The sequence below is a fragment of the Mesocricetus auratus genome, unplaced genomic scaffold (genome assembly GCF_017639785.1).
Source record: "Mesocricetus auratus isolate SY011 unplaced genomic scaffold, BCM_Maur_2.0 Super-Scaffold_4256, whole genome shotgun sequence".
NCBI lineage: Eukaryota > Metazoa > Chordata > Mammalia > Rodentia > Cricetidae > Mesocricetus > Mesocricetus auratus.
In genome coordinates this window covers 39,047,502-39,106,904 of record NW_024429182.1, presented here as the reverse complement: position 1 = coordinate 39,106,904, position 59,403 = coordinate 39,047,502, and the positions used below count along the sequence as shown (strand labels likewise).

General features: G+C 40.9%; 2 long non-coding RNA genes across 4 annotated transcripts; one reads left to right on the top strand and one right to left on the bottom strand.

Annotated features, from left to right (window-relative positions):
• Positions 1-15,786: 15,786 nt before the first annotated feature.
• Positions 15,787-42,727, bottom strand: LOC106021060. 3 transcript variants are annotated; one of them, XR_005871394.1, is made up of 5 exons: positions 42,439-42,727; positions 31,269-31,438; positions 25,352-25,541; positions 19,526-19,636; positions 15,787-16,117 (listed from the first exon to the last, which is right to left on the bottom strand). It is a non-coding gene; the product is annotated as an uncharacterized LOC106021060 (long non-coding RNA). The 3 variants fall into 3 exon arrangements; XR_005871395.1 differs by lacking the exon at positions 42,439-42,727 and adding an exon at positions 35,331-35,687; XR_005871399.1 differs by lacking the exons at positions 15,787-16,117; positions 19,526-19,636 and having other exon boundaries at positions 25,294-25,541.
• A 99-nt stretch (positions 42,728-42,826) lies between these two features.
• On the top strand, positions 42,827-47,697 carry LOC121134315. Its single transcript, XR_005871391.1, has 3 exons — positions 42,827-43,026; positions 47,078-47,178; positions 47,584-47,697. It is a non-coding gene; the product is annotated as an uncharacterized LOC121134315 (long non-coding RNA).
• The last annotated feature ends 11,706 nt before the right edge of the window (positions 47,698-59,403 follow it).

The following is a 59,403-nucleotide window of genomic DNA, read 5'->3' as shown; positions in this document are numbered from 1 at the left end:
TGACCAAGTTCACATCAACAGGGATGACATGGTCAGAACAGATAGCATAAATGAGAGTGGGGCAGGGTCTCTAGTGGCCCTCCTCCCAGAAACCCAGTGACATTCTAGTCATGAGAAAAAACACCAGACACATCCCCGTTGAGGGATAATCTAAAGAGTACCTCTCTGGCACTATATAAGTCCATCAAGGTCACCCAAACAAACGGAGTCTGAAAAGTCATCACAGCAAAAGGAGCTAGGCCAATAAATGTAGTATGGTATTCTGGAAAAGTGATATTGGGTTAAACTAGGGAAATTTGAAAAAAAATGTGGAGCTTGGGGTTCTTAAGTCATCTAGGAGAAACTGAGTGCACTCACATTGGGCAACCCACAACTTCACATCTCCAGCTAGCTCCAGGAGCATTAGATACCTCCGGCTTTTGTTGGCACCCGCACACCTTAAAATGGGAGGAAAATCAAGGCAATTGCAAACTCTAGGAAAAACAAAACTCCAAACAAGAAAGCCATAAACTACTTATAAAATAGCCAAAAATAATAATGAGGTAGCCACAGCAAGAAATAATACTGTCTTAAGGTTGGTTGCTGTAAAGAAACAGCATGCAACTCTTATAAAGTAAAGTATTTAATTGGTGTTGGCCTACAGTTTATAAGTTCAGTCCATTGTCATCATGACAGGAAGCATGGTGGAGCACAGAAGGAACTGAGAGTTCTACATCTGGATCAGCAGGCAGCAGGAAGAGAAACACACTGGATCTGGCTTGAGTATCTGAAACCTCAAAGCCATCTCCACTGACACAGTTCCTCCAACAGAGCCATCTGTACTCCAGCAAGGCCTCACTCCCTATGAGCCTATAGGGTCATTTTCATTCAAACCACCACCAATATTTACTGTTTTGAATCTAGTTATCACAAAAATGCACAAAGTTCAATTGGAGCTATAAAAGAGAGCCACTTTACCTACCTCAAGCACAAGTAAACTGACAGAAGTTAGAAAAGAAAAGGGATGGGGAAAGCTGAGGGAAAAAATGGTCTGACAATGTCGTGACTTTTAAGTTAAGGACTCAAGTGCTGCATACAACACTAAAGCTAACTAACATTTTGTTATTTGAAATTATTAAGTTGACAAATTGAGGTGTTAACGAGAAACAATTACTTGGGAAGCAGAGGTAGTAAGATGGTTTTATTAGGATAAATTATTTTTGGCCTAAGTGAGAACACAAACTTTAATTAATTAACAAATGAATGTATAAAAACCTTTTAGACAAACTGATATGATATGAAGATATTTAAAATTCAAAACTGGGAGTAACTAAATGTGATTTTCTCTAGAAATTGGGACGAAGGTGGCAACAAAGATGTACATATTATCATATATAATTTGAAAATTATTAATAAGAAAGTGTATTTTTTTTTCAAAAAAGTTACTTTTCAATGGCTAAGGTGCTGTTTTTACCCTGGGGAATCTGACGCTCTAGTATTTTAAAACACTATAAGAATGTAAGAGAAGGAGAAATGAAAAAAACATGGGATATAAAAATTTCTTATTTATTATCCACTTTGTGCTGCTTGTTTTTTTGTTTGTTTGTTTGGTTGGTTGGTTGGTTGGTTGGTTGGTTGGGGTTTTTTTTAGGTGATTTATAGATATATTCCTTGTGGATTCCTCCATGGTTCCCAGTGATTTTCTTGCTTTCAATACCAGAGGACTGAAAAGCTCAGTGACTGAATCAAGATAGCAAAACTACCACATGTGTAAGTAAGGAATCATACCCCGATCTATGAAAGTCTAAACCCAAGCCATATGCAGTGACTCAGGCCTATAGTCCCAGCTACTCAGAAGCTGAGGCAGGAGAATCACAAGTTCAAGGGCTGCCTAGGCTACAGAGTGGACACAAGGCTAGCCTGGGCAACTTAGAGGGGCCCATTCAAAAACAAAAATAAAGCTAGACTAGGGGGACAGCTATGTGATACAGTCCTTGAACGGCATGAATAATGCCCTAGGGTCACCTCAAATTCATATACTTTCTTTTACAGGGAGCAACCATTTAATTGTTAAACATATTTGGATATCTCAGAAATTGTCTTACTGCTAAAAGAAGTCATAGTGAAGGGCGGAGTTACCTAAGACCTAGAAAAATGAGCCTGACTCCAGCTCTTGGGAAAACCTTCTCCAGAGTTGTAGCAGCTGATACCTGTGTCCTGTCTAACAAGCTCAAAGATTTCAAGATGTAGAGACAGATGGGTGATTCATTCCCACCAGCCCAGGAGTCCCGAGCTCTTCCTGCATTGTAGCAGGGCAGACATTTAACCTGAGAGACAGAGGGAGGGAGGGAGCGAGGGAGCGAGACAGAGACTTTCACAAATCTTCAAAGCTGGCTATCATCTCTCTGGCCCCTTAGGTTACTTCTCTGTCACTCACCCATGAGATTTGGCACTTTAGTCATGCATTCTTATCTGGACCCTACCCAGAGGGACATTGTTGCTCATCGGCTCACCCACCTCCAGGGAGTAATTCACAATGTTCCCTGGGATTTTCAAGTTTTCTTTCTTTCCTCCTCTCCTGCTTCCTTCTTAGTCGTCTTCCCCATTTCTCCTCTTTTCTCTCCTCCCCCCCATCCCCTTTCAGCAGATGACAGTCCCTACAATGTCTCCAGAAAAGAAATGGACATTTTAATAACTTAAAATGCAAAACGTGCTTCCCTTGCTTTCCTTTGGTGACAGGAGAGAGGCTGTTATTTGCAAAACTAGCTCTCCTACCTGCGGGCTTTAATCCTATGCACTCCCTCTCCTCCAATGTCATCTCTTATTGCCCTGCTCTGTGTCTGGCTCTTTTGAAGGCACCACCTCTCCCTTGTCTAAATGCATAGCCCAGCGCTGACACGGGCAAAGTCCTCTTTGTTCTCAGTTCTATACTTCCCCCGCTGAGGTTTGTGGTGCACTTATTGTGAGCATGTCCTCTGTGACCAGTTTGGAAAATAAAACAGGCATGATTCCTGTCCCTGCAGAACCTTAAAGCCTAGTGAGGGAGCAAGTAGGCAAATTCATAAAAACAAATTTACAAATGTCCACGAAGAGGACACAGCAACAGAGAAAAAAAGGTGTGAGTGTTTTCAGCGCAGGGGTTGATCCACTAATTATGATACCAAGCAGAAGACTAAATGTCTGGTCTCTTCCATGACTGGAGTGCAGGTTTTCACCTGCCTTAGTTGAATTCTCTGCTTACAAAATGTCTGCTTGGGTACTACTTCTTATGTTTTTTTTTTTTTTTTTTTTACTGCAGTTCAGTGTCTAAACCGGATAAAATGGCGCCAGTTCCCCAGTTGACCTTCAGTGGCTTCTCAATACTTAGGTACTTGAGTCCAGCATTTTAAAACACTCTGTATTTAGTCATGTGTGGCAGCCTGGAACTGTAATGCTGGCACTAGGGAGTCTGAGAAAGGAGGCCAGGCCAGTCTGGGAAGAAAAAAAACAAGATCTCATCTTAAAAGAACAGAAGGCTAGAGATTATAACTCAGTGGTAGAGCACTTTCTCAGCATTCACTGACACTGGGTTTGAGTGCTAGCACAACACCCCTAAGATTTAAAGGACCGTGGGGTGACTGTATAAACAGATACCCGCACTGTAAGGAGTTTGTTTCCAGAATTCCTTGGACTTGTTATTTTTGCTAGCCTTGTTATTGTTTGCTTCATAAGGTTAACCTGTTAGGGCAAAGAGTACCCAGTGGCAGAGCTAGAGCCAAGGCACAGTCTCCTATGTGTCTCCAACGAACATATGGCATGCCTAAGAGATGGGGCAGACTGTTGAACCCGTAAAGTGGAGAAGGGCATAGGGAGGTGCTGGGAAAGAAAGGGCCACAGGGAGCAGATAAAGTAACTCAACTGATGTGTCGTAGGAAGGGCATAGCAACATGAGCACCTACACAGGAACCGAGTTCAACCAACCACAAACTTCATATTCTCCAAATGTTATTAAAATAACAAAACCTAATCTGTTAAAATGGAGGAAGTAAATTTGGTTAATTTTTTTTTTCATCTGAAAGCAAGTGTCTGTTAACTGACCATTGAGTGAACTTGCTTCAGGAGTTTAGGGGATTTTGATAGGCTGCCTTATTGGAAGGACGACCCCAGGGGGAAAGTAAGTAATGTGGGTCAAAGTTACTGCTGCAGGCAGAGAAGCTTCTGCCCCATTTCTTCAGTGCCTTGTTACTGGTTGCCTCTGCATCACCTTGTGTACAGCAGAGGGTAGACCTAAATTTATCTTTCAATCTGAAAAGGAATGTGGAATTTAGTTGAGGGTGTGTGACAGACCGCAGCTGTCTCGAAAAGGTAGCCTAGGTACAGTCAGTGGTAGCCAGAGTTCAGAAAGCTGTGGAATGTGGGTGTTACTCTATAGTAAAATACATGAAAGTGTGCACAAGGCCTTAAGTGCAATTGTCAGCACAAGAAGAAGATGAGGCAGGAAGGGAGGAGGAGAAAGAAGGAAAGAAAGAGACTGAAGTGGAGAAGGAGGAAGGAAGAGAGGAGGGAGGGGTGAAGGAGATGGAGAAAGAAAAACTAAGATTATTCAAACTAGTTAAACAGTAATTATTCAAGTTAAACTTAACTCAAAATTAAATTTTACTAAAATAAAGTTAAGAAATACTAAAAATTATCACTATGTAGCTATGGTACCACATTTCTCTATTGTGTGTTATTATGGGGTTACATTCATCATACCCATAACGTGTAGCTCTTTCCATCTTTAGGTGTCTGATCATATCACATGAGTAGACTGAAATGCCAAGCAAGGATGCTTACACTGTAAAGTCTGCAGACACGCAAATGAAAGACATGGTACCCAGTGCCATGTACTGCCCATTGTGCTGCATGTAGACTGTCATAAGAGGATCCATAAAACCACAGAATACCTCTGTACTACTGACATGGTACAGCATGTCAGGAAGAACATAAGACACACCAAAGGCAGAGTTCAGAGTGTGTTAAGACTGGAGCACTCCAGAATGGAACCAGTGACCCTTAGTGGTTACAGTTGAGGGAATCACCCATGTCAGCCATAACACAGCAAAACCCAGCAGAGTGTATGTGACTCTGTGCTAGTTAACCGTCAGTCATGTACACTGAGTTAAGGGATGCCTAGTGCCCAGGGAAAGCAGACTTCTGGGTGTGTCTCAAGATATTTACAGATAGAGTTGATACATAGATTAGCAAATTGAGAGGGAAGACCCACCCTGGATGTAGAATATCTCATTTTCAGGGAGTCAGATAAAAGAGAGTGGTTGAGGAGGTGAGACTCTTGCAAGCTGTTGTCTACACTGCCACCCACCCCCATACTATCTGCCGTGATGGTTATCTGTGGGTTGCACTCCAAAATTTTCAGTCTTTCAACTCTGGGAGTTACCTTAATATCTTTCTGGGGCTCTCAGGGTTCTAACAAGTTCATTGAAAATGTCTGGATGTCCTGGTTTGTTTGTTTGTTTGTTTTTGTCAACTTGACACCAGCTAGAGTCATTTGGAAAGGTCGTTCTCAATTCTCTTGACTGAGAATATACCCCCAACCAGATTGGCCTGTAAGCTTGCCTGTAGGAGCAAGCTGGTAAACAGCATTCCTCAGTGACCTGTGTTTCAGCTCCTGCCTCCGGGTTCCTAAAGCAGCAGCAATGTCTGATGACACAGTTTATAGGCAGCCATCACAGAGCTTTTCAGCATGGTGACCACATAAGGCAACCTAATAAATCCTCTTCTATTCCATCCTATCCTATCCTATCCATATTCTATGTTATTTCAATCTCTTCTATTCTATTCTAATTTATTCTATTCTTTTATTTACTTCCCCTAAAGACTCTTGACTAATACAGACACCAGGGAGGGGAAGCAAGTCTCTGTCCACCACACTATGATGATTTGAACCATCCATTCAGATGCCATCTTGGGGAGAAACATGGGAAGGAGCAGAAACCTGGAAAACAGCACTTTATTGAAACGGATTATAATTTGCCTAAATAAATAGTTTTCTTTTTAGAAAGCTCTTCTTGGTACTGGCTCTGCCTACCCTGGGCAGGATAGCTGAGCCGAGAAGATCTTTGGTGAATGCAAACCATCTGCAGAGGAAAGGCATGATGCCATGCTGCAGGTTTTTAACCTAATGACACATACCTGTAACCCCAGTGTCTTAGTTAGGTTTCTATTGTGTGATTAAATACATCGATCAAAAGCTGCTTGGGGAAGAAAGGGACTATGTCACTCATACTTCCACAACACAAACCATCATCTAAGGAAGTCAGGGCAGAAACTCAAGGCAGGAACCTGGAGCCAGGAACTGAAACACAGGCCACAGAGGAATGCTGCCTGCTGGTTCGCTCCTTGTGGCTTGCTCCACCAGCTTTCTTATAAAACTCAGGACTAACTATCCAGGGATGGCATTGTCCACTGTGTACTAGGCCTGCACACATCATTAATCAAGAAAATGCCCCAACAGGCATGCTCACAGGCCAGTCTGGTGGGGAGTGGGAGCATGTTCTCAATCAAGGGAACCTTCCCAAATGACTCTACCATGTATTAAGTTGACAATAAATGAATAGCCAGGACACCCAGCACTTGGGAGAGGGAAGCCAGGAAGACTAGGAATTCAAGATCATCCTTGGCTATATAGCAAGTTCAGTACCAGTCTGAGCTGTATAAAACCTTGTCTCAAAAGAAAAAAAAAAAAGAAAGAACTTTATGTAAATGGGTAACCCTGGCTAAATGGTGATGCTAAGCTTTTATTGAATAGTAAACATTATCAGATTTTTTTCCCATGTACATGAAGAAATAAAAGCATAGAAAGTATGTGCGATTTATTCAAGGTCACACTTCTAGGAAGGAGATAAGACTTGCTGTGATGGCAAGGTCAGGGTCCATGTGTTGGCTGCTTGTAATTAACTCTATTCCATATTTCCATGGCCCCTTCTGGCTGTATAAGGACAAACCTTAGAAACATCAGGGAAAAGCCTAGGAACATAAACCCTGGGACCCACGTCAAGTCAGGAAGGCTTAGAAGTTGGCTAAGTTCACAGACTATGTTCACAGACTATGAAGTGGATGGCAAGGTGGACAGTTAACACAGCTGGGAGACAACAGGATCGACTGAGCAGAGACTGGACCCCAAGGATCTTAAAGCAGGAATCCTTAGTGAGCTTCCTCTCCCTTGCCCAGCTCATGCTTTCAGAGCTTCAGAGCCAGTGAAGACCTGAACGCAGCCTTTCTTCAAAGTGCAACTACTACACACTCACTCCTCCCACTGCTCTGCCTGCCAGCTGGTGGTTGTATTTTATTATGTTATCAAAGGAATTCATGCAGATAATTTAAATTTTCAAACAACATAGGAAGATACTTTAATAGGTAAGAAAAGAATTCATCCCTCCCAAGACGTCCCTCTTCCGGGTCGAACTTGGCTCTTGGTATTCTACTGTAAACTTCTACCCTGCCCTCCAATGTCTCTCATACAACAGCGCACGCCAGAACCTGTCCCAGTGTTTCTACCCTGGTTGTATTTTCCTGAAGGAGGTGGAGGTGCCGGGAGTAAAGGCCACAAGTTACGCAGCCCAGATGATTAAATCCAGATGGAGACACAGGGCGAGGTCAGGACCAGAGGGAAGGCATCTGCTCAGACCCCTTTTGTCACGCTGATTTCCATGGGTGGATGTGTGTTTCTCCCCATTGTCTGGAGTGGTTTGTGCACTTTGTCAGCTCAAAGGAATGAGTCAGCTTCTCCGTCCGTCTTCACTTCCATCCACTGAGAACGTACCTCTATAACCTTGTTGATTTCCATTAACCCCGAGGCCTTCAAACACAGTCTAAGCTCAAAGTAAGCTCAAAGACGATTTTTTTTTTATGTAATTGCCAGATGCCTCTTCCGGAGTCTAAACCTGCAATAGCACAAGTTTTCCATTGTCCACTTTACTAAACGATAACCGTTCTTGTATTCCCTCCCTCAAGAAGCATTTGCTGTGAGTCCAGTCTGTGACGTACCTGTGTTTAGCTCAGTGGATAGGTGTTTAAGGGCATAACCTGCTTCTTCATGCTGCAGCGAGCCCGAGAGAATGTCACATGGAAGAGCCATCACATGGCAGTGTGGTGGGGATAAATCTCATAGACCAGGGTACAGGGGAAGCATAAGGGAGGGTGTTGCTTCTTTGAGTGGTCGGGGCTGGCTTTCTATAATGGTGTTACTGAATTTTGAAAGTCAGTGGATAATATCTAAAGGCGCTGAACATGCCTGAAGCAATTTCCCTGTCATCAGAGCCCAAAAGTACCAAAGGACATTCACAACACCTGGGCAACTTCTATTAGTTCTCTGGATTAGCAGCCTAAAACTCCACTCTGTAAAGACCATGGCTCTACAGCCCAGCAGATCTTGCCTGTTACAAACCAGCCCTTCCAGTTTCTCAGCTTGAGACCTATCTAGGGGCACAGATCTTTGTGGAGCGAAACAAACAGGCCTGCTTCAGCATCCAACCACCCCTGCCTCTCTGGGTCTGCTGGGATGTGTGGTCCAGCTTTATGGCTTCAGTATTTGTCACCCAGATGTTTCCTTCCTTTTGGGAGGTTCTGAGCACCCTGAAGGCCCTGAAAGAGGAAGTACAGTGTTTCTCAAAGCTTCGTTCCATTGTTTCAGATGCTCCATGAAGGACAGGGGAAGCAGGACCGTGGGACAAAGTCCCTGAATATCCATCCTCAAGTCTCCCCCTAAAATTCACTTTGATGTTTCATTTGTTTGAACACTTTGATAATGATTAAGAGGGAGATCATCTTTGAAAAAAATAGTGAAGCAAGTGACTCATGTTTGTTATTTTGATGGAAAAATAACATAATAACACCAAAGAATAAAATACAGAAACTGTAGAAGACAGCAGATTCAGGCCGGAGGACTCTGGGGTAGTGAGATCTCACAATTTTGCCTAGGATTAGGCATGGTATAAGAAAAGAATAGGGAAGAGAGAAAATAAAAAGACAACATAGACAAGCAAGGTAGAAGTCTGCACGAGTGGGCAGAGATCAAATGTCCAAGCCAGGACCACATAAACGAAGAATTTTATAATAAATTTACATTTAGATAAGTACAAATAGGACTGAGCAGGATAAAGGTTCTGGTAACTGAATTCAGTGCCCAGAAGCAGCACAGCAGGAGAGAACTAACACGTGTAATTTGTCTTCTGTCCCCAACAGGGATGCTGTGGCACATGCCTACATACATACACACAAATAAATAGATGTGGTTTTTTTTTTATTTTACAAGCACCAACAGGGGTAGGCATGGTGGCTCACTGGTGTAATAGAAGCCAACAGAGTCGAGGCTAAGGCCAAAAGATCATGAACTTCAGGCTGGCATAGACCACATGGGAAGGCTGGGTCTCCAGAATAAATAAATTGGAGCTGGAAACATAGTTCAGTAAGTGCAGTGTTAGCATTAGCATGAGGAACTGCGTTCAGATCCCTGGTACCAATGTCTATAATCCTAGCATTGAAGGGGATAGAGATTAGCCTATCTGAATGATGGGGCTTCAGATTCAGTGAGAGAACCTGTCCGGAAAAACTAAGGTGGAAAGTGGCTGAGAAAGACACCTGTCAATCTCTGTCTCCAGACATATACATATAACATCATACACAAAGCATATGTGTATATACATAATAAGCAAATAAATAAACTAAATGTTAAGGACTGATAGGATGCAAAAGAGACAAGAAACCAAAGTGGTGGTACCATACTGGGTCCACAGAGAAGCAGTTTGGTTTTAGCTAATTATTAAAAAGTATCTGGCGGTGCTGTTGGGGCTTTTGCACACAACCACTTCCTGCCCACGCCCCTCCTCAGCAGGGCCATGCCACCAGGGGATACACTTGTAACCAGGACACAATTCACACACCTCTCTGGACTTGCCATAGGGAGGAGGACTTGCATTCTTCAACTTTTCAGCTAAAATTAAATTTCCTTGGCCCGCCTTTGTAAATTCCTTCTAAGTTACTCCCCCATCCCTCCCTGCCTTGTTTTCAGTGAGGAAATAGTCAAATCAACAAAGAGTCCAGTTGTTTTCTCTGTGTAGGAGAAAGGGATTCTAGTAGCTCTTAGAAGAAACAGCGTTTCAGAATTAACTCCTGGCATAAATCATGCTGCACTGCATGAACACGCACCACCCCAGGAGCCTCCATCTCAAGAACAGTTTCACTGATAATCCACTGAAGAGAAGATCAAGGTTGGGGTACATGGCAAAGGCTGGGGGGAGGAAATGGAACCGGGGAACAATGTAATGATATTTCAGTTTCAATGTTTTAATTAACAAAGAAAAAACTGAACTCCCGGAATCCAGTCGCAGAGAGGGAGGAGTGAGGAGCAAAGGAATCAAGACCAGACTAGAGAAACCCACAGAAACAGCTGACCTGAACAAGGGGGAGCTCATGGACAACTGATAGCTGGGAAACCAGCATAGGACTGACCCAGACCCCCTGAACGTGGTTGTCAATTAGGAGGCCTGGGCAATCTATAGGACCTCTGGTTGTGGATCAGTATTTATCCCTAGTATACGAATGGACTTTGAGAGCCTATTCCACATAGAGGGATACTCTCTCAGCCTAGACACATGGGGAAGGGTGTAGGCCCTGCTCCAAATGATATGACAGACTTTGAAGATCCCCATGGAAAGCCTCACCCTCCCTGGGGAGTAGAAAGGGAATGAGATAAGGGGTTAATTGGAGGCAGGGGAGGAGGGGAGGGAGAGGGAACTGGGATTGACATGTAAAACAAGCTTGTTTCTAATTTAAATTTAAAAAATCTTGAAAGAAAGAAAGAAAGAAAGAAAGAAAGAAAGAAAGAAAGAAAAGCAAGTTTCAGCCCTAGGTGGAACTCATTTCAAAGTTACTCCTAGGTGCACCCATCATGCCATTCTACACATTTCATCAACACAGGGCCCAACAAGAGACCACAGCTTGGTGTTGTACACATTAGTATTGGAAAAGGAATAGCATATTCAAAAATGCATGGTCCCCCGAAGAAGGGGACAGGGACAAGAACTCCTGAACAAATTGGTAGCATGGGAGGAGAGGGGAAGGAGGTAGGAAAAAGAGAAGGGGAGAAGAGGTAGAGGAAGACGTGAGGGATCAGGAAGACTGAGACAGGGGAGAAATAGAGGAGAGCAAGAAAAGAGATACCTTAAGAGACGGAACCAGTATAAGTCTAAAGAGAAATCTGGCACTGGGGAAATGTTCAGAGATCCACAAAGACGACCCCAACTAAGAATCTAGACAGTAGTGGAGAGGCCACCTTTGATGCCCTTCCCCTATGAGATTGATGACTACCTTAATTGCCATCCTAGAGCCTTCATCCAGTAGCTGATGGAAGCAGAAGCAGGCACCCACAGCTAAGCACTGAGTCTTACTCCTGGAAACCAGTTGTAGAGAGGAAGAAGAGATGAGCAAAGGAGTCAATACCCTGCTGAAGAAACCTCCAGAACCAACTGACCTGACCTAGTGAGAGCACACTGACCCCAGTCGTAAAGCTGGGAACCAGCATTGGACCAAACCAAACCCTCTGAATGTAGGAGCCAGCTAGGAGGCCTGGGCAATCTATGGGACCTCTAACAGTTAAACCAGTATTTATCCCTACTGCACAAATGGACTTTGGGAGCCTATTCCCTATGGACTGATACTTTTTCACACCAGTTACACAGAGGAGGACCTAGTCCCTTCCCCAAATGATGTCACAGACTTTTCTGATCCCCCATGGAAGGCCTCACGGTCTTTGGGGAGTGGGTGAGGAGTACATTGCAGGGAGTAGGTAGGAGGCATGGGAGGATGGGAGGGAGAGGGAAAAGGGGAATTAGTGTGTAAGTGATTGTAAATTATTAAATAAAAAAGTAGCTAAACATTCTACCAATAATAGCTTATAAGTGAAAATTTCATCGTAAGTGGCAGTTAATCGTTGTTGGGAATAGAGGTGTTATTTTACTTAGTGGTATAGTCACTGGCAAATTGTTCATATTCCATTAAATAACCTACAGATGCTCATTCAAACAACCCTAATTAAACTCAGTGAAACACAGACACACACACACATGTATGCACAAACATACACACAGATATGTGTATACATACATACAGAAACACACACATATACATACATATGTACATGCATACACCCACACACACACACACACACAGTAGGAGGGGGAATTTGTTGAAAAGGTTTTAAGTATGAGAAAGAAGGAGATGGAAAAGGTAATAAAAATGACAAAAGTTTATTATATACCTGTGTAAAATTGTCAAATAAAGAAGATTGGTTCATTAGATAAGAAATAGTCTTTTCAACAAATGATGCTGTCATAAAATACATAGAAATATGTAACATAAGGGAAAATGTCAATAAACCATGTGATAAATGAAAGAAAAAAAAGAAGTTTAACCTTCCAATGGAGGGGGGGGGGGAATGTCAAAGAGGGAACTTCTACCCATGTGAATGTATTTGTCTCTTCTGACAAAAATAGAGAAGAAAATATTACTGTGTCCTGACATTTATAACCAAGATGATGACAGCGCACAGGGACTTTTCGAAGCACTGCTGGGGACTTCTCTTCTTCTTCTTTTTTTTTTTTTTCTCGAGACAGGGTTTCTCTGTGGCTTTGGAGACTGTCCTGGAACTAGCTCTTGTAGACCAGCCTGGACTTGAATTCACAGAGATCCACCTGTCTCTGCCTCCCCATTGCTGGAATTAAAGACGTGGGCCACCACCGCCTGGCACCACTGGGGACTTCCATGGGCTTTAACTATAAGCAGTAAATCTAGAAAGCAATATCACCCTACAACATTTGTCTTTCTGCATGAGCTCTAAAAAGTATTAATTGGGAAGTGTGGGTTTATCTGCCCATCGAGTCTTTTGGAAAACACCTTCCCATTTCCTTTGTGTTCCCAGCATATTCTCCCAACTTTGTACTGAGATTAATTTCCCATAGCATCATGCTTCTTCTTCATCTTAGGCGCATGAGTGGCTTAACTACATCCCTCCATCCCTTTGTAAGTCCTAATGTGGAAACTTCCAGAACAGGAGAAGTTTAAGCCCACCTGGGAGAGGCTGATCAGAAAGAAGGGATTATGGACTTTAGCAGGAAGCAAGTTCATTCCTCAGAACAAAGGGAACTCATTATTTGAGAGCATGTAAGATAATAACTGAGAAAATATGTTTTTGTTCTTTTTTGTTTGCTTGATTTTTGCTTGGGGGTGTTTGTTTGTTTGTTTCAAGACAGGGTCTCATTATGTAGCTCTGGCTGTCCTGGAACTCACCATGTAGACCACGCTGGCCTCCAAATCAGAGATCTGCCTGCCTCTGCTTCCCAAAAGTGCTGGAATTAAAGATCAAACCAACTACCCAGGAATATCTGACTACCTGTCTTAGAGACCAGTTTTGGTTTCGATTTTTGGTTTTGGTTTTGTTTGGGGGGGTGGGTTGTATCTGTCTATTTCCATTTCTTTAAGATTCCTTAAGCAGCAAGAGGGTCTTAATTCTGAAAGCCCTTGAATAAACTTGGGGCAAAAAAGTACCCAAAATTACCTGTGTGGTGGAGGTTCACCTAACATTTATAACTTCCAAAAGAAGGAAATCAGGGAGTCCTCCATCACTAAGTATGTAATAACTTTACTAGATAGGAGACAAGCAAAGATGTCACAATGTAGCAAGCCTCCTCTCTCCATAGTTAACTCCTTAGTTTGGTTCAGTGGGCTAGGTCAGTGGATTTGATTAAGGGACAATTGTGCCAAGCTTAGAGGTGTACATCTGCAATCCCAGCAACTGGGAGTCAGAGATAGGAGAATCAAGGGTTGAGGCTAGCCTGGGTTACATAGTGAGACATCATCCCAAAAACAAAAACAAAACAAACAAACAAACAAAAAGTCACCTGAGTTTTCAGGAAAGAACTAGTTGGAGCCATTTTTTAAGGTTATTCTGCCATAAAAATATCTAAGACAGGGTGGAGGATATATCTTAGTTGTTGAGTGCTTGCTTACGTGGTCAAGGCCCCAGGTTTCATTCCTACCACCCCAGAGGAGAGGAGAAAAAGGAGGAGGAAAAACAATGTGGTGTGTGTGTGTGAATACATACATATATACATATGTGTGTGAGATCTATGAGCTATATTAGTTATTAGGAGAGAAAAGGATAAAAGAATAATGCTGAAATAATATATGCCATACATATGGCAGAGTATAAAGTATCTAAGAAATAAGAAAGGAAACCACAAAAATGAGACATGTATCTTTGTAAAATGGCCAGCCAGCATCTGTGTGTATCCAATGGAGGCCAGCGGTGCTAAGGCATAAATTCCCATTGTCTAATACAGGAGACGAAGTGTCCAGAGTCCTGTGCTCACTCCTTGATTCATAGGATGAGCATGAGACCTAGGCTCAGTCAACTAGGTGTTCTTACGTAAACCCCGAGACTCAAGAAACAGTGGGAAAATAGAAGAGTGACTGAGCAATGGGGTGCAGCTGGACAGAAAACTCCAAGACAGGTGCTAACAGGTCCTTTAAGCTCTCTGCACTACCATTCTGTTTGAGGTATGTCCTAACCCCCCAGTGAGCAGCCTTCCTTACCTAACCTCTGCCTCTCTAGTTTTCTCTCTGAGCTTGTAAACTCCTCCATATCCTTCCAGGAAAAAAAATATATATCTGATTTATCTGGAGTTGTTTTCTTGTTTGTTTGTTTGTTTGCTTAGCATAACTGAGCCTACCATATAGAGGAAATGAACTGACAGTTCACAAATGAAGGAACATACGTGAACATTTGTCAATAAACAGAGAATCAGACCTAACTAGTCATCAAAGAGTATGTAAGGAGGGCACCACATTCCCTTCACAACAGTAGCAAGTGGAAAAGGATCCTTAGAAGCCAGGGCTGGCAAGGTCCAGAGAAACCAGGAATACCAAGGCACCCTGGGAAGGAGCTGTGCTGACCCAGCACCTTCAGAAGGCAGGCTGCGATGCCTTGCCTGCACTTTAGATGCGCACATTCTTGGTCCACACTTCCTCAGCTAACATATTATCTTTAGAAGATAAGTAGCTAAGAGACAACAACATTTGTTATTTAGAAAGGAGGGAAAGAAATATAAACACTCATCAATCCAGAAAACTTATAGTTACAATAAATCCTTTTAAAAGAGCAACTTAAAAGTCCAAGTAGCACTGAGAAATAGCTCCTGAATATCATGGAAGAGAAGAAAGGTTTGCAGCTGGTTAGACATTGTGTGAGTGTCTGAAGACTCTACTGGGCAGGATGTCAGCCCCTCTCCACCCCAGTCAGATGTTATGTCTTGTTTGTATGACTCTGATGGTTACTTCCATGTTGTGTCATGACTGAGTTTAGGATCATCACAGAAACGTGCCTCTATATATGTCTACGAGGATGTTTCCACAGAGATTTAACTGAGTAGGGAAGAAACATCTTGAATGTGGGAGGTAACATTTCATGGGCTCAGGTCCTGAACTGAACAAAAAGGAAAAAGCAAGCTAAGCACCACCACTCTCTGATTTCTGACTCTAGACACAATGTGACTAGCTACCTCAGGCTCCACCACCAAGCTTTCCATGTCATGATGGATGGTATCCTCAAGATATGTCAAAATAAACTGCCTCTTCCTTGTTTTTGTCAGATGTAAAGGTAACTAACACAGTTATATTACACATAAAAACAGATTTTATGGATGTGATTAACATTAATCACCAGTTGACTTTTGAATTAATAAAAGAAGGAAGTTTAGGTCAGGTATGGTGGGGAATGCCTTTAATCCCATCACTCCAAAGGCAGAGATAGTTGGATTTCTCTGAGGATAAGGCCATCTTGATTTTTATAAAGCTTTCCAGATCAACCAACTCTACACAACGAGACCCTGTCTCAATGAAAACAAACAAATGAAAACCCAAAACACACAAAAATAAGGACTGGGGAGGTGGGTCAGGAGTTAAGAGCACTTGCTGCTCTTGAAGAGGACCTGGGTTCAGTTCTCAGTACCGAGGTGGTGGCTCACCATTGTCTGTAACACTCGCCAAAGGGGATCTAACATCTTCTGGCCTCTGTGGGCATCAGGCACACACGTGGTGAACATACCTGCGTGCAAGACAAAACAATCACGAACAAAACATAAAATACTTTTAAAAAGTGGAATGTAGGGGCTGGGTTGCATACTTGTCCAGTTAAATCTGAGCTAACCATAAAAGTTAATAACCATAGGAAAAGTCAGCAAATTACATTAGAAAAAGACCATGTTCTTATAGACTTGATGAGTTGATGGAAGGGGAGTACATAGAAAGGAGTTGCCTGTGACCTTGATGACATTACTGTGATCCCCTGGTTAACAATCCATCTGGAAGAGCATCAGGAAGAGCTTCAGGGTGGATTGTCCCTGGGTCTTCCAGGAAAGAACACAGCTTGCCTGACAATTGATTTGGCAACATCTGGGAAATGAAATAACGTGAGGAGTAATGTGGATGTTATTTTTAAACTACTGTGTATTGCTTTTTTCCCACAAATATAATTAGGACATTTTTAATATTTGGAAAAATTGGAAGCTGTAATAAACCTGGAAGGCATCTGTGTGTCTGTGGACTTGCTTTTGTGGAGTAGGTAATAATTTAAGCCATAAGGATGTGGAGGCAACATAGACTTAAAACAAGTCTTTGCAATATCCTAGCCTTTCTTTTTACTTTGTTTTGCCATTTTTATAAACAGTTTTTGTTTTTGTTTTTTTGGGGGTGGGAGTTCAAGATAAGGTTTCTCTGTGGTTTTGGAGGCTGTCCTGGAATGAGCTCTTGTAGACCAGGATGGCCTCAAACTCACAGAGATTCACCTGCCTCTGCCCCTTGAGCACTATAAACAGGTTTTATATACAATTTACATACAGTTTTATATGCAGTTTTCTGTGTTATTAGTAGTCTATCTATATGAATAATTATACCCTTCTTATTCAAATATCCCTCCAAAGCCAAGGGGCTTAATGTCAGTGGGGACTCCAATGACTAATGAGATGTCCTTGGTACATATTTTATGAGTCACAAAGGTCAGAGGTGTATGAAAAGTAATTGATAAGAATAGCCTGTTTAAGTAGTGGCATTTTGAATCTTTGATTGCTAATAATGCTTGGCTCTCATGTCACCAGCTGTTTTTATGTGCATTATGTGTCATAATCCTGACAACAACTCTGAAAGCAAGGGTTACTATTCCAAACATTAATAGTGAAATAAGGTTTGGTTCATAAGTGGTAGAAACCAGGCCTTAAATCACAACATATCTGTGGTGGTATCAATAATAAATGCCCCCCCATAGTCTTGGGCATTCTGAACATTTGGTCTCCAGGTAATGGTGCTGTTTGGTGGGGGGTCACTGGGACCAGGCCTTGGGAGTTTAAAGGTCACACTGTCTGTTTCAAGATATGAGGCTTTAGTCTCCTGTTTTCACTGCCATGTCTTTGCTCTGCCATCAGGAACTCTTGCCTTCAAGCCCAAACAAATTATCTCTTCCATTAATTGCCTTGGTCATGGTATTTTAACACAAAAACACAAAGGTGACTACTAAAATATCCAAATCCAGATGCACACTACCCTAAAGAGCTACCTCCAAAGACAATTTTTAAAGCCTAATCTGGAAATAAAAGATAAGTTTACTGTATTTTAAGTGGGTTTATTTGAAATAATATGAGAGTAACATGACCTCTGCTAGAGACCCAAATATTTCCCCCTTTTTTATTGCAGCTTTAATTTGCATACCTAATTCTTTTTCATAGATTATATAGAAGAATGGCACTTGGGAAAGCAGCTGGTACATGGCAGAAATTGAATAAAAGTTATTTTAAATAGAAAAGAAACTTCAGCCCAGCACTTGTTCAATCTATCACAAATTCTATTTCTGAAACAAAGAAATCCTTTCTGACAGTGCTTAAGAAGAAAGAACAACTGTGAACTATGTAGTCTAACCATGCTCATGTCTGATTGGCTGCCTCTGACTACAATCCCATTGTGTATCACATGAGGCACAGTATAGATATATGCGTGACATTCATTATGAAGATCTACCACAGATTCTTTTCATTAAATATCAGTAGGTTATCAAATATATTCTAAAGTCAGACATGGTGGTGCAGTACTGTAATCTCACTGCTTGGGAGGCTGAGGGAGGAGTACAGTATGTCCCAGAACAGCCAGAGCTACACTGAATTTCAGAGCATCTGAGGTTGTGAAAGACAACCTGCCCCTTGCCCCCAAAAGCCACTATTGTCCGCATATGATAGTTTCTATTATTGTCACATATTTTTGAACATGCAGGGTTAGAAGAAGATGTGGTAAACGTGGAAATGCATTTGTCCTGTGGATAGCTGTAGGTGACAACCTCTCTGTGTCTCTGTCTCACTGCACTGTCTGTCTGTCTCTCTCTGTGTGTGTGTGTGTGTGTGTGTGTGTGTGTGTGTGTGTGTGTGTGTGTGTGTGTGTGTGCTTGATAACTTCAAAGGTTGCAGGCACTTATTTTATGGCATGACCATATTTATCCAACCCATTAAGTTCAGCTTTCAAAACATTTGGAGAAAAGACCAAGACAAGACCAGGAAAGAATAAGAACAATGTACTGAGAGGCTATGATGCATCTTAATTTTAACTGTCCATAAAATTATTAAATGATAGCAGCCATGACAAGCAGCTCTCACTAAGCCCTTGTACTGTGCTGGCCACCGTCACCAGTGTTCTCCGTCCTTCAACAGCAGGAGCTGCTCTAGAAGCAGAAGCAGAGGAAGTCAAGAGACTTATTTCAGACAATGGATCAGTAGGGCAGCCTGTAGGGAATTTTCTTAATTAGTGATTGATGGGGGAAGGCCCCTCCCGTCGTGGGTGGAGCCATCCCTTGACTGGATGGTCCTGGGTGCTATAAGAAAAGCAGACTGAGCAAGCCAGTAAGGAACACTCCTCTATGGCCTCTGCATCAGGTCCTACCTCCAGGTTCCTGCCCTGTTTGAGTTCCTGTCCTAACTTCCTTCAGTGATGAACACTATGATATCTTTGGCAAAGTGTCCTCTTTGCTTTTAGTGTCCTCACCCACCTGGTAAGTTTGATAATACAAGCTACAGTTCTTTCACCATTTCTGTCTCTGAGTTTAAAAAACAAAATGGTACTGTTTCATGTCACATTCACTGGTATGTGCAAAGTGATTCCCTGAAATATGGAATGGAAAAAATTGTGGAATTCAGATCTTGTAGTAGAAGGATCTAGCCATAATAATTTCACCCCTGGACTTCAGAGATCCAGCAAAGTGTATACATGACTTCAGGAAGTATCTGCCTTTTAGAACCAACATCTGCCACCCCAAAGATGGTTGCTTATTCTAGAAGCACATGTGTTCAACCTTCCCCAGAAATCTCATTTGGAAAGGAAATGGGACTATAAAACAGCATTCTGAGCTAGAGGGATGGCTCAGTGATTAAGAACACTGGCTGCTCTTCCAAAGGGTTAGGGTTTGGTTCCCAGTACTCACATGGCAACTAACAGCCATCTGTAACTCCAGTTCCAGGGATCTCATGCCTTTCTGGCTTCTGAGGGCACCAGACACCCACATGGTACACAAGCATATATATAGGCAAGACACCTACGCACATAAAATAAAAATACATTTAAATAAATATTTAAAACAGCACTCCCAAACAAGCTTTATACAGAAATAAACACTTGAATTGGATCTCTATATATTAAAAAATGTAATAAATCCAAAGAGTCAAAAAGAAATTTCCACTGTGAAAAAATAAATTATGAGTGATTTTATTCTTTACTTTTGAACATTTTCCTGAATTTTATAGATTTCTACAATTACCACTGGTTATTTTTTTTACCATTTTGACCATATAATAACCATGCTAATTTTAAAGTAAAAATTCTAAACTTAAGAAAATGTACTTGTCACTTTAGACACAATAAAACAATGGCCCTGTGCTGTGTTTTTCCATATTGTCTCCTAAAGGAAGTGTTCAAAGCTCCTTAAACTGCTCTGAAAATAAAGTAGTAGCTGAGTAGCACACTAGGACCACAGTGGCCATCCTCAAATGGCTGCAAGTCTAGATAGCCCAGCACATAAGAGTACTGTTGCACAAGCAAGAAGACCTGTTGAAATCCCCAGAACCTAGGTAAGGGGCCAGGTCAGGCTGCACACATACCTAAAATCTCCACGCTGCAGGTATGGAGGAGGGAGGAAGGGACAGGAGGTTCTGTGAAAGACCTGTCTCAAGGGAATGAGGTGGAGAACATTAGAGCAGGCCACCAGATGACCTCCTCTGGCCTCCAGGTATATGTGTCCCCCGAGGTGACTTCTGGCCTCAGAGCTTGAGAGACCAGAAGACTGGGATAAAGGTTTGGTTTAGTTTCTGATAAGGCCTGCCTTCTCTCTGTGTCCTGGGATGCTGTTGAGTCCATTACATACTGTAGTAACAGAATATGCTGAGAGGGAGTTGTATATAAACAACATGAATTTATCAGTGCACAGTGTCAAAGGCTGGCAAATTCCAACCACGCTGCTGGACCCCATTCAGCATTTGTCAAGTCCTTCTGAATGCATCCTTCAGTGGAAGGTGGAAAGGCAAAGAGCACGGACGTATGACAAAGAAGGGGAATGGACCCATTTTCCAGGACCTACTTCTGTGTTACCTAACCCACTCATCCACCTACCCATGAAGGCTGAGCGCTCATGAGTTAATCATGTACCAACATGGCTGCAGTGGGAATTAGGTTTTAACCATGTATGAGAAACACACTCAAATTGTTATGACTGGTTTTCATCTTCATGTGTATCTTCAATACTGTGTGCCCTGATTTCTTCAGTCATATTGGGTCACTGCCTGTTTTTGTTTTTGTTTTTTAAACTTAATTCTCTCTTTAAATGGGCTATCTCTGAAGACAATAATGTTCCAAAATACTAGGCTTTACGGCTTTAATTTACTAATTTCATAGTTGGAGGTAGGGAAGCACCTAGTATAATCCATAATAGCTAGGAAACAAAATTGAAATGATCCAGGAAAAACATATGACTTGCTCACAGTGTCTCCAGTAGGGTAATATTAGTGATGGTAAAGAATGGTTCCTCAACCATAACACTGACCTTTGCTTAAGTGGGCTGTCCTGGGCTAAGTTTAGCAGCATGCTGGGTTTCTACTCAAAGTTGTAAGCATTACCATCCCACCTACACTTGAGTTTCAGAAAGAAAAAAAAATCTTCAAGATATTGGCAAGTTCTCCCTAGGGGACAAATCACCCGCCAAGAAAACTACTTATTTAAAATGACTCAAACACAGCACAAAATGGAGACGTTGTGAGCCAGAGGGGTGAGAACTTCATCTTCAGCTTGGCACAGTGGTGTCACCAATTCACTCCACAGGCATTCTCTTTATTTCTTATTTTCTACTATTTAACTCATAATCTTAAATATGTCTCATGGTAGTTTTGTTTTTGTAATTGCTCTTAGATTTTAGGGCATTGTTCATGCTTCTTCACCCAGTTTACTGAGGCATTCTTTACTGTGTGTCTCAAACACTCCCTCTCTTATACATGTTTTATCTCCTTCCTTTCACCCTTATCCCCTCCTCCTTTTATTTTTTAATTGTGACCTTCCATAGCTGTACAATCTCTAAAATCTTCAGATGATAACAGTATCATCTTTCCTCTCCTAGCTACTTTACCCACCCACATTACTTTTTTCCAAGTCCATCTAATACTTAATCCTTATCTGACTCATCCTAATTCCCTCCCACTTCTAATCTTAATAACCAGATTCTGAGTATGCCCCGTGCTATCCTGAGCTGTTTATGCTTCAACAGTGACTGACATCAAAGAGGCTCCTGATATTAATTGGCTAGTATGATCTTTTATTGTGATAACATCAAGTACCTGTGGTTCTTCTTTCAGTTAACACCTGACTCAAGATATAAAATAGGGTTTATACCAGGCACCCTAAGACCTTGGACTAAGGACCTACTTTCTGAACTGTATACTCTACATACAAGTCCCACTTGAGCATTTCAAATAGTTCAAGTGAAAGAACATAGGTGGTAGAAAGTATATAAGACAGGTAGAAAACTAAAACTGGATTCATAAACCCCAACATAAGAAACGAGAAACAGAAAACAGCAACACAGCAGAACTCCTCTAAAAAATATTAACCTTGCAGTAACGAGAATAAGTTCAATAAAATCCCAAACATTGAACTCAAAATAATGATGATGTGTACTCTAAACTACAAGCAAACAGCTGAACAAAATAAGGAAAGTGATGAATAATATAAAAGAGTTCAACAAAGATAAAAACCAATTGGAAATGATGAAAATAAAATAATATAGTTGATTCAAAAAAAAAAACTCTTCAGAAAGTTTCAGTAATGGAACAGACCAAAGCAAAAACAGCTTGAGTTTAAAGACAAGATAAAAGAATGGAACTATCAGACAAATAGAAGGATGAAAGGGGAGTTAAGATACATCTGTGTGGGGTTTTGGATGAGAACGACCACCACAACATCATAAATTTGAATTTCAGCTCACAGTTGTTAGAACTGTTGACGGAAGGATTAGGAGGTGTGGCCTTATTTGAAGGAGGTGTGTCACTATTCACAGTGAGCTTGGCTCTCCTATGTGAATTAACAGTTAAGAATATGTCCCACAGACATGCTTATAGGCCAATCTAATGGAGGCAATTCTTCTATTGAGGTTGTCTTTTCCCAGTTTGCAGTGAAACAATTTTTTGAAAATATCTCTTGACCCCCGAAAGACCAAACTTTTTGGAGACCTCACAGCACAAGTAATAATACTCCTTGAGATCATTTGAGAGTATGTATTTAAGTTGCTATGTTACTGTGTATTTGACTTGTTTGATTTTTAATCTGCCTTTAAAATAACAATGTGACAACCTTATTATGCCTTGGATTTCCCATGTGATCATTTTTTATAACCTAAACTAACCTATAACCTTAATTTTAAATTATGTACTCTTCTACACCCCTGAGCCAGAGTAACAAATATGTCTATTGTGGAAATCATTAGCCAAAAGCTGCCAACAGGTTAAAAGCAATTTTATACAACAAACATCTGTCTTAATAAATGTTGGAAATAACATGTGGCTATAACTTAATGTCTGCTTGTGGTTATGCTTGCTGCTCTGAATCAGTTGAGGTCAATAAAAAGACTTCTTTCCAGGTAAAATTCTGTTAAAGACTTCTGTAAAATTCCTCATTCCTTTCCCTCAAGATGCTTTACTTCTTATTCAGTAAATATAAAGCATAGCCCTTTGTTAGGGACAGCAAGATGAACCAAAGGAAGTTTCAGAACATTTGTTTACACTGTGTGATGATACATCACTGTGATTGGTTTAATAAAGAGCTAAATGATCAATAGCTAGGCAGGAGGGGTGGGGAACTGGGTGGTACTTCCAGGCAGGCAGAGAGAGGAACTCGGGATGAATCTAGGTACCAGGGAGACGCCAGTGGACATACAGTACAGAGGAGAGTTAATCAAGTCATAAGGCAGAATGTAGATTAATAAAATTAGGTTATTTTAAGTAATAAGAGCTTGTTGGACAAGCCCAAGCTCAGGCCAAGCTTTCATAATTAATAGTAAGTTACCGTGTTTTGGAATAATTCTCTTGTACATTGTAAAAATTTGTCACTTGAATTGATTTAATAAAATGCTTATTGGCCAGTAGCCAGGCAGGAAGTACTGGCAGAGCAACCAAACTAGGATGATGGGAAGAGAAGGGTGGAGTCGGGATTCTCTAGCCAGATGCAGAGGGAGCCAGAAATGAACATGCTATGTTAATAAGGATACCGCCAAGTGGCAGAACATAAATAAGGAATAACGGTTAACTTAAAATGTAAGGGTTAGCTAGTAACAATCCTGAGTTATCGGTCAAGCACTTATAAGTAAGATTAAGCCTCCAAGTCAATTATTAGAGAACAGATGGGCGAAAGAAAAATATCTGTTTACATCGCCGTGTTGTTATTTGTGAGCTGGTGGCCCAAAGGAAAGCCCAACTACAGATACAGGACAGGCACAGATTAATACATGTAGGCACAGATTCCAGTATATGCACATATAAGACACAGGTACAATTTGCAGATATCGGGTATAAACACTCCTAACAGACAGATTGCAGATAGGTCAGAAATCAAAAATTATAGACAGAAAAGACACAGAAAGAGAAGTGAAAATTCAAATCGTGCTTGTGACCTTTAGACAAGTACCATGCATGTATGCAACCACACACAAGCACACAGAGAGAGAGAGAGAGAGAGAGAGAGAGAATAGAACCACTTTAAAAATACCAATGAAATTCAAAAAAATCATCATTAGGTCTTTATATATGATTTTTTGAATTTATAGACAAATGTCTTATCAAAATTCAGCCAAGAGGAAATAATCAATTTAATCGGATCTGTAACAAGCAAGAGGACATGCAGCTGGAAGGGGCATGTGCTGGGGGGACAGATATCAGAGTGGATGGATATTTTCTAAATAATTGCATGCATGTATTAAATTCTCAAAGAACAGGTAAACTATTAAGGTTACATTTAAAAAAAAACAGTAACCCAGTTACAGAGTCAGATCTAATGAGGAAAAGCAAACAACAATGTGCATCACCCTATGCTGGTCAGTGACTCCACCTAGGTGAGTTCTCAGGGATACTTTCAATACGTGGTCACAATAACGCTGAGAGACGGGTAATTAAACCTTTTCTAGATTAGGAGATGAATCTGATGGGATAAATGATTTCTAAGGAGATCTCAGAGCTGATAAAACTAAGCAGGCATCTAAAACTCTGTGTTGTTCTTCTGTTAGAATGAGAAGGGCATTGTTATGTACTTATATAGAAATTACACACATTGACTTGGAGAAGATCCCTGGCTTTTTCAAGGCCACACACACACACACACACACACACAATGATGTCACTTCTTAATCTTGGAAGGCTAGTGAGTTTAGCAGTTCATAACTACATGAGCAGAAGTTGGTCATAACTGTAGCAAGGAACTTGAACCGTTTTGCTTCTTCACCTATAATGATCTACTAGCATCTCCTGGAAGTGTTCTAAAGGCTTAACCAGATGCCATGTGTTACATGCCTGCCTCACAGGGCTCCAATAAAGGTCCACTATTACTATTTGTAAATAAAGTTAAATAATTCTATGGAACCCAATTCCTAGGCAGCTTCTTTATACCAAGTAATCAGTGTATTATTCTTCTAAGGCTTCCCTAACAAAACAGCACAAACTGAGCAACTTAAAAGAGCAATTTATTTTTTCATAGTTCTACTTTTCAGAAATGTTAGCAGCACCTCATCCCATGGAGATTCTGGGTAAATCTCCCCCAGGTCTCCCATGGTCCTGCCATTGCCAGCAACCATTGTTCCTTGTCTGACATCTTCACCAATCCACTGCCTGCCTCCTCTCTTCACATGGCATTCCCTCCTGTGTGTTTCACTGTCCACATCGAAGGAAATATAGTATCATCTTAACCAGTTAAACCTGTAACAAAATAAAAACTAAATTAAATAAAAGACAATGCCTGCATGAAGAATGTTTTAAATAAGGGTAAATTGACTTCACATTGTCTCCAAGTTATTAGTTGAGTTGCTGAAAAGGAAATTCATATTCAATCAATTCAGTGTCCTTGGTTCCCACACGAAGGCTGTGATGGGTAATGAAAACAAAACTAGTTCACAGGCTCTTCCTAAATATATCTGTGGAAAATCATGGCTGTGGCTGGAAGGCAAAACGTACCTCACTCCCACTCCTGGGAATCCACAAACTTGGACACATTCTTCCAACTGCAATTGATTTTATACACTATTTAGAGTGAATTCAGTTCCCCCACTTAAGCAAGAAATGAGAGCCAAAAGATTAGAAAATATTTCCCATTATTTTTGCTCATCTGGTTTAGGGGAAATTTTTATATAGGTGAAATTGTTTGCATTCAAGGGGTTGCTTCTCAAAGCATGGATAAGGACCAGGAAAAGAATGCAAGGTATACCCAGAGCTTCCTGGGTCAGGACAAGTTGAATGAAAAGACAAGAGAGTCTTGCTATGCTTATGGGTGCATGCTGATGTTAAATCAAAAGAGCACATGCCAGAGTTAAGGAAAGTGTTCTGCTGATCTGTCTGATGTCTAATTTTCCTATCCTAATGAGAAAGTTGTAAGTGTTCAGACCCTGATATAAGAGGTCAGGAATTTAGAGTGCTGGTAAAACCCCAGCCCTCCCACCCCACCCCCCTCACACACATGCGTGCACAAAAAAAGAAACAAGAAAGGAAGGAAGGAGGAAGAAAGGAAGAGAGAGGGGGGGAAGAAAGAAAGAAGGAAAGAAAGAAGGAAGGAAGGAAAGGAAGGAAGGAAGGAAGGAAGGAAGAAAGGAAGAAAGAAAGGCAAAATACCCATGGCTTTGCTTCCTTTTACTGCCAGGTAGCATCCCAAGAGTAAACGGACACAGCTAACATCATTTCAAGTCAGTAAGATATCAATATGTATGAAACCACTAAAAGTCACATAGCATAATACACAAGACATAGAGATTGTATCACATTAAGGGCAAGGCACAATACAAGCAGTTATAAGCAGCATGAAGGATCTTAGAAGAGCAGTCACGTAGTAAAGATTTAGCTGAGGCAAGCCTCTGAATCTCAAAGTTTGCAACGTGCTAATTGTTAGGTCTTTGAGCCAGAACTACTCATTGTAAACACTGTATAGAATCACTAAATACTTAAACATCTAAAGCATTGTTCCATAAAAATGTCTCCTCTAAAGTCATAAAACACATATACACATGACAATTAGTTGCATGGTACAGCCAAACAAAAATATGATGCTTGATATAAGCATAATGGTGACTATATTTGAAAGATTATTGGAGAAAAGAATGTAATATGTTTAATAAATTATAAACATTTTGAATATATTTTGTGACCCCATTTCCAGTAGACTAAGTTTCCTATTTTTATTGTACTATTTTACTAGCACATTTCCCATGTTATTCCATTAGGAATCTGTCAGATTCAATATGTATGGATTCCAAAATGATGTGGGCAAGTGTTCTTGTGTCCCCTAAAGGGGGCTACTTCCTTGTTATGACAGAAAGTACAACTTCAATGCTATTATTGACTGAAAACCATTTTCATTGATTAGTTTCAACATAAAGTTCCCTCCATCCCTAATCATTGCCACTTTTTCCGTTAGGAACTGAGTTTGCTGAAAACTCTGAGTTTGAGCTTGGAAAACTTGTAGAATGCTAAGATGGGAGGTTATAGACAATATGAGGGTTGCCATGAAGCTAATTGAGTCTTTCGAAATAAAAATGTGAAGACACAATCTGTTTTTCTTTATTCTAATTATCTATGAATGTCTTAAATTTTGTTACTATTCCCTGAGCATGCCCAATAATCTCTTGAATACAGACTGTAAGTCCATCAAATTCCAATAGCTAGTAGTCATTAGACCAAAGCTAATGGGCACTGCAACTCACAGTTTTCAAAGTTTCAAAGATACAAGTAGGGGCTTGCCTTCTTTGATCCTATAATGAAAGAACAGAGGAAAACCTAATTGTGCAAGGCAAATGCTGTACCTTAAATAACTGCAAAATAACAATTTATGACCCTTAAGAAACCAAATTAATTTTGAAGCACAGCATGGGAGAAATTGAGTCCCCAAAGATTGCTGATGACACTCCTTGTAAGATAATGCCTCCCCACTGCTGGGCAGCAAGAAATAAATGCTTGCAGATGAAGTCTGTGGTTTAGGAGCAGGAGTCAAGGTGCAAGGAGTCTGAAATTCAGTAGTTTTACCTCCTACCAAGCATTAAAATGTGAATTGCTGCATTTGGGATTATAAGGGTTATTTCAACCTTTGAAATCTGGATTTGTACCCATACATGAAACAGTTTGAGTAATAAACCCATCTTTACTTCCATGATTGACATCCCTCTAAAACAAAATTCTGAACCAAACCAGTGGGTTCAAGGGATTAAGGCTTTATCCAGGGTATAGGAGTATTTACATCTTATCCCAGCATTCCAAAGAATACAAAAGGATTCTGAGTTCAGAGCCAGCCTGGGCCACATGGCAAGACTCTGCCTCAAAGGTGGAATGGGGATATCGAGGCCTTGACTGTGATGACTAAGAATAAAATATGAATAAAATATAAATAGAACAGTGAAGATAAATATTTAACAAAATTTGAAGTGAAAGTGTGCTCCAAGTTCACTGAAAACAAAAATTTAGGTCAGGTAATAAATTTGACATGTCTAATCTCATGGCTAACTAACCTTGAAAAACAACTAAACATTTTCAGCATCAAAACCACAAATCACTTGTTTTTCATTCATGCATTTACTGGGTGTTTAACTTATGTTGGATGGGTTCATAGTTTTGAGTTGTATATTTGTCTGGTTCTGATCATCTTCTTGGGCCAGTACCTAAGCACAGATTAAGCTTTTACTAATGACCCATTCACTGGTCCAAGTCAGTCATACACTGAAGCCTAAATGTACTTTTCTCCCTTTCTGGGATGGCAAAGGTATGCATGTATAATATTGCTGAAGGGAATACAAAATGGAAGCACCATGGCTGTCAAAGGAGAACATGTCACTTATATCAATATAAAGCCACTACATGGCAGGAAACTACCACTCCAAAAGAAGAAGAGAGGCATGAACTGAATAAAGACAACCCAACAGATATGCTAATGGAGAGGAGGGGGGCCTCAAGAGAGCTCAACACTAGATCAAAAACTATAGCCAACTAAGGAATGAAGAGAAATAGTCTTCCCCAGGAAAGAGCACACCAATTTCATGTCCAATACTAAATGGTCGGCCCTTAAAATATACACACGTGTAAGTAACATTGTACAGACTGAAATGTATTCATGTATTTAGGAGAGAGAGAATAAACAAAGAAAAAGAAACCTTTAATTTGGAAGAGAGCAAAAGGCTAGATGCTCAAGTGTGGGATGGTCTGGAAGGAGAAAAAGGAAGGGAGAAACTATATCATAATACTGTAGTTTCAAATATAAAGTGTTTTTTTTAGATTTTTAGATGAAGGAAGAACTTTTCAGTTTTTTTTTTTCAGTCTTGAAAGGAACCTTAGTCGGGTACCATAAGTCATACAGAAAGCAACCTTAATCAAACTTTATCACATCCCACATAAGGAAATTGAGGCCCCCCCCAAAGGAGATTTTTTTCATACAATGGTGTGACCTATTAGTGTCCAAGTTACCTTCCTAGTCACAGCAGTGGAGCCCAGCAGAGGAATGGGAGGAGCACTCTTACAAACAGAGTTAGCCCCAGCAACAGGATAGAGAGTTCTTTACAAATTTCAAGAATTTTATTAAAAGGAAAAAGTTCTTCAGCCTTCTGGAAATTTCTATCATAAATTCAAATACTGACTGTCAAGTTCACAGATCCCATGACTATTGTGCTTAATCCAACAACATGATTTTTTTTTTTTTTTTTTTTTTGCCAAACCTGATGGCTCATGTCTGTAATATCAGCTGCTTGGAAGACAGAGAGGGGAAGGTCTCAAGTTAAAGTCTGCCTAGACTACATCTTGAGTTCAAGGTCCTCTTGAGTAACTTAGTAAGATTAATTTTAATTGTCAACTTGACACAAGTTAGAACCACCTGAAAGGAAAGTGTCGATGGGACATTGTCTAGATCAAGTTGGCCTATAGGCATGTCTGTGGTGGTTGTCTTGATTATGTTACTTGAGGACCCAGCCTAAAAGTGAGTGGAGCCCTTGCCTGGGTTTGGGTCCAGATTTGGATAAGGGAAGGGAAACTGAACTGAGCAGAATGCATTAGTCCTTTTCTGTGGTGTGGAAGCGGCTAGCTGCTTCAAGTGCCTGCCTTGACATGCCCAAAATGGTGACTAATAACCTGGGATTGTGCTCAAATAAAGCCTTTCTCCATCAAAAATGCTTTTGTTGGAATGTTTTTATCATAGTAACTAGATATAATGAAACTAGAATTTGGTCTATAAAATACAAAGAAAAGAGAGGCTGGGGGTGTACTCAGTGGTCTTGCCTAGTGCGCATAAGGCCATACAATTATCATTTTTATCATATAGTCTATAATTGTTACTACTCTGCATCAGTTACTTCTCTATTGCTGGGAGAGACATTATGGCCAAGGTAACTTATGAAAGAAATAGGTTTTATTTTTTTTCTTTTGTTTTTAATGGACTTGCTACAGTTTTAGAGAATGAGACTGTGATCATCCTGACAAGAAGCATGACAACAGTTAAGTAGGCATGGTTATAAACAGGATATATATAAGCAAGGACATAAGAGAGTTTATATCCTTCTCCACTAGTAGGAAGCAGATGGGGGAGGAAGAGAGAACTAACTTGGAATGGTGTGAGCTTTTGAAATCTCAAAGCCCACTCCCAGTGACACACCTCAGTCAACAAGACCACACCTCCTAATCCTTCCCAAACAGTTCTATCAATGGGGAACCAATCATTCAAATACATGAGGAGCCTATGGGGGATATCACCACATCCGCCTAAAACAAAGTAGAAAATACCCAAAGTTTGACCTTGCTAGTCCCTCATAATTCCTTTTTCCTCTGGACTCACACCAAGGTTCTTTTCAGTTGCTATAATTAAATACCCCCAGAGAAGCAACTCGATGGTGGAAGAGTTAATTTCAGTAACTCAAGGTACCGCCTGTCATAGCAAAGATGTTGAGACAATGGGAGCTAGAAGCAGTTGGCCACATGGTGTCCACAGCCAGGAGAAGTGAACAATGAAATCATGTTAGAGCTTAGCTTGTTGTTTTCATTTTATGTAGTCCGGGATTCCTTGCTGAGAGAATAGCCTTCACACAGTTGACTGTGTCTTCCTACATCAGTTATAACATAACCAAGGTTATTTGCAGCAGGCATGACCAAAGAGGCCTGTCTTCTGGGTGATTCTAGATTCTGTCAAGTTAACTATACTACCCACCGCAACTACCTCACCATTTTTCTCAAAAATTTAGCCCTCCATATTGACAAAGGTATTTTTTTAATTATATGTTCTCTTGCTTCTAAGTTATAAATATATAAATTATCGGTTTTAATAGTTTAACACCAGGGTCTCAAGAGGACCAGGCATGATGCCAGAGTCCTGAATGACTGAGGTCAAATAGAAAACCAAAGGCTGCTGCTCAGAATGTGTTTACTCCGTCCATGAAATAAACTCTAAGACAAAGCGAGGCTTTCACTTACACAAGCATGTCATTCTGGGCTAATAGGCACAGGTAATGAACTGCTCCAAGGAAGGAATGCAAAGGACTGTCATCGGCAGAATAGTGCTTGGCTCTGCTCTAAGTATGAAAAGGAGTTTGGGGTGCAGCAGGAAACATTTCACGTGCACTTGAGCAGCCCAATGTACAAACCTGCGGAAAGAAGAAAAACCCATTTTTGGTCAAGATCCAAACAACAGAATAAGGCCAAGTAGGTGAAGTTACAGAGAAAAAGCAAAGTGACAACTTATCAGAGATGACATTCAGGTAAGACTCTCTGTTTCTGAGAGAAGGGTAAAAGAGAATGATGCTGCCAGGCACACTCCCATGATTCCTACCTCCCCGCCTCCAGCTTCAGTACGGCCTCCTGGAAGGCAGCAGTGCAAGATAAAAGGACAAAACCGGATACCTTGAACTCAGTCCCAGTCTTACCACTTTTAGCTGAGTAACCTTCACTGAATCATTTAACCTTTTCAAGTCTCTCCATCTGTACTCTGAGTTGGATTTTTCTCATAAGCTTGTTCTGAGGAGTCAGTGGTATATTGCATGTGCAGGGTTCTGACCTTCACATAGCAGTGGAGTGGCAGAGAATGGACAGTGTTAGTTGTTACAATTACTATGACTTAAAGTAGAAGAGTAGAGAGGCTAGCCACAGCCATACAGGAAGGGACACTGCTAGGATTGAAGAGTCAACTCTGGCCCAGCAGGACAAACACACATCTATAGGAAGTGTTGTTCAGGCAAAAGGCAAAGGACCCACTGTGGCTGCCCTGTTAGAGTAAAAGGTTACATGGCCAATTAACTGAAAAAATCACGAGGATTTGAAAACCGTTGCCTTCACAGCATCACTGATGAATTGTCCCACAAAGTTCCCCATCAGGTTAGGCTCAACCATCAAGCTGACCAGAGCCCCCTCAAGTGTACCCCATCGTTCACTCTTCATATATGAGAAGGACACTCTGAAGTATGCATTCCTTGGGGGCAGGCTGAGACGCCAAGCTTTCACATTGCTGGCTGTGGGTTGAATATGTATGTCGCTCCACAACTAATATATTAGAACTGAACCCATGTGATAGTATTAAGAAAAGGACCCTTTAAGAGACGACTAAATCATGCAAGCAGAACCCACATGAAAGGATCGGTGACCTTTGAGAAGGGCAGGAGGAGAAAGCTGGGCCCTTTCATGTGATTAGCTCTTCTGTCACAGAAGGACACAGCGTTCTCTCTGCCCTTGGTACTTCCGTCCTATGGATGTAGCAAGGCTTCACCAGAAACCTCGGTTCCCGACACTACCATGACATTGGACTTCCCAGCTCCCACAATCAGAAGAGTAGATTCCCATTTCTTATGAATTACCTAGCTCTGTGCATTTTATTATAAGCACACAAACAGATTAAGACAGGTTTCTTTAAAACAATAAAACACAGAGGAAACCATGTCTAACAAATTCCTTTTTGAGGTATTTTTTGGGGGGGGTGACTTTGGTTCACCTCTGTGTCCCCTTTTAACCCATATCTATTATTTCATTGCACTGAGAAATCTGGGGGTGCCCTTCCTCCTGCCTTACCTCCTGGTCTCAGACAGCTCATTGCCTACATGCTCAGCACAGAGCCCTTGTCTGGCCCTTACTGTCTCAGCAGCTCAGGTATGCTCTCTCCTACTGTGCTGGGCTGATTTGATCTGAGCTCCTCCAGGAAGGACCTCACCATCTCTACTTTCACATAGCAGAGTAGCATGTGAATAGAAGATAGGCTTAAACGTGGATTCTCTATGTTCTAGTTGTGAAATGAAAAACAGCATCTCCTCACCATAACTCCCTCATCTACTAACACATATTGGATTCTCTGGAGAAAAGAAATATCTTACTTTAAATCCACTCTCATGATCTTTTGAAATGAATGTCATTATTGAGATTTTAAACTGAAATACAGGTCATTGCACAAAAATTGCAGAAGTAGATTTCTCTTCCCAGAAACATCTCATTTTAACACTATAGAACATTTTTTTACTAACATGTAGAACATAATAAATATCTTCCACTGGGTAAAAAAAACAAATGAGACTCAATGAATTCATGATGAGACAGAGACAAAGAAATTTGGTAATGGTCTCCCATTTTACCATCAAGAAAATAGAAATCTTAAAACTATTAAGGTTGTCACCAGTAGTGTCACAATTCTGAATCCTATTCAGATTTGATCCCTTCATATCAGCATTTCTAAACTTTAATGATTTACGTATCATTTTTTAAAGATGTTGTTGTATCTACATAGCAGCTATGCCGTTACTCTATAATCTGAGTTAACTCACCTTGCTCTGTGCTAAAATAGGCAACTGTATCTTGAATGTTCATTTAGCTTAATGTGCAATGCATTCGCAGGGCCTCTGTCAGCACATATCTCTAACCCTGGCCCTCCAGATCCTCAGCCTAGAAAGCAGGTAATGTAAAGAATGGGTCTCATTCACACTTGCATAACTTCAGGCCTCCTGTGGGGCATCCTCCCTGTGCAGGACACCAGGCACTGCAAATCACCTTTGATCTTAGGCTTTCCTCACAAACCGAAATAAGGAAAAATACTGCACATATAGTTCCAGCTGCTCAGACTTCCCAGGTGTGATTCTGCCACAGTTCATTGGTGGTGAGCATTTGAGTTCCTTCAGCCTCTGTTCTTTCAAATATATATGGGTGTTTTGCTTACATGTATGTCTGTACACCACAATAAGTATATGGTGTTCATGGAAACCAGAAGGAAGTATCAGATCCCTAGGATAAAGTTACAGATAGTCATGAGCCACCAAGTGGGTGCTGGAAATGGAACTCAGGTCCTTTGGAAGAACATTTAGTTCTCTTAACTACTGAACCATCTCTCTAGATCCCACTTCAGTGTCTTAGATAAATTCTACAACTACCTGCTTCCCAGCCCATTTCTCTCTCTCCATTTCCCGGCACCTTCTCCGATTACAACCCATGTTTTCTCCCATCTCAGTTCCCCTGCCTGTTTCCCAGGAGAGATTTCACCCAGCTTACTAAATAAATTTGTTTACAGCTATTGTCTCTTCCTGAGATAGGTATCACTGTGTATTTTCCTATTTTTCACTATTGCGTCCACATCAGGGGGGCTTCTAATTTACCATGCTACCCAGAAATCCCAGGCTCTAGCTTGAGCCCCAAGACTGAAAAAGAGAATAATAATGAGGGAGGAAATCTGTACATGGTGACTGTAGACACTATTAATTGGGTTTTTTGTTTGTCTGTTCATTTGTTTTTCTTTGTTATTTGCCTGCTGGATTTTGTGGCTGAGCAACCCATATAGGGAGAGCTGCTTGTACAGTCACATCTGAGGGGCCTAAGCTTAGGATTTCAACATGGGCACTTAAGGGCAATGGGGACTCAATTTAGATTATGATAGTGCATTCAACATACTTAAAACTCTGTGAGCATTTGGTTCAGAGTTCAGACAAGGCAATGTACTCAGTATTCCAGTACCCCCTGCTCAGAAAATAGAAGATTGATCTGGTGATCTGATATTCTACTTTGCACAAGGTTCTCTAGCCAAGATCAGCTGAAATTGCCAGCGAAGTGTTCCCCAACAAACACACACACACACACACACACACACACACACACACACAGAAGCAGTTGAGTGAACTGACTAAGAACTAGACACTTTTCTGGAGGTGAAACCCTGAAATCAAAGATGCTGAAGTAGAAAGTCAGCCCCAGCATGGGGATTACAAACATTCACCACCAGGTCCAGCTTGCTTTCGTTTCAAGAAATTGTCTGAGATCAGAAGAAATGCAAAGTTAAGAATAGTGAGCCAGAGAGTCAAGTCCATGGTTAAGAACTTGTTTTCCTCTTGCAGAAAACCTAGGTTTGTGTCCCAGCAACCACATGGAGATTCACAACCACCTATAACTCTGGTTCAAAGGGACCCAATGCTCTCTAAATATATGGTGCACATACATACATACATTCAGTCACATACACACACAGGCACACACATATACACACACACATTTTAAGCAGAGAATAATGGAACATACCTTTAATTCCAGCACTTAAGAGACAAAGAGAGGCAGAGCTCTGTGAGTCTGAGGCCAGGCTGGTCTATACAGCAAGTTCCAGGCCAGCCAGGGCTACACAGCGAGACTCTGTCTCAAAGAAAATAAGACAATGACATGACAGTTTGAATGAGGTGCTCCCCATATTCTAGTCACTGAGTACATGGTAGTCCTGTTCAGGAAGACACTGGGAGCTTGAGGAAAGACTGGCACCATTTCAGGTGTGTTCTCTGCTCCCTGTTTTGTGGTTGTTTCTAGATGTGAGCTTTCAGCTTCTAACTCCAGCCTCCTTGTTTGCCTGCCACCAGCTATCCCCAGCATTGTAGACCCTACCCCTCTGGAACCCAAAGCCCCACATAACTCTTCCTTCTGTTGGCTAGTTCCAGGGTTTTAGCACAGCACTAGAAAAGTCACCAATAAAAACAAGTTAAACCGGCTGGTTCACTCCTGTAATAGGAGCTCTTGGGAGACAAGAACTGCTATGAGTTTGGGGATAACCCAGGCTGCAGAGTGAGACCCTGTCTCAAAAGAAAACCAACAAGAAACGAAAACCGAAAAGAAAAAAGAAAAGGCCCATGTGTCTCAATGAGACTGCATGTACTGCTCGTAATTATACATGAAACTGAGTGCTCCACCACTGTGCCACACCTCCACTCGTCCAAGCTCTTCATTAGTATCTATTCTCAGCTGAATAGTGATTTAGTCTTCAAGCTCCTAGAGATCGGTTCTTCTAGTGTTGGAACAAAAAGATAACAAGCAAATAGAGATGGGTAGGAACACTACTCGATAATCAAAGCCAATGTATCTGTTCCCTGTTCTAAACATTAAAAAAACGCAGGTGCTGCAGAGATTAAGAAAGCTGCTCTAATCCACCAACCCAGAGAGTGCCAGCTCTGTGTGTAGGGTACAGGGCAACATGATTTGGGAAGAGGGTACAGAGAAGGGAGAAGAGCATAGTCCTAACACGGTGGAGCAGCTCATGTGCTCTGAGAACACTTTCTTCCTCAGAGCAGTCCAGCAAAGGTCTGTTTATTTTCCAGATGAGAAAACTTAGGGTAAAGGGATTCAATTTTACATAAGTGGGAAGGTTTGAACTCATAAATCTTCTGCTTTAGCAGACTTTCCACTGTCCTGTACTCCTACTGTTGGGCAATTAAAAATCCTATGGTCAACACTCAGAGTTCATTATCATGGTTTGGGATTTCTCTTCTCTTCTATTCTTTTTTGTTTGTTTGTTTGGTTTTGTTTTGTTTTTTCGAGACAGGGTCTCTCTGTATTGTTTTGGAGGCTGTCCTGGAACTCGCTCTGTAGGCCAGGCTGGCCTCTACCTGCCTCTGCCTCCGAGTGCCACCAACGCCCAGCTTTCTCTTCTATTCTTGATGATAAGAAGAAAGAACATAGATAAGAAAATCATTTAGGGATAACTTTTCTACTAAGAAATGACAAGAGAAATTATAGAAGGAAAAGGAGGCATTCACTCTTTTGATGACTTTAAACTCAGCATACTTGATCTGGAATTTTCTTCCTCAAACAAGAACCCCCTACCCCTGAAAAAAAATCAAGAGATGAGCAGATGGATGGGTGGATAGGTGGGTGGATGGGTGGGTAGGTGAATACATACATAGATAAGTAGAAGGAAACAGATAACCCTCTTTTTAAAATTCTACTTGTCGTTTTTACTTTGCTTCATGCTATGCCTACAATTAAGAGTATGGTTTAGTTGCTTTGTGTGTAGCAGTGAGGGAAATAGTTACAGTCACTGTCTCAGCAGTCAGCTTGCCTGGGTTCAGACTGCCAGCACTACCACACTGAGCAATGTACCATGCCTTCTTCATTGCTAACCAGAGCCCCTACTCCCCAGGTTATTTAGAAAAAAATTAAGTAAGTTATATTTTAAATAAGGGCACAGTTGCTATAGTGTTACTAAATAGGAAAGTCATGAAATTATTTACTGTTTTTAGAAGCTAGGCAAAGATAAACTTTAAAATGGTTAGTTGTATCAAGATAATAGAAACTAAATCATCGCTTTGAAATGTAAATATAGAAATCAATTGCAAATAAAAATTTTAATTTCCTCCTTATAAATATTTCATAATACCAAAGTATAAGCACTAATGGAATTCTCTAGATAGTGTTTAAAATAAATGCTTTGGATTAATACAAACAACATGGGGTAGGGCAGGGATAAGCACAGCCTTTGACAATTTGTAAAAAGTATTTGCTAGAAAAAAAATGTATTCTTCCTCATATAACCAAATGTAACAGTTTTACACTTTGGTGAGTGCAAAGCCATAGCACAGCTGGAAGGGGACGGTGGGAGGGGAGCACAGTGGGGAGCACAGTGATCACCTGGGCAGCACTGTTTTCCCTTTGTGTTTCCTATACTACTCATAAAAGAGCGAGCCAGAGCAGATACATTCTGAGCATGTTCAATTTAAGGACATATGTCCAAAAGGAAAAGGTGGCAGATGCTAATGTTTCTGGGCCTGTTTGGTTCAAGGTCTAGTGCTCATGATCAAAAGTGAATTGTAAGGTAAATGTGGTGGCATATATCCTATAATTCCATCCAGAGAGGCTGAAGTAAAAACAGTGACTCTCTGTTGAGGACCAGACCATCCAGGGCTGTAGTCTGGATGATGAAATCCAGACTCAGAAAAGGAAAAGGGAGGTGGCAGACATGAACCACTCCAGGGCAGGCTCAGTTTAGTATTATAAAAAGCAAGTTTCCTTTGAGTTGCCTGAAGGAGTGAGTCAGTGTGGTTCGGGAATCGTAACTGATTCCTTGCAAGTTTCTCCAAAGAGTTTAGTGAAATAACAAGAACGATGCCAAAGGTGTGCTAGCAGTCTTTGGAAGGGGCTGGAACATTCTCTCCCACAAGTGTGACATTCCCCCTAACTAACAGTCCCAGCCTTGCTCAGCAGCTGATGTGTTCTTTCTGTTTTTAATATAGTTTGAACTTTAATAGATTTGAATTGGTTGAAACATTAAGTGCTCAGCCTTTTTCATCCTATGCTTAGTACCTATATATGTTTGTTCTGCTGCTATAAAAAACTACTATACTATTTTGACCTAAAATAGCAAATCTGTATTATTTTCTGGTCTCTCGTTCACAGAACAGGGCTTGCTTCCTAGTCTGAAATCAAAGTATCTGTGGGTTTGCCTGCCTTTCTGGTAGACTGATGTAACAATTTATTTTCTGGCGTGAGGGTGCCTACTTTCATCAGCTCATGGTTACTTCCTTGTGTTAAAAGTCAATGGCTTTGGAAAAGTCTTTCTCGTATCTCATCTTAGTCAACTTGCTCTCCTGCCCCAAATACATTGTGGGGACACCAGACCTTGAGCAGAGACCCACTTCCCCTTCGGCCTGGGAGTAGGCAGCTTTAAGACAATGTTTACTAAAAACATGTTTACTAAAAACAATACAATGCCTGGGGCAATAAGTTCCTGGAAAAGGCCTGCCCACGGAAACTGCCCTGACCTCGACCTTGTCCAAAGACTAACCGCCTCTTCTGACACGCCCAGATCAGTTTTTGGTGTCAGAGCAGAACCAGCCAGGGTAGAGGAGAGAGCAGAAGCTTCTCTGGAGGGAGCCTTTCTTAGGAAGTTTTCTTGAACCTTTTTGGGGCCTGCTTAAAGTTTTCTTTACATGGTTGAACGAGTCTCTGTGTTGTCAATCCCCGACACCCTCCGCACGTTCTCGGACACAGGCTGCACAGCAGACGCGACATACATGGCTTAAACACAGGGTTTTACCTCCCACAGGCCCAGAGGCTGGGTGTCAAGAATGAGTGTGGTCAGGTTGTGATAGGGCACACTTTCTGGCTTGCAGATGGCTATCTTCTTGCTCTGCCCTTGTACATTAGTGACTTCTTAGAAAGGCACTAATCATAGCATCATGAGAGTCTCCCACTCCATGAGCTCCTCTGACTCTGCCTTTCAAAGACCCTGTGGTGGTTTGAATAGTGTCACACAACAGACCTCCATGTGCACACACATGCACACACACCCACTCACAAATATATAATATATAAATATATATATATATATAGAGAGAGAGAGAGAGCAAATGTAAGACTAAATTAGCAGAATTCATGAAAGAGAAAGATGTTATATATGCTGCATGTGCACTTAACATAAATCAGTAGACTTTGAGTAATGAAGTTACTTTCAGTAAAGTAAGAGGACCTTGTCCAATCAGGTGAAAGACTTAAGAGAAAAGTCTGGTATCCCCTAAAGAAAAAGAATTTCAGGGCTGAAGAGATGTCTCAGTGGTTAACATCACTTGCTGCTATTGTGGAGAACCTGGGTTCGACTCCTAGCACCTCCATAGTGGCTTAAAAACTGTAACTCCCAAGAATTTCCATGGTGGACATTCATACACGTAAAATAAATAATGTTTTAAAAAGGATCTCTGCCTTCAGACTTGCATTGCATGCATGGATAAAAAATTATAAGATATTCTCCTATGGAAATTTCCAGCCTCGGTGGTTTTGAAGCTAAATCTTGCTATGTTGTCCAGGCTTGTCTCATACTACAAAGCCTAGGCAGAACATGAAGGCATGCCAATCCTCCTGCTTCAGGCTCCCAAGTGCTGGGATTGCAGGCATGAGCCACTATGCTTGACTAAAATTTTTATTATAGAAATTTAGAAGTTGGATGTGTTTCTGTGAAAAACAATAGATAGTACTATGTTAAGATGGATTCTGAAATTGTCATAACTCAAAGCCAGGCTCATACAGGAAGGTCACTATCAGCTTCAGGCAAGATTGTTCTACACAGGAAATTCCAGACCAATCTAGGCTACAGAGTGAGACTGTTTAAAAAAAAAAAGTATAAAATAGGGATACATGCCTGTGAGAATATAGTTCTCATGACAGAAATTTGTTTGAAAATGATAGTAATGGAACTGTCTTCTTCCTAGTGTGCCAGCCTTGGTATCAGGAAAATAAGTATTTCTCCTGTAGGAAAAATGAAACTCATGAAAATTAAAACATAAACAAAAATTCAAACTTTTATTCACCTAGATATATACACAACTTTCAGTTTCTCACAGGCTTTCCAAAGACCCAAATACCAACAACTTTGTCTTAAATTGTGTTCTGATTCTTATCTTCTTAGCACGTGACCATAGGTCAGGCAAAGGCCTGGAGTGAACCTTGGGAAACCAGAAGGGTCCCAGTGGCCTTGTTAGACTTGGTATAAGTGGAGCTGAGCAATTCTGACATGTAAGATCCTGTCCTAGTGTGTTTTCAGAAAAGAGCAAGGAGCAAACAAACCAAGAATTCTGCAGGCTGTACCACTGAGTTGGGGTAAGGAAGAGAAAAGAAATGTGCTACCACTGTAATTCTCAAGTTGTTATTAAAATAGAAATCTGTCTACTCAGTAGACTTCTCTAGCTTTCAAGTGTCTAATAAACGAGCCCTGTGAACCCTTGACCCCTCAGAAGTACTTCAGTGCTGTGTGGTAGTTTGATTGTGTTCTGACAAATAAAGCTTGCTTAGAGTCAAAGGGTAGAGCTAGCCACTGACTATAGAGGTTTGGAGGACTGTAGCCAGAGAGGAGACAGGAAGTGGTAAGACTTGGCTGAGAGAGAATCTCGGCCCTTCTGGACAGAGGAACTGAAAAGGTAGGAAGGGACTTGGGGGTGCTCCCTGTCCTATGATCTTTCAGGATCTTATCCCAATATTTGGCTTGTGGATTTTTTATTGATAAAGATTAATTAGATTAATACGTCACATCTGCATGTAAACTAAAAAGTGGCATACTTTTATGAAGGATTAGAGAGTAACGTCTCAGGTTTTATTGGCCCCTTCTCAACTCTAGTTTATAAACAGAAGCAACTGAAAGCCACACAGAAAAGGATCCACATAGCAGTGTGGCACTGACTTGAACCTTAGTTCTTACCTGCCGCAGACGTTGCACATCTGATTGTTTCCTACCACGCTTAAATCTCTCAAAGTCATTTGTAGAATCAGCTACACTAAACAGGCAGCTATACTAAACTGCAGCCATGAGGATGCAGTGTTTGTCATTCCTCTCCATAGACAGCAGATCTTGACCACGATGAACATGGTAAATTTTGATTGCTAGACTATGCCCACTTATCTCTAAATGTAGAGGAGAAAGACCAGACATTTCTCAAAAGAAGTCGTCAACAGATGAATGGAAAGAAAAATGTTTAGTATCACCAATCACCAGGGAAATTAAAACAAGAAGGTACTGCCTCACGCTGCTTAGAATGACTGTATCAAGAAGGCATAAAATAACGACACTGGGAGGATGTTAAAAAGGACTCTTCTGCGCTGTTGGAGAGGATGTAAATGAGCTCAGTCAGCATGGAACACAGCATGCAAGGTTCCTTAGCAAACTTAAAGAAAGAACTACCATTTGAACCAGAAGTCCAACTCGTGAGTTACAAAGAAAAAGAAAGCAGAGTGCTGGAAAGTCATCTGCATGGCTGTGTTCATGGCAGCGCTGTCACAATCATCAAGCCAGGGCAGTAACCTGAGTGTCCATCACCTGATGAAAGCATGAGAGAAGTGAGGCACATATATACAGTACGACACTCCTAAAAAGGAATGAAGTCCTGTCATTTGGAGTAACACAAGAGGAAAGCTCATCACGTTAAGTGAAGCAAGCCAGTCACAGACAAATGCCACGAGATGATGATAATTACAGGAGGGGTAGATGATAATTACCGTGCTTTCGTAGGGAAAAGGGTCCAGCCAAAGAAACGCACCTTGAGAAGAGCCAAAGAAACACGCTTTGACCGTGCAACCAGAACCAAAGAAATGTACCCTGACCCTGAAACCAGTGCCTAAGAAACACACTTTGTCCCTGGAATCAGAGCCAATGAAAGAAATACACCCTGGCCCTAGAACTAGAGCCAAAAGGCTAAAAAGGACCAGAGAAGGAAACACACTTTGGCCCTGAAAGCAGAGCCAAATCTGACCCCAATCCTGTGCAGAAAACCAATCCCTGAGCAGGAGACCTAGCCATCCTAAACTCAGGGATTGAAATCTGATCAATCCCTACCCTGGAAAACTCCGCCCCCTAAAGATCCCCATGTAAACCCTGTGTCTTGTTCACCTTATGGTTGTTTTGGCTGCCAGGGTCCCTGGCAGAGGATAGCCACTCTCCTGGATTCTTCCCTCCCAATACATCTCTTGAATGGGGTTTGGGTGAAGAAGACCTTCTTTCCCAGGAGCAGAGATGACCCAGAGCAGAGGGGAGCAGGGCTGTATCACTTTTCGCCCAGGTAAACTCCTGGCTAACTCCGCTCTCTGGGGGACTACAGCCAGACTGTAACAACTTCGAGGGAGAAACCCTCTCCTGCTGGAGCAGAACTGATACACTAGGGAAGCCTCTGCCTGAAGCAAGGCTGTAAGCTTCTATGCCCTTCTGTGACCTAGGGTATTCCTTGGCTCCTGATTGCCTTTCCATCCGAATTGTGACACACTCAGTATTCTGTGACTCCTGAGAGTCAGAATACCCTTCCATCCAAGCCGTAACACTCAGTATTCTTTGGCCCCCGAGTGCCATGATCCATCCCTGTCCATCCCATCGGATCTGTGGAAATGCCTACAGCTTTTGGTCAGACCTTCGATGTTCTTCAAAGGACCACGCGCTGAAGGCTTGGTCCCCAGCCCTTTGTGGTGTTGGTGGCACTCTTAGCAGGTAAAGCTGGTCTAAGAAAGTTGAGTCATTGTAGTTGTGCTATTGAATGGGATACTGGCATCCTGTCTCCTTCCTGTTGCTTGTTGATCCTGGGGGGGCCACCATGAAGTAAATGTTCTCAGCACAATATACTCAGCACAATATACTGAGCAGCCACAACTCAAAGCTTTAGAGCCAAGAGAGCCTGGACTCAAACTTCTGAAACCCTGAGCCCAAACAAACCATTTTGCTTTTATTCTTTGGTCCTGAGCCCGTGACAAAATATATCCTTTCCTTTATTAAGATATTTCCTTTTCAGCTATTGTCTTAATGATAGAGAGCTGCCTAACTCACAGAGGCTAGAGAAAGAGTAGTGTAGACAGAGGAGAGTAAGAAATGGTACAAATTTACTGACGGGAAAAAATAAGTTCTGATATTCCACTACATATGTTCTGTAGGGTGATCATAGCTAATAGAATTGTATATCTCAATTATAGCTAAAAAAGATGATGTTGATTTTCATCACCTCCAAGAAATTATCAACATCTGAGGTGAGGAATACATTCGTTATTCTAATTTGATCATTTATTATATGTACATGTATCAAAACATCACTCTACACCATAAATATATAATTACTATGTGTCAATTATAAATAAATTTTTCAAAAGACAGAAAAAAATTAATTCAATGTTAAATCACAGGGATCAACTGTGGAAGGAAGCAGCTTCACTGGTCCAGATATTTGTCAGTATTTAAATCGCAAATTAATAGTGGATGCATCCATTCACTCATTTCTTCACCAAGTGTTTATTTAATTTCTAGTGCATGGTTCATTAACCTCTCCTACAGACTTTCACTTCACCCCACACACCTTTAGAGTCTGAGCCACCTTCCCACCGCCATGAAATCTGGCCATACTTGGGCAATAGAATTTAATTCTGGGTTTGAGCTGAACTTCCCATAAGCTATATAGTGTTTTCTGGAAGTAAATGATTCATCATTAAGAGGTAAAGGAACTTTTCCAGAAGAGTGACTACTTACCAAATGCCATTAAGTTTCTCAAAGTGATTACAGCCCATTGATTAACATAATGATTGAACTGTGCTAACTCCTGCCTTTGGCAAGGCCAGTCTAAATAAAGTTTCTAGCATGCTTTGTAATCATTCCATGATTCTTCTCCTCACCCATCTCTATCTTCTCGCCTAAAGCAATTGCAGGTAATCTGGGAAGGTGTTTGGTTAAAGGAATCACCCACCATAAACAGGGCGCCTTTTATGGTAGTCAGACATTCTGGACTGATTTTGTCATGTGCAAATCCATGATTATCTCTTGATAGTGTCATGTTTCCCTTAAAGTATTTTATTTATTCTTATTTACTTGCTTGTATCTGCTCAATATCTGAATTCCATTGACACTTATTCCACAAGACCCTTATTTTATGTATTGTTCTTTTTATTTTTCCTAATTTCTTGTCAGTCTCATACATGCATGTAATAAATTTGGTCATTTTCAACATATCCATTCCACTCTCTCATTCCCTTCCCTCCCCTTCTGAAGCCCTCCTCCTTCTAGACAAGTCTTCTCTTCTGTGTTGTGTGTGTGTGTGAATTTAAATATAGTTGCCTGCATGAGCATGGGAGGGAGGTTATTTTACTAGAATGTGGGCAGTTTATCAGTAGACACGCCGCTGAAGAAAGCAACATTCTCTGTCCCCAGCGACCAAACTGCCAATGCTCCTTAGGAATTGGCTTTATGAGTACCTCTCTCTTCCATGATGAAATACTGATAAATTCAATCTTACACAAGTGTTAAGGAGGTGACCACAGCTGAAGTTCATGGGTACAACTACCATGTCATGTCAGGAAGTATTTTCCCAAGTGTATTCCACTGACTTAATATTCTAGTGCTATGAGGTACAAACAGGAGAAAATATAAGCCACATATTTAACTTTAATTTTCTAGTTTACTCAAAAATTTAGGAAAACACAAACAAATTTTAGTAATGGTTTTTTTTTTTACTAGACTTGGGATATCTAGTATTGCTGTTAAATCATTCAGTCAATATTTTAAAATTATTAAGGACATAATTTTACTAATGTGGGAACAATGGTATGGTTCAGTAGGGAAGAACACTTGCTTTACAAGCATTAGGACCAGAGTTCAAATCCCCAGCACCTACATAATAACTGGGCATGTCGAGCATAGCTGTAATCCCAGAGCTGTGTAGTGTCAATACAGGAGGATCAATGACACTTGCCAGCCTAGTTCCAGGTTTGCTGAGAGACTGTCTCAAGGGAATAAGGCAGAGAGTTACAGAGCACTTAATGTCCTCATCTGGCCCCCATACTTGTACACACAGGGGCATACTCATGCATATACATGCACACACATATTCATATAGTACACATTACACTCTCATTTTATATTTACAGTACCCCTTAATTTGGGTGAGTCATAGTTGAGAAGCCACCATACTGGACATCCTGGATCTAAATGCCATAAGAGGATATTAAATAAAATCAGTCATTTAGATAAGCCTCGTCTGATTGTTTAAATTTTTTATTAGTTTTTATTAATTTTTGACAGTTTTATGCTCATGATATTCATAGCCCATTATACTCTATTGTCCTCTGCGTGCGTGCGTGTGTGTGTGTGTGTGTGTGTGTGTGTGTGTGTGCTTGTCAGGTGGCCACAGTTGTTGTGTGTTCGTGACTGCAGCAGCGATTTTGTACCCAGAGGATCCTCCCTCCTCTACCTCTCATTCTTTCCCACCACTCCTTCACAATGTTTCCCTGGTCTCAAAAGGTAGATGTCTTATTTAAGGCTACACACTCAATATTCTTTATTCTCAAGACTTTGATAGTTACTGTGTTCTTATTTTGATCAACAACTACAAAAAGAAATTTCATGAATGAAGGATGAGTACAGCACCAGTCAGAAGACAATTTGCCTATATTTCCATTTAGTGAAACATCAAGAGTCCCCCATATATCCCATGACTTTCACATCCATAGGCCTTTGATCAGGTTTGCAGTACTAAGCATGTATTCTCTCCCAGGGAACAGGCCTGAGATCCGACCAAAAAGTAGTTGGTTACACCAGTCATACCACTAATGAATCTATGAGCATTTCTTGGTCAGCAGGTGTTGTATCATACAGGGTTTACATTTTAGTTAGATTGTTGATGACTTTTCTCCCCCAAAAGCTTGGGTAGTACCATCTGGCACTGTGAACATGAATCAATAGGTAGGAACTTCCAACTCAATTCCAGTATGATTTCTCTGCGTCCTCTATTGAATGTGTTGTCTTCAGCAGGAATGTCTTACCATCTATTTCTGGTGTACAACCAGGAACAATGGCAATAACTTGTACCATTTTGATAGCCTGAAACCCAGGCAATTGACTTATAGGGAAATATTTCATACCTGGTGCAGTCACTGAATAACCTATAACATATGGGGGGCAATATTCTAGTTGATTTATAAAGTAGTATGTTCCTATATGACTATTTCTTACATTCTTAGTTTTAGATGACTCTGTCCCCTCTCCTCACCTCCCTTTGTCCTCAGCTAAACCTTTCCATCCATAGTATACTTCCTCTCTATTTCTATGGCAACCCCGCCCTTCCATCCTCTTCCCTGCCCACCTCATGACTGCTTTGTTGGTTCCTAGAATAGACGCAGACATTTAAAACTTTGAATATAGAATCTACATATGAGAAAGAAAATATATTTGTTTTTCTGGCCTTAGGATACCTCACTCAGTGTAATATTACCAGTTTCTTCCATTTTCCTGCAAATTTTATAATTTCACATTCCTTCAGGATGGAAGAGAACTCCATTGTGTAGATGTGTCATATTTTCATCACCAATTAGTGAATACAGCATTAAATGATATTTAGTATTTAGAGGAACCACTTTTAACCACTTACTTTTATTTAAAATTTTCTAAATTAATGTACACAATATTAGATTTTATTATGGCACTTTTCAAAGAAAATTTTGTTAATTTTCCTCTCCTTTTCTTCTCTCCTACCCCACCTTCTCTTGTACCTTTTCACCCCTCATAGACACTTTCATGTTGCAGTGTGGATGCTGGAAGTCATCTAGTGGATCACCAAGCTTATTCCTTGAGATGGATAAAGAACTGAGCATCCAGGAAAGACAGAAGGTCAAGAGCCAGAAAAAAAAAAAGCAGCTTCTTTATCCCTTGGGATGGGAATGGCCCATGTGGAAGTCAGTTAAACAAATCTTGGCTTGGATGTTTTATAGAGTCGCTGGGCCCTCCCCTTTCCCTTATTGGTCCTGCTCAGACACCCATCTCCATACCTTCCTGTTCTTGTTCTTCAGAATGCCTTCTTGGAAAAAGAAACCTCTGTCAAAGGGAGACTTCTGCTTTCCTTGTTGTGATGATTGAACAAGATGTCCACAATAGTATAGGGCATTTGACTACTTAGTCCCCAGTTGGTGGCATTGTTTAGGTAGGATTAGCAGATGTGACCTCCCTGGGGACATGCTTTGAGGTTTCAAAAGCCATGCACCATTGCTGCTAACTTTCTCTGCATCCTGCTTGCAGCTCAATATGTGTGCTCTCGCCATTCCTGCCGGCTGCCGCATTTTCCCACTGTGATGGTGATGGACTCATCTCCCTGGAACCATAAGCCCAAATAAACCCTCCCTTTTATAAGTTGCCTTGCTACAGCCAAATCTACACAGAGAAACCCTGCCTTTAAAAAAAAGTAACTAATATATTTGTCTAGCCATGTCCCTTTAACTCTCCTTCAATGGCCCATGTGCCCTTTTACCCTACCCATTTCTCAACACCTCTTCTCCTCTATTACGGCTTCCTTTCCAGTTCCACATCCTATACTTAAACTCAACTGGTATTTATAAATACATGGACATTTTAAAACGTATAAATTGTAAGCTAGGATTTGTGCATGAGAGAAAACATAACTTTTGTCTGCCTTGCTACTAACATATAATTTGTCACCTTAATACTTTACATCTGTTTTTCCTAAAAATTTCATAATTCCACTTTTCTTTACAGTTGAGTAAAATTCTGTACATTTGCCACATTGAAATTGTGAGTGTTTACTGCAGTTTTACTACTGATCCACCTGTTGACGGGCAGCTAATCTGACTCCATTTTCTTGATATTGTACATAGTACATTTCTTGAACTGTGAGTAAACATGAATGTGAAGGTTTCTCTGTGATAGGATATGGAATCATTGGGTTATGTGCCCAGGAGTAATGAAGCAGCGTCATGAGATTCTAATTTTAATGTTTTTTTTATAAACATCCGTACTGATTGCTATACTACTTGTCCTACTTCACAGTCTCACCAGCAGTGAGAACAAGTCCCTTTCTCCCTACACCATTGCTCGAATTTGTTGTTGTCGTTTCTTAATAAAACCATTCTGACTAGGATAATATGGTATCTCAAAATAGTTTTAATTTGCATGTGCTTGATGATTGAGGACACTTTTAAAAATATTTATTGGCTTTTGTGTTTTTTGTCTTTGAGAACTGTCTGCTCATTTCAACAGCCCATTTATTGATTGGTATTTTTACTATTTTAGTGTTAAATTTTTGAAGTTCTTCATATATTATAGATACTAACCTTCAGTCTGATAACTGGTAAAAATTTTCTCTCATTCTGTATTCCATGTGTTCAGGATGCACTTCTTTTAAAAAGTGTTCTCATTTGTTATCCTCCAATCCATCCCCACCAACAAAATTGAAATGTATTTTTCCTCAGGCCAATATTCCCAAAAGCAACTTGGTGAGAAAGTTTATTTCATCTTATAATCCATCATAAAGGAAGTCAGGACAGGAACTGAAGAAACCATGGAGAGATTCTGCTTGTGCCTTGCTCCTGGTGGTTTGCTCAGCTTGGTTTTTTTATATAACGAAGGACTACCGGCTCAGAGGTGGTACTTGCTCAGTGCTATACTCTAGACAGTCATTAAGAAAATGCCCATGAACTTGTGAACAGGCCAATATGATGGAGACCTTTCTCAGTTGAGATTCTGTCTTCCCAAATAACTCTAGTTTGTGTCAAGTTGACCAAAAACTACCCACCCAGCACAATGATCAAGTTAGCATCCATTTTTCATTCTTCCTTAGCTAACATCTTCATTCCATGAATGAGAAAAAAATGGTACCAAGGCAGGTTGAGAATTGCCCCAAGGTCACACAATGGGTAAGAGCAGTGACCTACATTCTGTCTTACAATGCCCAGGTTAAAGTTTGTCCCACTACCCTAAATAACCAACCCTTCCTTTCTCATTTCCCCCCCATAGAAACAATCACCTCCTTCTTAGATATGGTCAGAATTAAGGTCAGCAATTGAATATAGGAAATGCTCGGTGGAAGCTCAGACTGAGTCACTTTTCTTTTTATTTCTTTAGACAAAAGACAAATTCACCCCCCACCGCCACCACCATCACACACCCAGGAAGGTTATTTGCTACCAAATATTCCTCTGCTACATTCATCTACATTGGTAATCTCCCAGGTGCCACAAGCTGTTTGTTAGTGATATTTGTGGGTTTGTATTTTTTCTGTTACAAATATATGTATTTTTTTTTTGTGCAAGCAAATGTTGCCTGATCTGCAAATATTGCCTTTTATAAAGAGACAGGCCTATCATCCAGTCAGGCTAGTTCTCTCAGATCTAAAATAGAATCCTCTGAAAAAAAAACCATTTAAGGGAATTATTAAAATGTTTTCTAATGGTAGAAATTTAGAGACAAGAAAATTTTGCACCCTGCCTCCAATACTGTAAAACTACTCTCGAGTATAAAATGGCCTGACAGAGTTCTTTCTAGGTTGAGTAGCCAGAGAGTTTCACTTACATTCCTATCTGATATCTTGTACACGTCTAAGGGTAACTATTGACCTTCTTTTCCCAATAGCAAAAAGTAAAAGGGAATGGTAACTGGGATGACCTAATTTAGATTTTAATATCACATGACAAAATATACTGAGGAGCTCATTTCACTCATTCTTAGAGGTATGCATATGTACCTCTAATGTATATAATTTCTTTTGATTATACAATATGGGCTTACATGAGATGGGCTGTGTAGTCCAACAGGTGCTGTCCACTCACAGGAAAGGCTAAGAAACCATTAGCTGCTTAGTTAAATGAAATTAGATGCCTCGGGAGTCCCAGTCTGGCAATGGAGGGTTATTGTAGAATCACTGGTCTTTACCCTAGATGGGAAGGCTAAAGAAGCTAGGTTCTGACCTCAGAAAGAAAAGAGGCAGCCTCAACAGTCTTAGAGGCAGCAGAGCAAACACTCTCACCAGCAAGGAATGAAGGCAGACAAGTGGAAAAGCAGGGCTGTTCCCTCACACCTGTTTATGGTGGAAACGCAGAGGTGCCAGCTACTCTGAAAGAGGGGCTTCCCACTTCCGTTAGCCTTCCAGGAAATCTTCTCACGGATCTCTTCTTAGTTGGGATTCCAAATGGAATTAAGTCGGCGAACAAGACTGGTCAGCGACCTTTCAGTCATCATTTTCAATAAATTAAAAATCCAGATTTCTGAAGATGGCTCCAGGGTCAGATGCAGTTGGTGCTCTTGCAGAGAACCCACGTTCAGTTCTCAGAACCCTTGTTGAGCAGTTCACAACTGCCTTTAGCTCTGGGACACCAACACTCTGAAGGCACCCGCATGCACAAACACTCCCCCAACACATACACACAAACACACACATAAGTACATGATTTAAGACAAAATAAGTCTTTAAATAAAAAAGTGACATCCCCATACATCTCACTAATCTGTTCTACAACTTTATACTTTAGCTTTCAATATACACTGAATAAAACATTTCAGCAAAATCAAATTTTGTAACATTAGAGTTTCCAATAAAAAGAAAAAGGGGAGAAAATGCCTTTGTAATTGGAGTTTAAAAATTAAATTTATGGGTTTTTGTGTGTTTTGGTATACAAGCTAGATTTTTCTTGAGTGGGGATATAAACCATTGGATATAAACAGTTAGAAAGATTGAAAAACTTAGACAAAAACACTCACACCAAAATGGGACCCTTGCTTGAGGTTTTCAGTAAACTGATATTCATAGCTAGAACCTTTATTCTTTCTGAATCTGGGGAGATGAAAGACGAAGGATTTCCTAGTAAAGTCAAGAACTATGTGTTGTTGAGAAGAAACTCTGGAAATCCCTCGGCCTAGTCCCCTGACTGCCATTAGTGAGTACAGTGAATACCTTTATTTCAGCATGGAGTACTTACATACAATAGTATCTTCTCATTTGTTCATGGGAAGAACCCCAAAATTCCATGTTTTCTTATAGTCCCTTACAAATGATACTTCAAGTATGCCTGCCTTGGAAACCACAGCTTTTACAAGTAGAAAATATGATTTTCTCATATATATCACTACACACGCACACACACACACACACACACACACACACACACACACACACTGTATCATACTCAACTTTAACCAAATGGTTGCTAAATGAAACTTTGCATTTATTTATTTGTTTGTGCACGTTCATGTATGTGCGTTGGACCACTCATGCCATTGTTCACGTGGTCAGAGGACAACCTACAAGAGTTACCTACAAGAGTTACCTCCTTCCACATATGTGCCAAGAGTCAAACACAGGTCCTCAGGGCTGGGCAACCAGTGCCTCCACCTAGTCATCTCAGTGGCCCTGTTTCAGCGATTGGTAACCTGATACATCCTAGCAGAAAGGAGGAGTTAAAGGAGAAGGTGAACTAAACTGTAAAATTCAAAGCTAGTTGTCCTATTTTTCAATAGTAAGATGAAGTCATTATCAATTCATATCAGTCATGCAGCCTCTGCTCCAGGGAACCCAGCTGCTGCTGTCATTTGTGTTGTTACTTACCTCAAGGGGTTTTCACTGCTTCATGTTTGGTTCGGCGTAGATAAGGCATTTAAGCAACTATTTTTTGTTTTGTTCGCAACCCGCTGTGCTAAAATAATGTGATCACTGAGTGTACCTTATGTTCTTTAAAAGATGGTTTTAAATAAATGTGTTCTGAGAAATAAGCCTTCTTTGAATGTTTTTTGAGCAATTACCACAATCAGAACTAATTTTGAAAGTAGCCAATTAGACAGCATTTGAATGTGAGAAGTAACCTTTCCAAAGACTGCTAAACACAGGACACACTGACTCTTCTTGATTTCACAAGGCAAGTGGTGTGTGTGTGTGTGTGTGTGTGTGTGTGTGTGTGTTTATTTTTTAAATGCCCATGACATAATTCTGAGTGAAAACATCCTGTAAATTTCATTTTATATGTAAAAGGAAGAAAAGAGAGCAATCTGGAACAAAAGTTGCTTACAATTTACTCCAGATGGAAGAAATGAACGTTCAGTTTTATGTTACAGACTCCTGTATTTCAATAAATGCACAACTTAAAAAAATTTAAGCCAGCAACCATTAAGAATAGTTTTGCTGAATCCTTTAATCAAATGAATTAACCACATGTTGTTTTACAAGTGAACAATTAAAAATGATGGGCCATGTTAAGCATTGCTTATGGATATATGCTTACTGGGTGCAGCCTGAATCTTTGAAAAGCTAGTTACTTGTTGATTCTTTCTGAGAAAGGGTCTTGCTATGTAATACAGGCTTATAATTTTCTCTTTAGCTTTTGAAACAGAGAGTCACTCTATCACCCTTTGGCCCAAGCTGACCTAGAATCCATGTGTGTGTGTGTGTGTGTGTGTGTGTGTGTGTGTGTGTCTTTGTATGGTGATATTTTGTTTGTGATCTAACAAATAAAGCTTGCCTGAAGATCAGAGGGTGGAGCTAATCACATTAGTTAGCCAGGCAGTGGTGACACACACCTTTATTCCCAACATTGGGAGGCAGAGGCAGACGGATCTCTGTGAGTTCAGTCTAAAAGAGAAACAGAGCCAGGTGGTGGTGGCTCACACCTTTAACCCCAGTATTTGAGAGTCACATGCCTTTAATCCCAGTACTAGGGAGGTAGAGACAGAAGTAATATGGCTGGGCAAAGAGAGGAATATAAGGCGGGAGGAGAGGGGAGCTTATTGCATTCAGTCTGAGGATTTGTAGGGACGGGTTGCCCCTTTGGTCTGGGGATTCAGTAGAGGTAAGAGGTCTCTCTTGTGGTTGGCTCCTTTACTTCTCTGACCTTTCAGCATTTACCCTGATATCTGACTCTGGGTTTTTATTATTAGTGTCTGTTAGAACTCGTGCTACATCATGTGTGTGATGCAGGAGCATTGGTACTATGCCTACATATGTCTGTCCTTGCCATGTGCTGTGTTTGGGATGGGGTCTCTCTGTTGTTTTTCTACTGCTTGTGCTAGTCTAGCTGGCCTGTGAACTTCTAGCTTCCTGCAGTTACAGATGTTCATGATTCCCACTTGGCTTTCACATGAATTCTGGGGGATTTAAACTTGGACCTTTACACTTGAGCTGTAAGCACCTTTGCCCACTGAACCAACTCCCCAGCCCTGACTCTAATGCTTTTTAAGCCAGAGTTATGCCGCCATTTTCAAATGCTTAAGTCACCACACATGTAATTAGCTTCCTAATCAACAATATTAGTAACTTTAACAGGCTAACACAGTGGAGATGTGACCTTTAAGAACTATGTCACTGGGAAGAGGAAAAGAGTCACAGAGGGTTTCCTGTAAGACTGGATTTTCCTGACATTTCTGCTAGCTAAATAAAGTTCCAAGAAGAAAAATATGAGGCAAACTCAGAAGTGTTCTAGCTTTTTTATTATTACTATTTTTTGGTTTTATATCTTTTTAAAGTTTAAATTAGAAACAAACTTGCTTGACTTGTCAATCCCAGCTCCCTCCCAACCCCCCAACCATCCACCTCATCCTCTCTCCACTCCCCAGGGAGGGTGAGGCCCTCTATGGGGAATCTTCAAAGTCTGTCATATCATCCAAGCAGGGCCTAGGCCCTCCCCCACGTGTCCAGGCTGAGACGTCATTCCTTCATGTGGAATGGGCTCCCAAAGTCTATTTGTACGCCAGGGCTAAATACTGATCTACTATCCAAGGCCCCATAGATTGCTGAGGCCTCCTCACTGACACCCATGTTCAGGGGGTATAGGTCAGTCCCATGCTGGCCTCTCAGCCACTAGTCTGGGGGTCCATGAGCTCCCCCTTATTCAGGTCAGCTGCCTCTGTGGACTTCACCAGCCTGGTCTTGACTCCTTTGCTCATCACTCCTCCCTCTCTGCAACTGGATTCCAGGAGTTCGGTTCAGTGTTTAGCTGTGGGTGTCTGCCTCTGCTTCCATCAGCCACTGGAGGAAGGCTCTAGGATGCAATCTCTTCATCAGGGGAGGGCATTTAAGGTAGCCTCTCCACTATTGCTTTGATTATCAGTTTGTGTCATCCTTGTAGATCTCTGAAAATCTCCCTAGTGCCACATCTCTTCTCAAACCTATAGGGACTCCCTCTATTATGGTATCTCTCATCCTGCTCTCCTCTATTCTACCCGACTCGCCCTTCCTGCTCTTCCATGTCCTCCTCTCCTCTCTTCTTCTCCCCCTCTCTTTCTCCCAGCTTTCTCTCCCCTCCCCGCCCCCCATGCTCCCAATCTGCTCAGGAGATCCTGTCCCATTCCCCTTCTCTTGGGTACCATGCATATCGCTCTTAGGTTCTTTCCTGTTTCCCAGACTCTCTGTCAGTAGAAGTGCAGACTGGCACTCCCCTGATCCATGTCTAAAATCCATATATGAGTGATTACATATCATGTTTGTCTTCTTGTGACTGGGTTACCTCATTCAAGATGGTTTCTTCTAGTGCCATCCATTTGGCTGCTTATTATCTGCAAAATGGGAAGTTGATACATTTGTATATAAAATGATAAATTACAATGAACTTCTCAGGATAAGCCATGGTATTCTGAACAACATGCCATCCTGCGGCAATGGCTGCACCTGTCTCTGGAAAGTCCCAGTGGCCATCTAGTAAACTTCAACTGTTCTTTGGTACTGCTCCAAGCCCTTTGTAATCATCATTCTTTCAGTTGTTCTCCAAGACCCATAACAGTGTCCGCATTACAGATATAAACACCATGATTCAGAGAGTCTAAGTAATCCACCCCACAGCATTCACTCTGTGCATACCCAGAGCTGTCTAACTTTCAAGAAGTCTGTTATCCTGAAATGTTCTTTGTAAACTGCTGATGACGTCTTCTTTGTGCCTGCTGGAGTTGTGATCCCACCTCCAGCCTCTTCTCAGTCTTCAGGGTCAAACACAGACATTTCTTCTTCAGTCTCAAACAGTCAGGCACTGTAACCAGAGCAATTGTATCTGCTAACCTAACACTTACCTTGTAGCACTATAACTATTTGGATGTATTTCTCCCCCATGGGAGGTGAAGACCTTGACTAGACAGATATTTCTTACTCACTTTGAGTTCACACACACTTAGGCTCCTAAGTTGACACTCAATGAGGAGGTCCTTGGTGACAGACCTAACAACACATGATAGCAACCAAACTGCTAATTTAAAAGGCTTCCCCAAAGAGGCAGGACCAGTTCTCCTGCCCCTGTAGAGAAGCTAAATTCAGATTGCCTGCATTTATTTATTTACTTACTTACTTTCTTACTTACTTAGTCTCTTTAAAGAGTCTCATGGAATGACTGTTTCAATCTCTCCACCTGAGTGTTTGCCATTGACCTAATGGATCATTCTAGCCCCTATTCTTCCAGGTTCTGTCTCAGACAACTCTGGCATTTCACATCTAAACACACACATACAAAAGGGAAGGGCCTGGGGGTGAGGGCAAAGTGCATGTATGAAGCCAAGAAGGAAAGAGAGAAAAAGAAAGAAAGAAGAGGGAAAGGGGAGGAGAAAAATAGGGAAGGAGAAAGGAAACAGAAAATTGAATTTTTTCTTACAAAATCTAGATTAATTTTCCTAATTAACTGAGTACTGAGTATACATTTCTTTTAAATCTGTGGATTCTCAGCACAGATGTTGACTGTTTCTTTGCCGGGGAAATGTAATAGCCACAAGACATAGATGTCTCCTGAAGAAGCCCACTAAACCATGGTGTGGCCCAGCCTCGCTCGAAGGTGAGCAAGCATGTTTGCACTGATTTGTGTCTCCCTTTTCACTGAGCAGATTAGAAAACTACAGCATGGGGGAGATGCAGGACTGGCTCCCTACCTTCTCCTCTACAATCTGAATTTAAATTCCCAAGTTTACACTTGCCAGGTTCTACCCAAATCCAAGACAAATTTTCCAAAACTAATTTCAACTACAGTATTTTAGGATAGTATTTATCAAGATAATCAGATCATTTTTAATCACTCCTTTCTGCTTTAGAAGAGGCAGGCACAAAGGTATTATTCTACTGCAAGCCACCATGTAAAACTAATAAAAAGATCTGGCTTTCTTTTTTCTTTTTTGAAGTCTTTCCTGAAAAGAGAAGTTCACAGATAATTGACTGTTCTGTCTGGACAAAGCATTACTGCTTCATGGTCTAAAAAACACAGCCTACTTGTCCAAATTAGTTCAAGAAATCTCCCATTTCTGTGAGTAAGGCTGACTGCCAGCTCTGGAAGAGAGAAAAACAGCCTCTTAGGAGATGAATCATTGTGTGTCACATAAAGCCTGAGTGTGTGCACACACGGGCATCAAAGTAACTGCTCAAGACTTTCCAACGCTCCCTCCATCACACACAGGTGTGCCTTTGCCAACCAAGTTCAGCTTGTCCTTTTCCTGGTTATACTGTTTACCAAGAACATTGTCACTTGAGAAGGCTCAAGATGTACAGTACACAGGGCCACCAAGCCAACACGGTTGAAGACTCAGCTGATGTCACAGTACACAGTTGTCACCCACTGGTTATTTCTCAATCCTGTTTGTAAAACGGATCAGTTGACCTTACGCCTGTAACTGTTTACTTCATCTCATTCCTGAAATGCAACCTTCTTGGGGAAGAAGACATAATCGATGCTCTCCACTTTTCAGAAATGTGCACAGAAAATGTGCCCAGGAACAGACGGAAGGTCACAAGGTCAATGAAATGAACCAGCAACAAGGTCACTTCCCAGAGGTGAGAGGGACACATAGGTGACTGCAAACTATGGGTGCTTTTATTACTCTTATTGTCAACATTCAGAAGTACCAAGTGAGCAGATGGATAGTCTATGGTGGATGGAAATGAGACCAAAATAGTTTCAAACTCTAAATGCAAAGATTCCAGATGTCTCAATACACATTCCTTTAAAAGCAAGTTTACAGTGGGCAGAAAGTAAACTGCTTGGATTTACAAGAATAATTAATTGATGTGCTCTTTAACTGCCTTGGCATAAATAACACATTCCCTGGGGGAAAGTGGTATTTAATTTTCCTATGTTAGCTAGAAAGTAAAAAGAACTACCGAATTGAAATAAGATTAAATTTATTCCTTCCTTTATAAATATTTATGATTTTAATCTGGTATAGTGGCATATGCCTATAATCCAAGTACTCAAGAAGTAAAGACAGGAGAATGGCCTGTTTAAAACTAACCTAGGCTATGCAATAAAACACACACACACACACACACACACACACACACACACACACACACACAGCTTTATTATAAGTTCTTAGACTTTAATCCCTCCCAGATTTAGAAGTTATTTTAATGTGGTAGAGCCTTAATTTAGAAATTCAAAAATTACAACTCTGTTTAACACTAAATGAATATTGGCCCATTTCATACTCCATTTTATCATGTGACTATATAATTTAATACTTATAAATATCCATAGAACCTTCAGAGAACAGAACAGCTTTGCCAGCAGCATTCTATGGTCAGACCACATCTAAAACATTAGGGACAGGGTTCTTTTTTGAGACAGGATCCACCATGTAGCTCTGCCTGACCTAGAACTCTCTATATAGTTCAGGCTAACCTAGACTTGCTATGTTGCTCCTCCCTGGACTTCCCCAGTTCTGAGATCACACATACACTACCATACCAGCTTTAAGAGGCTGAGGCAAGAGGATTGATGCTAGCCCCAAGTCATTTTGAGCTACATGAGACTCTGTTTCAAAACAGAAAAAAAAACCTTAAAAATTCATGCATAATATAATCAACAGAGCTTTCTCCACTTTAAAAAAAAAGGCAAAAACAAAAACAAGCAAAAAGCCAACCAAACAATCAACAAAAATTCAAAATAGAGATAAGGGTGTATCTTGGAAAAGGAGCAGGCCATGTCCTCAGGGATTAGAGGTTCTAAGTTCAGTCCCCAGGAAGCGGGAGGGGTACTGAGCATGACATAGGCCCAGCCCTTGGGAAACTGAAGTGGGAGGATGACAAGTTTGAGCATAGCCTGAACTGTGCATGAAGATCTCATTTTTTGTTGTTGTTACTTGATTTTTAGAGAAGCAGAATTATTGTGGTATTCCCACATTATAAAACAAGTAAGTATACATTGTTTAAAAAATGGATTCAGATCTGGAAGTTCAAGTCTGTAACCTAGGTACAGAGGTGGCTAAGGCAGGAGAATCCTAAATTCAAGGCTGGCCTGAGCTACAGAGAGCGTTAGAGACAAAGTGGGCAACTTGGTAAGACTGTCTCAAAATAAAGTGTAAGAGCAGGGCCGGGATACAATCAGTAGTACAGAACGAAGTAGAGAACTTGCCTACCATATGGGAACTCTAGCTTCAACCCCCAGTATGAAATTAGAGGAGGAGGAAGATGGGAAGGGGGGTGGGCAGAGACAGAGACAGACAGAATAGGAGGAAAGACGGGAAGGAGGAAAGACATCATAGCCTAGAGAATAGCACTTTAATAGCTAGGTTTGGCTCTTATTTCTGAATATCACTTTAGCTGTTTTCTTGTTCACTTCTAGTGACTGAAGAGATTTGGGGCTCATTACCTGACTTTTCTATATGTCTCAGTATAGTATTGTTGCTTAGGGTTTTGGTTTTTTTTGTTTTGTTTTGTTTTGTTACTTTTGTTATCTAGGTAATTGCCTTAGAACCAATATAAAACTTCTTTTTGACTTCTGGGAAAGGTCATACACTAAAAACACTTAACACATACGTGTGTTCTGAAGCAAAACTTCTCTGTGATGGCTGACTAGTGGGCCCCTATCACTTCTGCCAAGAAACTGGGTCAGACCTCTGGCTTGGAGAATTGGTTGTCAAGTCTTGGAAAGGACAAGGCAGATCTTCCTTGCCCCAACCAGAAACATCACCATCTCTGAGGAACCCTGAGTGTAACGTGTAGTCTTCCTTGTCAATCGACTGGGTCCTGCAACAGTTGCAGTCCCCAAATAACACACAAGACACTATATTAATTATGAAGCTATTGGTCGTTTGATTGGTTTCTTACTGGCTAGCTCTGACTTAAGTATTTAACCCATAATTGTTAATCTAAGTATTTCT